We start from the raw sequence: 53,519 nt of genomic DNA, 5'->3' as shown, positions 1-53,519 counted from the left end.
AGCCACCATTTAACTTTCACATAAATAAAAGAATCCAATTTTTTGTTCTTAAAAAATTTTTTTTTGAACTTGAATATTAATTAAATTAATTCATAAAATCACCTTTAAGAGATAGCATTTAATAGATTTATGATTCAAATCCTAATAACTACAAGTTTGAACCTCTTTTTTTATCCCTAAATTTTGACCTGTTTTACATAAAAAATTATTTTTTAAAGAATTTTGATCTCATAAATTTGATTTCACAATTATTACAAAATGTTGATAAAATCATAAAATTTATGCTCAAAATAAATTGATAATTTTGGTATAAACATTTTAATTAAACAAATATAATTTTCTATATTATTAAATTTAATTTCAATTAAAATTCTATAATTATGATTAAATTACGTCAAAATTTGTAAATACTTATCAGGAAATCAAATCCTTGTACCATAACTTATTTTTTAAGATATGGTGAGAGAAAACAAAGGGATGGTAGCCCACTTTACTTATCTTTAATCTCCCTACAAAGTAATGAACGTTAGCTCCCTCAGTCAGTTGAGTTTTCCATAAATCTAGACACTTTAAAACTCATTTTGTCCAATGCAAGAATTAAATGGCAGTGGAATCCCCTGCACTTTCACCTCAATACATTAAGCCCCAGATCAAGGAAAAAAGGCTTCCACTAAAAGCAAACCACTGATCCTCACTTGTTTTTATGCAGTTCATAAAACTCTCTCCATTTCTCCACCTATTTCTAGTTGTAGTTTTTGGAAGTTGCAGAGGAAAGAAGTCTAACTAGGGAAGATGGAAAACCTCACCACAGCTAAGTGCTGCAACAATCAAGCCTGGTTTGTTTTACTTGTCTTTTTGGTTTTTTGTTTTGGGTTGCTTAGCTTTGATTACTCAACTATAGCTCGTGGAAACACTAGGGTCACTGTTTTGGATAATAATCATGCAAATGCAATTAGCACCAAAAATTCTCTTTCCCATGATTTCACTGAAATTTCTAATAATGCCATTTCTCCATTGCCTAATAGCCCACCTGTCAATGTAATGGTGAACAAACTGATAAAGCCAACAAAAAGCTAACAGACAAAAAGAATTGAAAGTGGAAATTGAGGTGGATTCCTCTTTGGGAATATATATATTCGTTCATGATCTTCCTAGTAGATTTAATAAGGATTTGGTCAAGAATTGTTAGTTGCTTACTAGGGAAACTGATAAAAACATGTGTCCGTACTTAGAGAACTTGGGTTTTGGTCCTCAAATTGAAAACCCTGAAAATGTTTTGCTGAATAGTAGCTGGTTTTTAACAAATCAATTCTTGTTAGAAGCCATCTTCCACAACAAGATGAAAAACTATGAATGTTTAACCAATGATTCATCGATAGCATCTGTAGTTTTTGGTACCGTTTTATGCTGGTCTGGATACGAGCATGTATATTTGGGGTTTCAACATTTCAGTGAGAGACTGTGCTTCCCTTAGTCTTATTAAATGGCTAGCAGAAAAGCCTAAATGAAAAAGAATACGGGGTAGAGATCATTAGCTAGTTGCTGAAAGGATTGCTTAGGATTTCAGAAGACAAACAGATAGTCAATTCGATTGGAATAAAGTCAATGTCGTCAATAGAATCAAGTTCCTAGAATAATGATTATGCAATTCTCTACCCAACATGCTCCATCCTTCAAAGGACAGTGAGGTTTTTCAGTGCCAGGACAAAATAAGAAGGCGCGAAAGCTGTGTTATCTCTTGTCCTTTGCAAGTGCACCTAGGCCTAAATACCAGAATTCTATCCGGTGCAAGATTATAGACCAATGCTTAGCTTCAAAGAATCAGTGAAAGTTGCTGGATTGTAATTATGGTGCAACAAATTATGATAATCCAATTAATGAAATGAGTTTTTTTTTTTTTTTTTTCAAAACTCAATCTTTTGCTTGCGGCCCCCAAGGGATTCATACACAAGGAGATCAATTTTTGACTCGGTTTTGGCAGGGTGCATTCCAGTATTTTTCCATCTAGGTATTGTATATGCCCAATATACATGGCATTGACCGAAAATTATATTAAATACTCAGTGTATATACGAGTAAAGGATTTAGGCAATTGGAAAATCAACCTCAATTTGCTCGGAATATCAAAAGATAGAATATTGGCCTTGAGAAAGGACGTTATAAGTCTAATTCCAAGAGTTGTTTTGTAAATCTGAGATCTAGATTAGAGACTCTCGACGATGCATTTGATTTAGCAGTTAAGGGAATTCTTGAGATTCATAATACATTAGACGTGAATAACATATTGTCTTTGTTGAAATTAAAAATTTTAAAAAATAATTTTTTTCATATTTACAACAAAAATAATTTTACAATCTTAATTACTATTTTAATATTAATTGTTTTTACGTAGAAAAAATATCCAAATTGACCTTCATGATAAAATCGACATAGAGTTGGAAAGGGATGGTAAATCTCCCTCTTGGGATCCCAAAACAAATTTTATATATAATAATATTAACTAAATATATTTTAAATTTTATATGTAAAATATTAAGTAAAAATATTTTCAACATCCATTACATTTTTTATCTTAAATAAATAATTTTTGTTAAATTTTCAAAATTTTTAAAATTTAGTTTCAATATTTACTATATTTTTATCTTAAAAGTGCGACCTTATTAAAATTTTAGAATTTTGGAAATGTAATAACAATATTCACTATGTTTTTATTTTAAAAATGCAATACTCATTTTTGTTTTATTTTAAAATCACATTTATTTTGTAAATTTAGAAAATTAAAAAAGATAATATAGTCTTGAAAATGTAGTTGATGACAAATGGAGCAAATTTTGTACTTTTCCTCCAGGTCTAAAATCCTCAAGGAATAAGAGTTTTTTATTCTTCTTTTTTTCTCATTTTTTATATTGTTGGGAATATTAAAAAATTTTCAAAAATCATATTTCATGAACTAAATTAAAAAATTAAATTATAAAAAATAAAATTTCAAAAAAAAATCTTACTTTCCCTCAAACTAAATATCCATAAAAATATTTATAAAAGTATCTATGAACAAAGGATGGTTTTTGCCTTGAGAATGTAGCTCTAAAGTAATTATGTTTGTCAAGTGCTCCAATTTTGCACCATATGTCGTGCAATAATTAGTTCATCAATTTTTTTAATTTTTAAAATAAGTTTCTCTAAATTATTTTTAATATACACAGATTGTTTTGGCCAAAAAATAAAAAGATTTCAATTTTCAACAAATATTTAACTAATATAAAAAATAATAATTAATAACCACGCCGCTTCCTCGTGTTCCTGGTGAAGCTACTATAGCTAGACGACATGAAAATATTAGATATTTTACTACCACTTTCTCTTTTTTTCCTCTTTTGACAAGTACCTGTTCACCAAACAAGATTGCTTACTTCCATCATCTTCAAATTTGTTTAAGGGTTTCACTTGATCAGATGGAAGATGAGGTTTATATTTGAATTTTAAGAGTAATTAGATATGATCTAAGATTCACAGTTCAAAACCAAAGAATGGAAAAGCTCAAACATATTTAATATTTCTCGACGAATGATTGTTCTATTTGATATTCGGCAATCCATATTACATATAGAAAATTAAAAAAAGATTAGTGATTAAAAAGAAAGAGAGAGCTATCCAGATAAAACAAAAAAACCCACCATCATTTTTTTTGTGACATTTTATGTGGTCAGCCCACTTTGATTTTTAGTAGAACCCACTTTCATTTTTTTTCCAAATTTCAAATTTTTTATTTTTTCCATAGGTTTTCCTTTTTAAATTTTTTTTGTTTTTATTAGTGAGACCCACAGTTTTTCTTTTATTTTTAATTTATTTTCATAATTTTTTTAATTTACATGTTGTAGGACTAACTTTTTAGAGGAATACATTTTTTATATTAATTTTTTAATAAAACTTAGTTTTTCTTTTTTTTTCTTAATTTTTTTTCTTTTATTGCTTGAGTCTCATGTGTATTTTTTAATTTTTTAAATATTTAATAATCATTTTTAATTTTTTGTCGCACCCAATTGATACCAATTTTTTATAAAAAAACTTAATAAATATTTTTTGTATTTTCTTTTGAATTTGACCTACTTGATACCAATTATATAACACATATTCTTGTCAGTTTTTTACTTTTACTCTTTTTATTTTTCATATATTTAATTAATAATTTTTTAATTTTATTTTTTAAGGGACTCACTTAATATGAATAATATATTACGCATTAACCCATTTGATATTTTTTCTCTTTTTTTATGATTTTTTTCTATTCACATTTTTTCCATTTTTATTTGTAAAAAATTTAAAATTTTATTTACGTTAGGCCCATTTAATATTATTATTAAAAATCTATATTTTTTCATTATTTTTTAATTTGATAATTTTTTTTTGAGAAATGGATACTAACGAATGTATAGATGTCACATCTGGATTTATTTTTTATTTTTTATTTTTCTTTTTTTAGTTTTTTTTAAAAAATTCATTATATAATTTTTTTAAACTTTTCATTATTGATATCGCTTGCCAACACAACTTTATTTTTTTGGCTTTTAGCCTTTTATTATTTTATTTTATTTTATTTGTTTTTTCTTTTTAAATATTTAATAAATATTTGAATATTTTTTTTTATGTTTATGACAAATTTTACGTTATTGATTAAAATTTATTTCTTTTGTTTTTATTGTATTTTTCGTGTGATTAGATAATTTTTAAAAAATATTAACAGACGTTTCAATATGGCAATTTGATTTGATTTTTGTCTCTTTTCTTTCAAGCCTTTCTTTTTTCTTTTTTAGTTTTAGCGCATAAGAAAATAATATTAGACAAAGATATTTTTAATCAATGGTATCAAATTGACCCTACATAAAAAACAAAAGGGGTATCTCAAAAAATTATTAATATAAAAAAGATAAAAGATAAAAAAAAAAAGTAAATTAAAAGTAAAAACAAAAGATATAAATTTTTGTAATAAAAACTTATCATCATTAATGTCGCATGCCAACCTGACTTTTTTCTTTTCTTTTTTTTTATGCCTTTTCGTCCTTTCTTCTATTTTTTTCTTCTTTCTATTTTTTTTTTTACAATTAGATAATTTAAAAAAGAAAACAAATGAATATGCAAAGTAGTACTTTATTTCATTTTTTTTGTCTTTTTGATTTATTTTAATAAGATAATTTAAAACAAAATAAATCGATAAATAATTTTATTAAATGAATATAAATTAAGGTATGTGTAATAAAACAATCAATATTCAAGAGTTTCAATGCATCTAGATCCAATATATAAATTTTTATTAGGGATCGAATCATTGCTTTGTCTCCAAAATTAAAGTTAAGTCAGAAGCGAATTTATGATATTTTATTTTGACTCACTATATATTAAATTGCACTTTATATTATTTTATTTAATTTTATATTTATACATGTATTATATTAATAAAGTTATTATTTAATATTTCAAGTTAAAAAATACTATATTTATACATAATTAAAAAGTAAACCGTCCATCCATTCATAAAAAAAAAAAAACATATTTATACATTTTTTATTTTATTTTTTTATTTTTTTTCAAAACTTTCATTTTATCTTTTCATATTTTTCAATCTTTTGGTTTTTAAAATTTTATTTTAATTAGATAAATTTTATGAGTAAAGAGAGTCAATTAATGTATTCATGTGTTATTCCCATTTATTTTTTTAAATTTCTTTTTTATTAAATAAATTTTTCAAAAAAATATAATAAATACAGATGACAAAACCAAAAAAAAAAAATTTGACTCGAGGTAATGCATGACTATAGTTTTAGTATATAGAAAGCAATTTCCAAATTAATGTTTGTCAAGTTCTCCAATTTTGCACCACGTGTTGTGTAATAATTAACTAATTGATTTTTTTTATTACTTTTAATATATATGAATTGTTTTGGCCTAAAAAATTTTTATTTGGGTTGTTAGAGAAGATAATGATTATAATCTTCCAAAAAATTTTAGCAAATAGAGAAAATAATATATAATAATTAAAAATATATAACTAATAATTAATAAAATAAATGAAAAAATATAAATCAACAAAAGAAAATAAAAAATTACAAAAAATTATCTAAAAAGAAAAATTATCAAATACACTTTCGACAGATTTTTTAAAGTTAACAAAATAACATATATCCCTTAACACATATTTAAAAAATAAAAAAATTAATTACAAATGGGACATGTATCACACCATTAACTTTATTTATGAAATTAAAAAAACTCCATTGACAATATATCAAAGAATTTCTCATCTAAAAAAAACAAAAATAAATTTCATGGAAAGAATCATCACCAAGATGTAGAATATGAACGCAATAAAGAAAATCCATTCCAAATAACCAAAATCATCAACAAATTCCACACCATAAAAAATAAAAAATTAAGAACAAAGTAAAATAATTCATTTATGAGTTAGTTTTTATTCTAGAAAACATTCAACAGAAGAAATTGATCCGGATTTTTAAAAAAAATATTAAAAAGGTTTAGATCTAATTTTTCTAAAATCTATTTTTTTTTTAAAAAAAAAAAGGTTCCCATCAACAAATCCAAACTTATTTTTTAAAATTTCAAAAAACTTAGCAAAAAGAGGAGAAAAACACAAAAAGAAATCAACAATCAAGAGACTAAAAGCATAAACAAAAATCTCAAATTACAAAATATCTAAAAAAAAAAAGGAAAACAATATAATAGTCGAAAGGGGCATTTGGGACAAGAGAAAGTTAGATTATTGGTCGAAATCTTACTTTTCGTAATTTGATTTTTTAGTTTACCTCACAAAATCTAATTCCTAATTTTTTTTTTAAATTACCAACAATATCAAAAAAATAAAGTGATAATTTTGAATCAAAAACTCACATTTTCTTAAGGTTTTTTAAGATTTCTAATGGAATGTAAAATTTGTCCCACTTTCTACCTCAATAATAATTTTTTATAGTCTATTTTACCCTTAAAAATCAGCATAATTGCATAATAAATCAAGACTCATTCCAACATGTAAAGCTCATTCCTAGTCATACAATTAGATAAAATTGCATTCCTAATCATTCAATTGGATAGAATTGCATTCTTAATCACACAATTAAACACCTAACAATAATAATGTGTATTTAAATTTTTATAAATTTAAATATTTGTTTTCAATTAAAAAAGTTTCAAAAAGATAATGTTTTTAAATTATAAATGTAATTGATCTTATATAAAATAAAATCTTAATAAATAAAAAATTTAATTTTCACAACATTATTATATTGGAAACGTAGTCATATGTTATAATATGTTATTAAAAAATTAATTATAATAAAAACATTGTTTTTAAAAGAAAATGACAATAAATTGTTTCAAAATTAGAATCTTAAATTATTTTAGTTTCAAAAGCATTGCAATTTTAACATATAAAATGTAATTGATCATAAAAATAATAATAATATAATTTTTATATTTTCAATATCAATAAAGTTTTTTAGTATTGAAACGTAGTAATTAATAAAACATAATATTTTTAAATAAAAATGTAGTTATTATTAGTAGAGTCAGTATAAATCAAAACATTTATTTTAATTTTAACTACGTTTTATATAAAAAAGATAATAATTAATAAAACTAAATTTTAGTTTATATTTTAAACAAAGATACACTACTATTAAAATACCTAAGAGAGATCACGTTTCTAAAATAAAAACATTATCTTTTTACTATTGACTACATTTTTAACATCAAAAAGTGATTTTTGTCGAGAATATATTATAAAAAAATTTTAGATTAGAAAATATTTTTGCTTCTAACAAATAAAAAATAAATTTTTAAAAAAGGCAAAGTTTTATTGAAAAAAGTCATTTTTTTAATATTAACTATGTTTATTAATAATAAAACATCATCTATATCTCACATGTGATAAAAGCCAAAGTCAATTAAAAATGATAAAGACTACGTTTAATCAATGTAAACGGAGTCTATTACTCCTATGTTTAATAGTAGTCTTTTAAGGAAGTTTTCGGTACTTAGTTGTGTACCATTCACTGTCCCTCCCGATACCATCATTGCAAAAGGCTTTTGAACTTGCTCTTTCTACGATACAAGGGATTCTAAATCAAATGCAAATCATTTAAATAAGCGTAGTCGATTGCAGTAATAGTGATTTCTTATGTAAATGTAATCTGTCATAATAATCGATTACGTTTACGTAAAAGAAACATGGTTCATTTAACATTTTTGTTTAATAATTTAATATATAAATTATTTATTTATTTAATATATTAAATAAATAAGTAATTTAAATATAATTGTTTATTATATATTATTAAAGATGATATAGTAAAAAATTTTATTAGATAATTTTATATTCTCGTGAACCAAATAATAAAATTTTACATTCTCTAAGTTAATAAAACTCAATATCACACATTTTTCTTAAATATCATATTCTCCCTTAAATCATTTTACTTCTTAAAATCTAAAAATTTACGAACAAAATGTTCTCTCAAATAATTACAAAAAACACAAAGATATAGTTGGCCAATTTTTTTCAGGAATTAAGCTATTAAAAAACAAAAAAAAAAAAAGAAACCAAAATCAATTAAAAATTTAAAATTACAAAAATAATAAAAAAGTAAAATATGAATAATATGAAAAGAATCCACGGATAAAGTAACAAAAAGATGAATAAAAAAATAAAAAAATTCAGAAGGATTGTTTTAAGGAAATTCTAGTTAAATGTCCGTGCATTGTTGCGAGACAGTAAAGATATTCCATGCTTTTGATTTCAAAAAACTATATTAATAAATATATAAGCAATATACAAATAAAATATAAATGAGAAAAAATATAAATATAGAAATAACAAAATATTAGATAAGTGTCCACATTTTGCTACAGGAGCATAATTAAGATGTAATATATGTGTGTGATTGCTTTGAATTTAGAGTTTAAACTGAAAAAAAAAAAAAAAAGAAGAGAAATAAAATATTAATTTACATTATTCTTTTTGTTTTTGGTCCACGAGTACATTTGGGGGAGGGAAGAGAGCTTGGTTCGAACGCAAGCCACTTATGTTCTCATCAAACACCTTTTAACTATTAGGCTATTCAAAGCATTTGAATATTTACACAGAATAAATTATTTATCAAACTATCGTAGTATAAAAGAAGACAAAATAACCATTAAGACTTCAATAGCAACCTTGGTATGTCTATATCATATCAAAGATATTTTATTAAAGGAATACTGCTTATATAAATTTATAGACATCTTTTCCACCTTTAAAGGTAAATTTTTATCTTTACTTTTTACATTGTCAGGTACACCAAAATCATAACAACGCTCAAAGCAGCACGAATGCTATTTCAAAAAAGCATGCGTTTAATATCTTCTACAAATATGCTCGAGTAGATCAATAAAAGTTCTAGCTATGTTATGGATCTATGTCAAGGACTAAGACTTAAGCTCCGAGCTCATAACATCTACGCGTTTAAATGGCTAACTAAAAAAACTATTATCATAAATTCTTTGTCATAATCAAATTAGACATATCTCTTACCTCCCAAGTTTTCAGGATCCAACCTCAATGCTTCTAGACCACACTTCTAACACAACTACTCTACCATGTCAATGCACCTAAATATAGAAACAGAATAATCCAAATACAATGAAGTAGAAGGCCTTACAAAGCAAATTTAAATTCATACAGTCAAGGTTTTAACATTACTAGCAATGTTTTAATAAGTTATGCTTTCAATCAAGGAATTCAAAAGGCTCAACTATCTTTATGTTACCCCAAAAAAGAATTGTAGTTTAAACCATATAATGCACTCATGATTCCCTTGCAGCAACCCATAACATAAGTCATAATCAAGATATAGGGAAATTGGAAAATGAACTCCCAAAACTTGGCTTCTAGTTCATTTGCATCCACCAAAGATAATTAATTGCATCAATTAAGAGGAAAAAGAAAGAGATAATTAATCTTTTTTGGTTCACACCATCAAATCCAGTACTACAAACTATTGATGCTTGTTACAAATAAAGATAAAGGCCTGGCAAGTTATATCAATGTAAGAAACTTATTAGAATTATCCATTTGGGGGAGCAATCGAAGCAAAGATACAAAAACAAATTCAACATCCAAGAAACATAAACTCAAAATTTTTTACTCCAGTAAATTTCATCAGTTTCAAAGCAACCAAGCTAAAAGGTTCTTGGCAACCAAAATTACCGAGAAAGATCTTTGTACTTAATATTCAATAAGCAGTAAAATAAATTTATTCTAGAAACATATAGAATTTAACATGAAAAAAAATGATTTGATACTCATTAAACAAAATAGTGTTTTGAAGTTATTTGATCCTTAATTATGCAACTTCAATAAAGAGAATACATTATTTCAAACAAACAAAAATTTATATTGCCATAAGATGCTAGACTTCCAGGATAAACTCTTTGTGCTTTTACAATATTAACGCTTCTATGATCTTAAGAAAGGTTATTTTTATTTATAATGAGAAAAAAAAAAGAAGAAATCCACAATGATATAAATGGTTATCTTAGTAACATCATCTGCAGGATATGATATTTGTTCCTCGGAGAAATATAGTAGACTATATTCATTTTTCATCTAGCTTGGCTCTTGCTTATTGAAGAATCAAAGCTATCTACTTATGATATGAAATAGAAACAAAAGAACAGATATGAGACGCCAATAATTGAAGATGCCTAAAAAAAGGTTGTTGAAGGATTATCTAAGGTAAAACTAAAATGTTAAAAAACTTTTCATAATTTTTCATGAAATGTTGGCTAAAAAAGGCTAGAATGAGGTTCACTTTCTAATATTATCTAGAAAAATAGGTTTTCAGGTATTGATTCTCACCATTTTAGATTGAATTCTGCTGATCCAAACATTGTAGTGATCTATTGCCAAAACTAATAAAATATTTTAAGCAATTAATATTCTATTAAGTTGAATTAACTGGTACAGATGATGAAGAGAATGTTCCTTACAAACCTCACCAACAAAGGCTTTATCAGCAACCACGCCAAGTGCAGTATTTCACGTGGCTTAAGTATGCAAGTAGGCTTAAAAAGGTTGCAGATTTCAGCATATCTACCCTGATGGCCTTCTGAGAATGATGCCAAACTTATAAGAGTTCTCCGTCAACCAAAATAGATACATTACATTAAGGCTTTTTGAATTGTGTCAGCCCAAATGATCATCTGGATACAAATAATAGCTTGCTAATGACTTTAGGAAAGTTCAAAGCTGGACAAATTCATCAAATTGAAATGAGTTGGAAATTAAATGTTTAAATTCCTGAGTCCAGAATAGTAGTAATAGTTAGTTTTTTAAATGGTTTCTCACCTGAGAATGACCAATGTAATGAATCCTTTGCCCTGTCTGGCTAAACACAAAGTCAAAAACAACTAATAGATCATAACTCACCAGTTCATCCCATGATAAAAAAGGACAACTTTTTTAGTTTCTGGCAAGCAATCAAGCATTAAGATTCAAGAACTTCAGTATGGATCTAGTACCAAGAAGCGTACGTAATAGGTCATAGCAATCAACTCCTGGATAATTGCAATATTATGAAGGAACCTATTAAAATTTTCATGAAAATTTACTTAAAAATAAAAACCTAACCATCAGATAGTTGGCGTCGGAGTGTCGAGATCGCTGACCTGATTAGTGGATGAACAAAGAGAAAGAAACATGCATGCAAGCGAAAAAAAAAATAGAAATTAAAAACATTATTAAGAGCAACAGAGAAATTAAAACATACAATAAAAGAGAGAAAAAAATAGAGAAAATCATAGAAAACTACCACTCCGATGGCAGATATTGTCCTTTGTCCTCTCTCTTCCCTTTCCACCTTCTTATTTGATTTTTTCTCTTTTTCTCTCCATTAATCATTCTGTGACACAATCGTCCTCTTCCCTTGTCTCATTTCCCTTTCTTTTTTCCCCATCCTAATTCCTCTTTGCTCCCGACTCTTTCTCTTTCTTTCTCTCTTTTCACCTATTTCCGAAAGAAAGAAGAAATATTTAAAAAGGATACCAATCCAAAAAAAAAAAAAAAAACGAGTTGGCAGGTTTATGAAACAAACCTATATGTAAATTTCAATTTGAGCGATTTTGGATTTGGGTCATTGCATTTTTTGTGGAAATTTTGGTTTTTGGGGTTTTGGAGGATGAAAGAAAGTTGAGAGCTTTGTTTATTTGCTTGAGCAGTTGTGGCTTTTGCCTTATGGTATGAATTTTTTGGTCAAACTGAGAAAGCTTGGCAGGTGAAAGATTGAAAGAAGAAGACGGGGATGGATGCATAGATATTATCATTTCTTCTCAAGTTATCCCTCTAATTATTTTTATAACAGTAATGACATGACCATCTAGGGGACTACTTTTGATATTTGTATAGGTCTTTCGATCTCAAACATTTTTCTTAAATTTTTTTTTAGATCTCCTCAAATTAAAATATTTGAGAAGACGTAAAGAGTTTTTCAGTCGAAGAAAAAGATTTGAAAAAAAAAAAAGAAAAGAAAAGGAAGACAATATGTAAAAATGTGTCAAATTTGCTATGCTTACAATTACCGTGAGGTATTTTACTATTTTCTAGCTATACATAAAAATAATGTACAAAAAATTTCCTTAATTGACACGTGATGAGGATTTAATAATCCAATAGTATTTGCAAATTTATGTAAATTACATTTGCAAAATGTATTTATATTATGCAATTTATAAATAATTAATTTATATATTTTTTATTTTAACAATTAACAAATAATAATTATTTTAATATAAATAATAAAAATTAAAACATACAAAAATAAAATTTTTTAAGTAAATTATTAAAATATTATTTTAATTAATTTAAAAATCCCCGGAAAAACCGGATCATTCATTATAGTTTCAATAAAAATAGGTTTGGTTGGAAATCTAAAATCATCATCAAAAGTATTTAATTTTATCGTCACCGTGATTTTTTTTTATTATTGTAAAAATTAATTTCACCATCCATTTAAATATACTCTAAATTAGATTAAAATAAAACAAAAAACAACATTAGAGAAATCAAATAAAATCCATCAAATTTTATACAACAAAAGTGAAAATAAAATAAAAAAATCCAAGCAATTTTAAATCTTAATAAAATAAACAAAATTTAATTTTCTAATAGCAGCCACACTTCACTCTCCTTCAATCGAATCAGTCCAAATAACCTGCGGTGAAGCATTGTTGTTAAGTTAGTGAAAAATGACAAGCTCAATTTGAAAGAAAATGCTCAGTCTTACATGTACCACCATCATTACAAAGTTTAACTATTAAAGAGTTTTCTCTCAAATTGTTGAAACAATTTTTTTGTTAAATATAAAAAACGCTCTACTCAATTGATTAGTGCTTGTACCGAATATATTAATCCCACCCTATTTTTTCTTCACGCGTTGCCTTCTTGGAATAGACGAACCTATAAACCTGTATATAATTAAATAAATTCAACGTAATGTTAGATCAAAACCCACAAATGATAAAACGTGAAAGTGAAACTTCAAAATATTTTTGGAACAGTGCTGTGGCAATCAACTTTATATTAATCCGGTTATACCTCTACCTCATTCATGACGAATATTTGGTAAATGGACACCACATTGCTTGACGAGAATCCCACAATGCGCCTCAACTAAAACTTCAACTTCATCTCCTTCATCCCATTTTAGGCTCACAAAGCCACGGGCTGTTATATAACATAACCAGGTATGGTCTTGACCTATCTTACTATCACAAATATCATCGAAAGACCCATCGAAAGTCTCATAGACCTTGGTTTTATTTTTAAAATGTATGGTAAGATATTCATCAATACTTCCATTATGCTCATCTTTGATCGAATAAACAACGCACACAATCATAGCTCGCATTTCACCAGTTGAGAGTGTAGGAACACGAAACAATACTGAAGATCCCATTTCTTTATAGTTGAACCAACCTGGCACTTCTCTAGCCGGGATGCAAGCTTCTAAATGCTTAGGCTTGGGCATAAAACCCCCCTGTTTCAATGAAATCCCTGTTATGAATATTAACAATTTAACAAGAGAGAGAGAGAGAGAGAGAGAGAGAGAGAGAGAGAGAGAGAGAGAGAGAGGACCTTTTGCGAACGTGACCATCTCAAGAGGGTCGTTGAGTGTGCGAGATGACGAAGATCCCACGTGTCCACCGTTTCAAGGCAATTCGTTATTGCGAGATGCACAATCTTCGCACCTATGTTGAATAGGTTTGGGTATCTAGAGATTGATGTGCACCGTTTTGCTAGGAAGACTTGTAAATTTGGAGGAAGCTCCGGAATTGATTGAAGGTTCGTGCAATCATTTAAACCTAGTTCCAATAACCTAGAAAGACTGCTAATTCCAACTGGCGGCCTACAAAACTTGTTTCCGTCTAAACCCAATGATTTAAGAAATTGGAAACACCCAAAATCAACAATATATCAAAGAATTTATCATCTAAAAAAAGCAAAAATAAATTTTATGGAAAGAATCATCACCAAGATGTAGAATATGAACGCAATAAAGAAAATCCATTCCAAATAACCAAAATCATCAACAAATTCCACACCATAAAAAATAAAAAATTAAGAACAAAGTAAAATAATTCATTTATGAGTTAGTTTTTAATCTAGAAAACATTCAACAAAAGAAATTGATCAGGATTTTTTAAAAAATATTAAAAAGGTTTAGATCTAATTTTTCTAAAATCTTTTTTTTAAAAAAAAAAGGTTCCCATCAACAAATCCAAACTTATTTTTTAAAATTTCCAAAAACTTAGCAAAAAGAGGAGAAAAACACAAAAAGAAATCAACAATCAAGAGACTAAAAACATAAACAAAAATCTCAAATTACAAAATATCTAAAAGAAAAGGAAAACATTATAATAGTCGAAAGGGGCATTTGGTACAGGAGAAAGTTAGATTATTGGTCGAAATCTTACTTTTCGTAATTTGATTTTTTAGTTTACCTCACAAAATCTAATTCCTAATTTTTTTTTTAAATTACCAACAATATCAAAAAAATAAAGTGATAATTTTGAATCAAAAACTCACATTTTCTTAAGGTTTTTTAAGATTTCTAATGGAATGTAAAATTTGTCCCACTTTCTACCTCAATAATAATTTTTTATAGTCTATTTTACCCTTAAAAATCAGCATAATTGCATAATAAATCAAGACTCATTCCAACATGTAAAGCTCATTCCTAGTCATACAATTAGATAAAATTGCATTCCTAATCATTCAATTGGATAGAATTGCATTCTTAATCACACAATTAAACACCTAACAATAATAATGTGTATTTAAATTTTTATAAATTTAAATATTTGTTTTCAATTAAAAAAGTTTCAAAAAGATAATGTTTTTAAATTATAAATGTAATTGATCTTATATAAAATAAAATCTTAATAAATAAAAAATTTAATTTTCACAACATTATTATATTGGAAACGTAGTCATATGTTATAATATGTTATGAAAAAAATTAATTATAATAAAAACACTGTTTTTAAAAGAAAATGACAATAAATTGTTTCAAAATTAGAATCTTAAATTATTTTAGTTTCAAAAGCATTGCAATTTTAACATATAAAATGTAATTGATCATAAAAATAATAATAATATAATTTTTATATTTTCAATATCAATAAAGTTTTTTAGTATTGAAACGTAGTAATTAATAAAACATAACATTTTAAAATAAAAATGTAGTTATTATTAGTAGAGTCAGTATAAATCAAAAAATTTATTTTAATTTTAACTACGTTTTATATAAAAAAAGATAATAATTAATAAAACTAAATTTTAGTTTATATTTTAAACAAAGATACACTACTATTAAAATACCTAAGAGAGATCACGTTTCTAAAATAAAAACATTATCTTTTTACTATTGACTACATTTTTAACATCAAGAAGTGATTTTTGTCGAGAATATATTATAAAAAAAATTTAGATTAGAAAATATTTTTGCTTCTAACAAATAAAAAATAAAGTTTTAAAAAAGGCAAAGTTTTATTGAAAAAAGTCATTTTTTTAATATTAACTACGTTTATTAATAATAAAACATCATCTATATCTCACATGTGATAAAAGCCAAAGTCAATTAAAAATGATAAAGACTACGTTTAATCAATGTAAACGGAGTCTATTACTCCTATGTTTAATAGTAGTCTTTTAAGGAAGTTTTCGGTACTTAGTTGTGTACCATTCACTGTCCCTCCCGATACCATCATTGCAAAAGGCTTTTGAACTTGCTCTTTCTACGATACAAGGGATTCTAAATCAAATGCAAATCATTTAAATAAGCGTAGTCTATTGCAGTAATAGATTATGATTTCTTATGTAAATGTAATCCGTCATAGCAATGGATTACGTTTACGTAAAAGAAACATGGTTCATTTAACATTTTTGTTTAATAATTTAATATATAAATTATTTATTTATTTAATATATTAAATAAATAAGTAATTTAAATATAATTGTTTATTATATATTATCAAAGATGATATAGTAAAAAATTTTATTAGATAATTTTATATTCTCGTAAACCAAATAATAAAATTTTATATTATTTAAGTTAATAAAACTCAAAGTCACACATTTTTCTTAAATATCATATTCTCCCTTAAATCATTTTACTTCTCAAAATCTAAAAATTTACGAACCAAATGTTCTCTCAAATAATAACAAAAAACACAAAGATATAGTTGGCCAATTTTTTTTCAGGAATTACGCTATTAAAAAACAACAACAAAAAAAAAGAAACCAAAATCAATTAAAAATTTAAAATTACAAAAATAATAAAAAAGTAAAATATGAATAATATGAAAAGAATCCACGGATAAAGTAACAAAAAGATGAATAAAAAAATAAAAAAATTCAGAAGGATTGTTTTAAGGAAATACTAGTTAAATGTCCGTGCATTGTTGCGAGACAGTAAAGATATTCCATGCTTTTGATTTCAAAAAACTATATTAATAAATATATAAGCAATATACAAATAAAATATAAATGAGAAAAAAATATAAATATAGAAATAACAAAATATTAGATAAGTGTCCACATTTTGCTACAGGAGCATAATTAAGCTGTAATATATGTGTGTGATTGCTTTGAATTTAGAGTTTAAACTGGAAAAAAGAAAAGAAAAGAAAAAAAAATAAAATATTAATTTACATTATTCTTTTTGTTTTTGGTCCACGAGTACATTTGGGGGAGGGGAGAGAAATTGGTTCGAACGCAAGCCCCTTATGTTCTCATCAAACACCTTTTAACTATTAGGCTATTCAAAGCATTTGAATATTTACACAGAATAAATTATTTATCAAACTATCGTATTATAAAAGAAGACAAAATAACCATTAAGACTTCAATAGCAACCTTGGTATGTCTATATCATATCAAAGATATTTTATTAAAGGAATACTGCTCATATAAATTTATAGACATCTTTTCCACCTTTAAAGGTAAATTTTTATCTTTACTTTTTACATTGTCAGGTACACTAAAATCATAACAACGCTCAAAGCAGCACAAATGCTATTTCAAAAAAGCATGCCTTTAATAATTTTTCATGAAATGTTGGCTAAAAAAAGCTAGAATGAGGTTCACTCTCTAATATTATCTAGAAAAATGGGTTTTCAGGTATTGATTCTCACCCTTTTAGATTGAATTCTGCTGATCCAAACATTGTAGTGATCTATTGCCAAAACTAATAAAATATTTTAAGCAATTAATATTCTATTAAGTTGAATTAACTGGTGCAGATGATGAAGAGAATGTTCCTTACAAACCTCACCAACAAAGGCTTTATCAGCAACCACGCCAAGTGCAGTATTCACGTGGCTTAAGTATGCAAGTGGGCTTAAAAAGGTTGCAGATTTCAGCATATCTACCCTGATGGCCTTCTGAGAATGATGCCAAACTTATAAGAGTTCTCCGTCAACCAAAATAGATACATTACATTAAGGCTTTTTGCATTGTGTCAGCCCAAATGATCATCTGGATACAAATAATAGCTTGCTAATGACTTTAGGAAAGTTCAAAGCTGGACAAATTCATCAAATTGAAATGAGTTGGAAATTAAATGTTTAAATTCCTGAGTCCAGAATAGTAGTAATAGTTAGTTTTTTAAATGGTTTCTCACCTGAGAATGACCAATGTAATGAATCCTTTGCCCTGTCTGGCTAAACACAAAGTCAAAAACAACTAATAGATCATAACTCACCAGTTCATCCCATGATAAAAAAGGACAACTTTTTTAGTTTCTGGCAAGCAATCAAGCATTAAGATTCAAGAACTTCAGTATGGATCTAGTACCAAGAAGCGTACGTAATAGGTCATAGCAATCAACTCCTGGATAATTGCAATATTATGAAGGAACCTATTAAAATTTTCATGAAAATTTACTTAAAAATAAAAACCTAACCATCAGATAGTTGGCGTCGGAGTGTCGAGATCGCTGACCTGATTAGTGGATGAACAAAGAGAAAGAAACATGCATGCAAGCGAAAAAAAAATAGAAATTAAAAACATTATTAAGAGCAACAGAGAAATTAAAACATACAATAAAAGAGAGAAAAAAATAGAGAAAATCATAGAAAACTACCACTCCAATGGCAGATATTGTCCTTTGTCCTCTCTCTTCCCTTTCCACCTTCTTATTTGATTTTTTCTCTTTTTCTCTCCATTAATCATTCTGTGACACAATCGTCCTCTTCCCTTGTCTCATTTCCCTTTCTTTTTTCCCCATCCTCATTCCTCTTTGCTCCCGACTCTTTCTCTTTCTTTCTCTCTTTTCACCTATTTCCTAAAGAAAGAAGAAATATTTAAAAAGGATACCAATCCAAAAAAAAAAAAAAAAACGAGTTGGCAGGTTTATGAAACAAACCTATATGTAAATTTCAATTTGAGCGATTTTGGAGGATGAAAGAAAGTTGAGAGCTTTGTTTATTTGCTTGAGCAGTTATGGCTTTTGCCTTATGGTATGAATTTTTTGGTCAAACTGAGAAAGCTTGGCAATGGTATGAATTTTTTGGTCAAACTGAGAAAGCTTGGCAGGTGAAAGATTCAAAGAGGAAGACGGGGATGGATGCATAGATATTATCATTTCTTCTTAAGTTATCCCTCTAATTATTTTTATAACATTAATAACATGACCATCAAGGGGACAACTTTTGTTATTTGTATAGGTCTTTTGATCTCAAACATTTTTCTTAAATTTTTTTTTAGATCTCCTCAAAGAAAAATACTTGAGAATACGTAAAGAGTTTTTCGGTCGAAGAAAAGGATTTGAAAAAAAAAGAAGGAAGACAATATGTAAAAATGTGTCAAATTTGCTATGCTTACAATTGCCGTGAGGTATTTTACTATTTTCTAGCTATACATAAAAATAATGTACAAAAAATTTCCTTAATTGACACGTGATGAGGATTTAATAATCCAATAATATTTGCAAATTTATGTAAATTACATTTGCAAAATGTATTTATATTATGCAATTTATAAATAATTAATTTATATATTTTTTATTTTAACAATTAACAAATAATAATTATTTTAATATAAATAATAAAAATTAAAACATACAAAAATAAAAATTTTTAAGTAAATTATTAAAATATTATTTTAATTAATTTAAAAATCCCCGAAAAAACCGGATCATTCATTATAGTTTCAATAAAAATAGGTTTGGTTGGAAATCTAAAATCATCATCAAAAGTATTTAATTTTATCGTCACCGTGATTTTTTTTTATTATTGTAAAAATTAATTTCACCATCCATTTAAATATACTCTAAATTAGATTAAAATAAAACAAAAAACAACATTAGAGAAATCAAATAAAATCCATCAAATTTTATACAACAAAAGTGAAAATAAAATAAAAAAATCCAAGCAATTTTAAATCTTAATAAAATAAACAAAATTTAATTTTCTAATAGCAGCCACACTTCACTCTCCTTCAATCGAATCAGTCCAAATAACCTGCGGTGAAGCATTGTTGTTAAGTTAGTGAAAAATGACAAGCTCAATTTGAAAGAAAATGCTCAATCTTACATGTACCACCATCATTACAAAGTTTAACTATTAAAGAGTTTTCTCTCAAATGTTGAAACATTTTTTTTGTTAAATATAAAAAACGCTCTACTCAATTGATTAGTGCTTGTACCGAATATATTAATCCCACCCTATTTTTTCTTCACGCGTTGCCTTCTTGGAATAGACGAACCTATAAACCTGTATATAATTAAATAAATTCAACGTAATGTTAGATCAAAACCCACAAATGATAAAACGTGAAAGTGAAACTTCAAAATATTTTTTGAACAGTGCTGTGGCAATCAACTTTATATTAATCCGGTTATACCTCTACCTCATTCATGACGAATATTTGGTAAATGGACACCACATTGCTTGACGAGAATCCCACAATGCGCCTCAACTAAAACTTCAACTTCATCTCCTTCATCCCATTTTAGGCTCACAAAGCCACGGGCTGTTATATAACATAACCAGGTATGGTCTTGACCTATCTTACTATCACAAATATCATCGAAAGACCCATCGAAAGTCTCATAGACCTTGGTTTTATTTTTAAAATGTATGGTAAGATATTCATCAATACTTCCATTATGCTCATCTTTGATCGAATAAACAACGCACACAATCATAGCTCGCGTTTCACCAGTTGAGAGTGTAGGAACACGAAACAATACTGAAGATCCCATTTCTTTATAGTTGAACCAACCTGGCACTTCTCTAGCCGGGATGCAAGCTTCTAAATGCTTAGGCTTGGGCATAAAACCCCCCTGTTTCAATGAAATCCCTGTTATGAATATTAACAATTTAACAAAGAGAGAGAGAGAGAGAGAGGACCTTTTGCGAACGTGACCATCTCAAGAGGGTCGTTGAGTGTGCGAGATGACGAAGATCCCACGTGTCCACCGTTTCAAGGCAATTCGTTATTGCGAGATGCACAATCTTCGCACCTATGTTGAATAGGTTTGGGTATCTAGAGATTGATGTGCACCGTTTTGCTAGGAAGACTTGTAAATTTGGAGGAAGCTCCGGAATTGATTGAAGGTTCGTGCAATCATTTAAACCTAGTTCCAATAACCTAGAAAGACTGCTAATTCCAACTGGCGGCCTACAAAACTTGTTTCCGTCTAAACCCAATGATTTAAGAAATTGGAAACACCCAAAATCAATAGAAATGTCATCGTCAGACAAGTTCCGATGACCAAGATTAAGATTTGTTAATGAGCTTAAACGAGAAAACGTAGCAGGTAGTAATGTGGAAAAACCTGCACTTCTTGGTGAAACCCATCTTGAGAAGGATGAGGACAAAGACTTAGTAGTCAACTGTTCTTTACATCCAACTAATAATAGCTCTTCAAGGTTCTTCAAAAGTCCCAAGGAAATAGGCAGTTGCTTAATAGCTGATCCATTAGCAAGAAGCTTTCTCAAACCTTCCAACTTGCCCAAATGCTCTGGTAACCTGTTAAGTTTCGAGCAACCACTAAGATTCAGGGTCTCAAGAGATTTTACGTTGCAAATGCTGTCTGGAAGTTCCCTTAAGTTGTTGCACTCAGCCAAATTCAAGATTACTAGTCTTTCCAGCAGCCCAATGGATTGATGGACCTTAATCAGACTTGTGCAACCTTCAAATTCTAGTCTTTCCAGATTTGAGAGTCCAGCAAGGTTTGGTGTCTTCACAAGGTATATTGAATAGCTGAGATCTAGTATTTTCAGCTTGTGGAGAAACTGTTACAACAAGAAAAAGAGAATAAGAACAAGTTAGTATGCAATAAGATTACAAGAGAACATGAAATTATTATTGATATTGAAAAGAAAATGAGTGTCATTGGTGCTGGAAAGTGATTTTACTTACTTTTGTCTCCTTCCAAACTTTTTTTATATTACTAAACCGCATGTCAAGAACAGCCAGATTGTCCAAATCGAGGTTGAGTGGTAAAACTTTTAAAGGACATCTATGCCAACAAAGCCATCTTAATTCTTTTGAAAACTTTTCATAGCTCATATTAGTGAAACGTACGAAATTGATTTTCAGCAATCTTAAATTGATCATCTTTGCCAATGCTTCAGTACTGCTCACAATGACATCTTCTCTGCAGGCTGATGCATCTAGGCTAAGACCTTCCACAGCTTCAGTTCCCTTAAAAATAAAAGAATATCATGGCTTTGATCAATCACAATACTTACGTACTTATGCGTATGAAATGTTTTTAGTAAACTTTTACCTTGTGTGTTTTTAGTACGTTCACTACGTCCTCATGAAACCATAGCCTGCTGCGTTTTCCAATATGATTTGGTGATTCTTCACGAACAATCTCTCTTCCCATGTCTCGAAGTAGGTCATGCATTTTCAGCGTTTGATCACTTTGGTAAATTGTTATGAGAGACCTCTCCAAGAGAACACTAACACCGATTACTGGAAAGAAACCACAGCCATCTAGTATTTTCATGACATATTCTTTATCCATTCCGATAAAGAAACATGCAATATCAAGGAATATGGCTTTCACTTGATCATCTAGTGTATCAAAACTTATCCTAAGCTTCTTCTGAATTTCATTATGGGGAATGTGTCGCAATTTTTCCACCACACTTTCCCATTCATGCTGGCTTCTTTTAAATAAATGAGAACCAAGAACTTCAAGAGCTAGGGGAAGTCCTTGAACATGATCCACCACACTCTTGGAAAGTTGGAGGTAACCATCTTTCGGATTAGGCCTCCTAAACGCATGCCAACTGAAAAGCTGCAGAGACTCCTCATAATGCAATTCTTTGACTTTATGTCTTCTATCCACCTCTAATTCAGTCAGTAAACGTTCATCTCTTGTTGTAACAATAATCCTACTTCCTACACCGAACCAATTTCGATCCCCAACCAATGAGTTCAGTTGTGTTGAATCATCCACATCATCAACAACAATTAAAACTCTCCGATGACAAAGCCTTTCCCGGATGAAATTGATTCCTCTGTCAACATTATGAATCCTAATACTTTTCAAATTCAGGATATCAGAAAGAAGTTGTTGTTGTATGCTTGCAAGACCATTGGTTTTCTTAGAGATATCTTTAACATCCGAAAGGAAACTGCTTCCATCAAACCCATCACAGATAGAGTTGTAGACAGCTTTTGCTATGGTGGTCTTTCCTATACCACCCATTCCATAGATGCCCACTATGTGAACATGATCAGACCCCATACTTAATAACTCCATTACCTTTTCAACGCGGAATTCCAAAGCGACTGGGTGAGTGGCAACATGCAAGTAAACGCGGTTTATTTTTCTGAGGACATCTTCCACGATCTTTTGGATAAACTTTGATTCATGCCTGCAAATTTAGATAGTAGATAGTAAAGACAATGTATCCAGGTTGCAATGGGTAAGATTTGCCCGAATCAATGAGTACAGACTCAAATTATGAAATCAAAACAATTCAAAATTGCAATCGAGGATTATGCTTTACTTTCACATCACCAGGACAATTTTATTAGAAGAATATTCAAATGTGAATGCAATTCATATAACAAAAAACAAATATAGATTTTTCTTCTTGAATTACAAATTATCAACTTTCATCAAACATAACCTTGTGCACAATTAAGAATAATGTTTTAATTTGGTTATCCAAAATTGGTTCTGTTTAATTTACTTTTTTGTTATGTATAGATCAGCCATCCATGTGTTAAACATATTTTTGGGATAGTTTATCCTAATTAGAAAGAATTAATACCCGTTTGCAACATTTTGTAGATCCCAACCAGATAAATCCGCAGCATCTGAAAGAGCTGTCCTCCACCTTTTGATCATCTGCGTATCTGCTTCAAAACGTTCTTCGTGTTTAGCAAAAGCTTTTGCATAACTTCCAGTCTGTTTCCGAACATCAGATGGTTCAACATCATAGAAGATTGGAATAACAATCTGCCCTATTGCGTTTCTGCACTCAATAATCTTCACAAGCTCATTAAGGCACCACCTGGAATAAGCATAGCCTTTTGAAAAGACCACAATAGAAATTTTTGATTCTTGGATGGCCTTCAGCAGTTCTGAGGAAATGTCTTTTCCTCTTGAAAGTTCATTATCATCTCTGAAGGTGTTCACTCCAGCTCTTATCAAGGCTGCGTAGAGATGATCGGTGAAGTTCTTGCGAGTGTCTTCACCTCTGAAACTTAGGAACACTTCATATTTAGATTTGGGGGTAGAAGAAGATGCTTCAGATAAGTGTGTGGGAGCCATGGAAGTTAACCCAAAAAATAAAAGGAAAAATGGTTTATGCAATCTTTGGACATCAAGTGCAAATTTATGGTCTACGGTTGCTACGCCCATTGTGAAAAAATTAATATATTAGATTTATTTTTGGGATTGTTGCACTTTCTCCGAAGCTCCCATAGAAAATGTTGTTTCAATTCATCACCAAACGTTCTGGTCAAAGAAATTAATTGGGGGCCAGGTCAAATTGGAAAAATCTTTAGCTGATCCAATTTCCAGATCGTTACTCAATTTTCGTAGATCTTGCTCCCTGGAGAAACTTCTCCAAGTTCTTCAGGAAAAACTCCTAGAAAGACCTTAGATGAAGATTTTTATGTAAAATTTATAAAAATTTTTATTAAAAATAATTTAATAAAAATTTAAATAAATTAACAGAATTCAATAAAAAATTATTAAAAATATAATTTATAATTAAAATTTAATAAATTTTTTTCAACGATAAAAATTTCATCAAAATTTTTTATTAATCTATAAAAAAAAAATCTAATTTTATCTTTTTTTAAAAAAAAATTTACACACCAAATTCATGTAATAATATCTTTTAATCTATTACTTTTAATTTAATTAATTTTAATAAAAAATTTTATAAATTTTACTTAAAATTTTTATTCTTTTCATGTCATGATCCTTTCATTTATTGGGTATTGGAAAAAAAAAAAAAAAACCTGATCTAATGGGTGATGTTGATATATAGTTATCTAGTTCCTGATCATTGTTAAAAAAAAAAAAAAAGGAAGGGAGATACAAGGGATGGTGAGGGAAAGGAAAGGGAAAAGAAACTTAATGAGAAAATCATAATTCGATTGTAAGTTTCGTAGTAATTTCGTCTAGTAAATTTTATTTTACCTTTGGCTTACATGGACTTCAGACTGAAAGACTCAAAATATTGAAGAATTTAGAAAACACGATAATTGAAATTTAACAACCTCAGGAAACATTGACGTTTGGTAGCAAGGAAAAGATTGTGTTACTACGTTTCTACCAACCCCGCAGAAAATTTTGCCGCAAACTATTAAATGATTTTGACAGACCAAAGAAATTCAACAGGAGAATAGAAATTCACAGGAAAATGCCTAGATTATTTCATAAAAGACGTCAATAAATAGAGTAATGAGATAAATAAAATATTTTTTATTTTCATCTTTTATATTTTATATTGTATCAATCTCAGTACCATACTTAACAAGTATCTTAAATTTATCACAAATAGATAATTTTTGCACTCATAGTTTTTTAAAAAATAAAATAAAATTTATTTTTTTAGTTTTTTTTATTTTTAGTTTACACATTTATGTAATTTTTTTATAAATATATTTTTTAAATACAAATATATTAATTTTAATTAATTTAAAATAAAATTTATATTATTAAATAAAAATTAATTTATTAAATATATTTATATATATACGATATGAGTATAAAATGAATACTATATCATTGTCCAAATTAAAATAAAAAATTAAACATCAAAGAGAGACAGAAGTTAGTGATTAGTGGAAGTGTAGGGAAGAGAAACTTCACGAGAAAATCATAATTCAATTGTAAGTTTCGTTTGATATATATCAAGTCAAATTTGTTTTTATGTTTATCTTTGATATAGAATTTATAATGAAAGACCAAAAACTCGTAAAAACACTGTAATTGAAATTGGATAAATTTTAGAAACATTAAGGCAATTGGTAAAGAAGAAATATTGTGTATATATAATTCTACCAACCCCCCTAGAAAATGACATATTAAAGCAACACAACCGGTGCTATGAAGGAAGGTTTATGGAGACAAATTCTGAAGGCAAAAGAAGTGAAGATGAAGGATAAATAACAAACAATGAAGGTACAGGTAAAATTTAATTGTTTCAAACTTTTAAATGAATCTCAGCTTGTTGATGTTTTAGAGGTCACAGGAGGTGGTTGTGAATGCAAGCCAGACATGGTAGTAATGGCTTTCTTATCATGTAGATATCCAGGTAAAGGGCAGGGCCAGTGGATGCTTGAGCCCTCACTGATTATGAAATTGTTCACTCTCCTCCATTTATTACGAAGTAATAAGTGAGATTTCTTATTTACTTGCTTGGTGCGGCAGTAGTAATTTTAAGGTTGTGCGGCAGTGGATAAACACACCAAATAATCTCTTCCTCTTATTTTTCCTTGTTTATTATTGCCAAAACACAACCTTATGAAATTCTTTTTTTTTTTTTAAACAGTTATAGTATGGGATAAAAAGATATTATTGAGATTTGAATTTTAAATTTATTAAAAATATTTTTTTTACAAATAATTATATGAACTAATTGAATTAAATTTTAAATTTAAATTTTATTCGATTTTTATTCTTCTCTATTCTCTAAAATCTAAGAAAAAGAATATATTAATTGCAAACTTATTTTAATATTTAAATTTTAACTTAATTTCATTTTTAATCTTTAAATTTTAAGAGAATTTTATCCTATTCTATCATATGAGATGTCAACTAACTTTAGACAATTGAAAATCTAAATAAAATTTTTTAAAAATTAGATAACAACATAAAATTTAGATCAAAGTTTAGTGATTATAGATATTATTAACCCAATAATAAAAAAAGATTTGTAAATATTAAAATTTAAATTTCAAAATTTACTAAATATAATGTTTTATAAATGATTACATGAATCAATATATAAATAAACATCTTTCACATTTCACTTTTCACTTTTAAAATAAGATTAACACTCTCGAATCTTTACCTTTCATTGTCCTAGACTTACCTTACATTACAAACATAAAAAAAGTTTTAGATCATGCATTTGCATCTTTTATTAGTGGAGGATTTAGAAACTTTTTAATTCTTTTTTAAGATTAAAATAAAAGAAGTCACCAAGTTTAGAGTTATTGATTTGGTGTTGGAAAATAAATTAATTTTATTTTCTTAACTTAAAAATTATTATCCACATAGAAAACTTGAAAAAGAAAAACATAAGAAATTATTTATCTGATTATCTAAATTTGGTTCCTTTATCCAAATTTTTCATTATACTTTCAAAGAAAGCTTACCATAAATAATTGCATTTTTTTTGCACTTCCACTATTTTTTTCTCCACTTTAGAGGACTATAACCACTATATAAAATTTCACATAAATAGAAGAAAAACCTAAATTTGTTCCTAAAATTTTTTATTTTTAAATGAATTTTGATTTTTTAGATAAATCTTATGTAATATTATTGTAGACACTAAATTTGTTTGGATTTTAATTAAGTCTTGATTATCAAATTTTAATTCTCGAGCCATCGGGTCAAAACTTGATTTTAATTCAATTAGGCTTCAGGTCCGATTTCAATTCAACTAGGCTTAAAGTTTGATTTTGATTAGGCCCGAAGCCCATTTTATTTTTTTTAAGCCCAGCCTACCTTTTATTTTTGTTATTAAATTAAACAAAAAATTCAAAATACAAAAAAAAAAGAATAGAAAAAACAAAAAAAAAAGGGATGTCAGTGGTGCCTTCCCTGGCACCACTGCCACCATACCCTACCCACCATACCATATCCCTCTCCCATGCCCTACAAATTTTATCCTAGGCTTTTAGCCCTACCATTGCTGGATATGACAAAAAAAAAAAAAAAGACATGGGGCTCGTGCTTGCACCCCATATCGAGCCCTGTGCCACTCCTTCTGTCGAATCTCTATAAATAAAGCTTCTGGTTAAATCCAAAAGAAGGACGAAAAAAAAAGGGGGGACGTTGCAAAAAAAAAAAAAAACACACATTGCCAAAAAAATAAACACAGTCCTCCCCATAGGGAAGAACCAGCACCAAGCAAGACCTGAAGAAACAAAAAATAGTTAGTTTTTTATTTGAAAAAAAAAAGGCAAACCAAAACTTTAAATCTCGATCTACGTCGATTGGGGCTGTTTTTGGTGAAAAGAAGTTCAGATCTGGCAAGAGGGGGTTGAGGAGAATATTTTAGTGTTTTTGGACATTTTTCGACAATCGACCGACGACCACTTATGGTGGTCGGAGCGACTGTGATGGCAGCCAAACCAACTGGGCTGATCGTCTAGAGAGAGACGATCTGAGAGTGTAGAGAGAGAGAGGGGGAAGAGAAAATGAGAAAATTTTTTTTTTTACTTTTATAGAAACTACTAAAGCCAAAATGACGTCGTTTCAATAAAACCTCAAAATAACGTCGTTTTGAGCTTTGAAGATCCGTGCGTCAACCCGCGACCTGCTTATCCATCGATCTCTGATCAGTCTGACTGAACTAAAATTAAACCGCTAAATGCGACCGAATTGCCGGACTGAACCACACGCTGACCAGACTGTTGACCGGTCCGGTTTAGGTAAAAATAATTTTTTTTAATTTTTTTAATTTTTTAAAATATTATTTTTTTATTTTAAAATTTGTTATTAATATTTATGCATGTCAAAATGATTAAATTTACCAGAATAAAAAATATTTTTATTTTAATAATTAATAAAAGTAAAAATTTATGATAATTTTATTTTTTTAAAATAAATCTTATAAAATAATAAAAATAAAAAATGAAAAAAAATTGATATTTTGAACATTTAAAAATATATATAGAAAATTGAAAGAGTTCAATTTTTTTAATACAAGCAAAATATAAATATTTAGATTTATCCGGTGAGTCGGGATAATCTAATTTTTTTAATAAAAATAATTAATAAATAATAAAAAGTTTTTTTAAAAAATCATAATAAAAAAATAAATTCCTTTAATTATAAAAAAAATGATTGTATTTAGAATCTTGTCAAAAAGTTGAGATGATTCTAAAACTTAAAAATTTTTAGGATTTCACCGAAGAATCAGGATAATCGTACTTATCCATCGATCTCTGATCAGTCTGACTGAACTAAAATTAAACCGCTAAATGCGACCGAATTGCCGGACTGAACCACACGCTGACCAGACTGTTGACCGGTCCGGTTTAGGTAAAAATAATTTTTTTTAATTTTTTTAATTTTTTAAAATATTATTTTTTTATTTTAAAATTTGTTATTAATATTTATGCATGTCAAAATGATTAAATTTACCAGAATAAAAAATATTTTTATTTTAATAATTAATAAAAGTAAAAATTTATGATAATTTTATTTTTTTAAAATAAATCTTATAAAATAATAAAAATAAAAAATGAAAAAAAATTGATATTTTGAACATTTTAAAAATATATATAGAAAATTGAAAGAGTTCAATTTTTTTAATACAAGCAAAATATAAATATTTAGATTTATCCGGTGAGTCGAGATAATCTAATTTTTTTAATAAAAATAATTAATAAATAATAAAAAAAAATTTTAAAAAATCATAATAAAAAAATAAATTCCTTTAATTATAAAAAAAATGATTGTATTTAGAATCTTGTCAAAAAGTTGAGATGATTCTAAAACTTACTTAAAAATTTTTAGGATTTCACCGAAGAATCGGGATAATCGTAAAATTTATTTAATAAATTTTGAAAATTCACCAAAGAGTCGAGATGTTTCTAATTTTTTTAATAAATAAATAAATAAAATATCTTATGATGAGATTTTGAGAATTTTGTGAATGGTCAATTTTTTCGAAATATTTTCTTTATAAATTCAGCTAAAGTGTCGGAGAATTTATAGAATAATAATAATAATACTAATTTTACAAAAGAAAATATATTTTTAAATAAATTTTAAGAAATTAAATTAACAAAAAAAGATCGAATTATCAAAATTAAAGGATTACAAATGTTTAATTGATATCATTCTTCAAACGAGCGACGTGAGGGTGTTAATAACTTACTCACTCGTAATTGTACTCTCAAATCTAATCTTGATTCCGCAGACCTAAATAAAGTTAGTATGCAATAAAATTAAAAGAGAACATGAAATTGTTTATACTGAAAAGAAAATGAGCGTCATTGAGCTGCAAAGTGATTTTAATTACTTTTGTCTCCTTCCAAACTTTTCTGACATTACTAAATCGCATGTCAAGAACAGCCATGTTGTCTAAATCGAGGTTGGGGGGTAAAACTTTTAGAGGACACCTATGCCAACAAAGCCATCTTAATTCTTTGGAAAACTTTTCATAGCCCCCACTTGTGAAACGTACGGAATTGATTTTCAGCAATCTTAAATTGATCATCTTTGCCAATGCTTCGGTACTGCTCACAATGACACCTTCCCTGCTGGCTGATTCATCTAGGCTAAGACATTCCACTGCTTCAGTTCCCTAAAAAAAAAACACACAGAATGTCATCCCTTTGATCAATCACAATACTTATGTACTTATATGTATGAAATGTTTTTAGTAAACTTTTACTTTGCGCGTTTTTAGTAGGCTGACTACTTCCTCATGAAACCATAGCCTGCTGTGTTTTCCAATATGATTTGGTGATTCTTCACGAACAATCTCTCTTCCCATGTCTCGAAGCAGGTCATGCATTTTTATAAGCGTATGACCATCTTGGTGATCAATTGTTATAAGAGACCTCTCCAAGAGAACACTAAAACCGATTACTGGAAAGAAACCACAACCATCTAGTATTTTTATGACATACTCTTTATCCAGTCCGATAAAGAAACATGCAATATCAAGGAATATGGCTTTCACTTGGTCATCTAGTGTATCAAAACTTATCCTAAGCTTCTTATGAATTTGGTCATGAGGTATGTGTCGCAATTTTTCCACCACACTTTCCCATTCAAGCTGGCTTCTTTTAAACAAATGAGAACCAAGAAGTTCAAGAGCTAGGGGAAGTCCTTGAACATGATCCACCACACTCTTGGAAAGTTGGAAGTAACCATCTTTGGGATTAGAACTCCTAAATGCATGCCAACTGAAAAGCTGGAGAGACTCCTCAGGATTCAATTCTTCAACATTATATCTTTTGTCAACTTCTAATTCAGTCAGCAAACGTGCATCCCTTGTTGTAACAATAATCCTACTTCCTATACCGAGCCACTTTAGATCCCCAACCAATGAATTCACTTGTGTTGAATCATCCACATCATCAAGAACAATTAAAACTCTCTGGTGACAAAGCCTTTCCTGGATCAAATTGATTCCTCTGTCAACATTATGAATCCTAATACTTTTCAAATTCAGGATATCAGAAAGGAGTTGCTGTTGTATGCTTGCAAGACCATTAGTTTTCTTAGAGATATCTTTAACATCTGAAAGGAAACTGCTTCCATCAAACCCATCACAGATAGAGTTGTAGATAGCTTTTGCTATGGTGGTCTTTCTTATACCACCCATTCCATAGATGCCCACTATGGGAACATGATTAGACCCCATGCTTAATAACTCCATTACCTTTTCAACGCGGGATTCTAAAGCAACTGGGTGAGTGGCAACATGCAAGTAAACGCGGTTTATTTTTCTGAGGACATCTTCCACAATCTTTTGGATAAACTTTGATTCATGCCTGCAAATTTAGATAGTAGATGGTAAAGACAATGTATCCAGGTTGCGATGGGTAAGATTTGCCCCAACCAATGAGTACAGATCAAATTATGAAATCAAAACAATCCAAGATTGCAATCGAGGATTATGCTTTACTTAATTATATCAGAAGAATATTCAAATGTGAAAGCAATTCATATAACAAAAAACAAATATAGATTTTTCTTCTTGAATTACAAATTATCAACTTTCATCAAATATAACCTTGTGCACAATTAAGAATAATGTTTGAATTTGGTTATCCGAAATTGGTTCTGTTCAATTTACTTTTTTGTTATGTATAAATCAGCCATGCATGTCTTAAACATATTTTTGGGATAGTTTATCTTAATTAGAAAGAATTAATACCCGCTTGCAACGTTTTGTAGATCCCAACCAGATAAATCTGCTGCATCTGAAAGAGCTATCCTCCACCTTTTGATCATCTCCATATCTGCTTCAAAACGTTCTTCGTGTTTAGCAAAAGCTTTTGCATAACTTCCAGTCTGTTTCCGAACATCAGATGGTTCGACATCATAGAAGATTGGAATAACAATCTGCCCTATTTTGTTTTTGCACTCAATAATCTTCACAAGCTCATTAAGGCACCACCTGGAATAAGCATAGCCTTTTGAAAAGACCAAAACAGAAATTTTTGATTCTTGGATCGCCTTGAGCAGCTCTGAGGAGATGTCTTTTCCTGTTGAAAGTTCATTATCATCTCTGAACGTGTTCACCCCAGCTCTTATCAAAGCTGCGTAGAGATGATCGGTGAAGTTCTTGCGTATCTTCACCTCTGAAACTTAGGAACACTTCATATTTAGATTTTGGGGTAGAAGAAGATGCTTCAGATAAGTGTGCGGAAGCCATGGAAGTTAACCCGAAAAATAAAAGGGAAAAAGGTTTATACAAACTTTGGACATCAAGTGCAAATTTATGGTCTATGGTGGCTAGTGCCATTGTTAAAAAATTAATATATGAGATTTATTTTTGGGATTGTTGCATGTTCTCCGAAACTCCCATAGAAAATGTTGTTTCAAATCATCACCAAACGATCTGGTCAAAGAAATTAATTGGGGCTCCGGTCAAACTGGAAATATCTTTAGCTGATCTAATTTCCAGATCGTTGCTCAATTTTCGTAGGGTTTGCTCCTTATAGAAACTTCGCTACGTCCTTCAGGAAAAACTCCTAGAAAGATCTTGGATGAAAATTTTTATGTACAATTTATAATTTTTTTAAAAAATAATTAAATAAAAGTTTTAATAAAAATTTATATCAATAAATTAACAGAGTTTAATAAAAAATTATTAAAAATTTAATTTATAATTAAAATTTAATAATTTTTTATTAAACAATAAAAATTTTATCAAATTTTTAATAAAAATACCTAAAAATATATATCAAAATTTATCAAAATTTTTTTAAAGTTACATACCAAGTTTATGTAATAATATTTTTTAATCATTTCTAAATTTTTAATCTAGTAGTTAAAGACGTTTTAGGGAACATTAAGAGTTTAGTTTCGAATTAAAGTTTCTTCCTTTTTCTTACTTATACTAAGATTTTATGCTTTTGATGTAACAAAAAATACTTTTAATCTATTAATTTTAATAAAAAATTTCAAACATTTTACGTAAACTTTTTTTTTTTCATGTCATGATCCTTTCATTTATTGGGTATTGGCAAAAAAAAAAAAAAAAAAAAACCCTGATCTAATGGGTGATGTTGATGCATATTTGTCTAGTTCCTGGTCATTGTCAAAAAAAAAAAAAAGGGGGGGGGGGGGGCGGGGGAAGGGAGACACGAAGGACGGTGAGGGAAAGAAAAGAGAAGAGAAACTTAATGAAAAAATTATAATTCGATTGTAAGTTTCGTAGTAATTTCATCAAGTCAATTTTATTTTACCTTTGTCTTACATGGACTTTTAGACTGAAAGATTCAAAATTGAAGAATTTACACGGTAATTGAAATTTAACAAGCTCAAGAAACATGCACGTTTGGTAAACAAGGAAAAGATTGTGTTCCTACATTTCTACCAACTCCATAGAAAATTTTTCCCCAAACTATTAAATGATTTTGACAGATCAAAGAAATTCAGTAGGTGAATAGACATGGAAAGAAAAATGACAAGATTCTTTTTTTTTGTAAAAAAAAATTGAGATAGATAGACTGTTCAATCTTTCAAGTCAGGATAAGATATGTCATATCTGATAATTAAAATAAGCGATTACAGATCGTATATTTGAGATAATCACAATAAGTGACCATCGACAAAACTCAAATCTAAGACCTATTCATCGAAAAGGTTTAGCTTTAATCGATTGAATCAATCACTTGTTAATCAAGATTATTTCATAAATGAAGTAAGGATGTTAATAGAGAGAGTATAAAGTAAATTGAACATTTTTATTTTTATTTTTTATATTTTGTATTGTATCTATCTCAGTATCATACTTAACTAGTATTTTAAATTTATTCCAATAATAATGGATAATTTTTGCAATAGTAGTTTTTTAAAAAAATAAAAATAAAAATTATTTTTTTAGTTTTTTATTTTTAGTTTACACATTTATGTAATTTTTTTTATAAATATGTATTTTTTAAATATAAATATATTAGTTTTAATTAATTTAAAATAAAATTTATATTATTAAATAAAATTAATTTATTAAATATATTTATATGTATATATCCGATATGAGTATAAGATAGATGTTACATTACTCATCCCGTACCTTGATAAAACATTTAAAATAATACCTATCTCATTTTTATCCTAAAATTTAATATTCATCCCCATTTTCATTAAAATAAAAAATTAAATTCTTCATCTGCTTTCACTAAAATTAACATTCCTAAAATAAATGATGAATAAATGTCAAAATTAAGTTTCAATTATGTGATGTTGGATACAAATATCTTTGGTTCTTAAAAGGTGTTTGTGGTTTGGACCAAACTAGGCCACGCTTAGTTTATATCTTTAAAATTTAGGCTCAAGATCAAGCACAGTCAAGCTCTCCCATTAAAAATTTATTTAATATTAAAATATTTTATTTTATATTTTAATATTTTTAAAAATATTTTATAAGTAAAATTAAAAAAAAAACTAATTACTTATGGAGACAAATTCTTAAGGCAAAAGAAGTGAAGATGAAGGATAAGTAACAAACGATCAAGGGAAAGATAATTATAATTCACTTGTTTCAAACTTTTAAATGAATATCAACTTGTTGACTTTCAAATCTCCTGTCAAAGTTGATGTTTTAGAGGTCACCGGAGGTGGTTCTGAATGCAATTCAGACATGGTAATAATGGCTTTCTTATCATGTAGATATCCAGGCAAAGGGTAGGGCCAGTGGATGCTTGAGCCCTCACTGATTATGTAATTGTTAGTTTATACAATTATTCATAAAAAATATTTTTTAATAAATTTAAAATTCAAATCTCAATAATACTTTTCTTTATCCATTCTATAACTGTTTTATAAAAAAAAAAAAAAAAAATTCCCTAAGGTTGTTTGTTGGCAGTAATAAACAAGGAATGGAGGAAACTTTAAATTTAAATTTTATTGATTTTTATCCTTCTCTATTCTCATAAAATCTAAGAAAGAGAATATATTAATTGCAAACTTATTTTTATATATAAAATTTTGAGTTAATTTCATCTTTAATTCTTAAACTTTGAGAGAATCTTATTTTTGTTCCTCTTCTATCACATGAGATGCCAACTAAGTTGTCATATAGTGTTAATTGATATTTATCGTCAATTTAAATAGTTTCATAAGTGAAAATATCAAAATAAAACAGTTTTAAACAATGAGGAATCTAATTAAAATTTTTTAAAAATTAGACACAAAAACAAAATTTGGATCAAAGTTTAGCGATTATAGATATTATTAACCCAATAATAAATGAAAATTTGTAAATATTAAAATTTAAAGATAAAAATTTACTTATTATGACTTAATGAATCAATAAATAAACATCTTTCACATTTCACTTTTAAAATAATATTAACACTCTCAAATCTTTACCTTTCATTATCCTCAACTTACTGAACATTTCAAACATAAAAATGGTTTTAGATCATGCATTTGCATCTTATATTATTGGAGGATTTAGAAACTTTTTAATTCTTTTTTAAGTTTAAAATAAAAGAAGTCACCAAGTTTAGAGTTACTGATTTGGTATTGGAAAATAAATTAATTTTATTTTCTCGACTTAAAATTATTATCCACATTAAAAAAAAACACAATAAATGATTTATCTAATTATCTAAATTTGGTTCTTTTATCCAAAATTTTCATTAGACTTTAAAAGAAAACTTATTATAAATAATTGCATTTTTTTGTGCACTTTCACTATTTTTTCTCGACTTTAGGGGACTATAACCACTATATAAAATTTCACATAAATAAAAGAAAAAAACTAAATTTATTCTTAAATTTTTTTTAAATGAACTTTGATTTTTTAGATAAATCATTTATAATATTATATTACAACATACATAGAAACTTAATAATAATTATTTATGTAAACGTTTAGATTGACAATCTATATTATTAATATATAATATAGTTCTAAATAACTTTATTTAATTAAGTATTCAATTTTTAAAAATTTTAAAGTTTAAAAATGTACATTTATCCAAATCATTTAAAATATATAAGTTTTATCTTAATTAAATCCAAAAAAACATATCTAATAACTCACTTTTACCCATATAAATGAAATACAAAATTCAAATAATTTTTAAAGATTAAATCCCTAAATCTTAGAAACCTTAAAAAATCATATACCATCTAAATCAATATTCACATAAATATTATATTATAACATGCATAAAAACTTGATAAGATTTGTTTACATAGACACTTAGGTGGACAACCTATATTATTAACACGTAGGATAGTTCTAAATAACTTTATTTAATAATTATTCAATTTTTAAAAAATTTTAAATTTTTAAATTTACATTTATCAAAATCTTTTAAAATATATAAATTTTATCCTAATTTAAAATTAAAAAAAAAAACACATTTCATATCTCACTCTTATCCATATATATGAAATATATAATTCAAATAATTTTTACAAATTAAATCCCTAAATTTTAGAAACCATAAAAAATCATATAGTGTCTAAATCAATATTCACATAAATTTAAATAAATAAAAGGTATTGTTGGATCACTATTGTTTACCAATTTTTTTAGCTTTATTTTCCTATGATTTAAAAGGAAAAAAGAAAAATATTTTATCTCAATTTAAAATTATATACATATCTAAATTTAAATTTATTCTAACCTCTTTTATCTTAATTTAAAATTTAACTTAGATAAAAATTTAATTCAATTAATCTAATTAAACTAAATTGATAAAAATATATGTTTTTTAAAATTCATATTGCATGTTCGATTATTTTTAATTTGCTACTATATTTTGACCAAATTATTCACAATTTTATCTAATAGTTAAAATCATAAATCTTGATTTAAGCCTAAAATCATATTATGTACATTTTTTCTTAAAAATATAGAAGATAGATATTTATCATATAATAATTTAATTAAATAAGCATGTAATTACAATTCATACGTCACTTTTCCTTTGGCAATTTTGGATTTTGAATAGTATTTATGTTGGCCTTGAAATGCTAAACATAATTATGAATATTGTGAATTTATTTTATTTTTATCAAAAATTTTGAATTCAAAATCATATAAATAATAATCTTTAATTCTATTAATTGGATGGTAAATCCTAATTATTAGGCTAAATTTATTTTTATTTTCATTGAAATTTCAAATTAAAATTTATAATTTTACTACCCAAAAATTTTTAAAGAAAAACAAAATTAAGGTTTTCAACCTATAAATAACATGTCACGTATAAATTTTAGTTTTCACACTAAAATAATATGTACTTTTAAGAGTGTATGTAATTGTGAATAAGAAATTGATTTTTTCATTGAGTTTTGTATGTAATTTTATTTTCATAATACAAAGAAATTTTATTAAAATTAATTTTTTTCCAAACTTGCAAAATACTTATTTGGATTCTTTCATAATAATTTTTATATAGATGATTTTTAAAATTTTTGAATATAAATTATAGATGATTATGAACATTTTTATTTATCTATATAATATAAAAATTTCTATAAATTTAAATTTTAAATTATAAAAATACAATAAAAATTTATGTGCATGGCACAGGTAAAAAAAAAAAAAAACTAGTGATGATATATTTTTATTTATCCAAGAAACATATAAAGATAGAATCTTGCTACAAAAAATACCGTGTTGTATTAACAAAAACTATACAAAGAGAAGTATATACAATGTAAACTAAAATTTACAAAATAAGAAGTCTTTAGCTCCAACAAAGAAAAACGTATTTATCCTTTGTTGCTTGCCAAAAGTCCTGTAATTTAAATCTTATAAAATCAATTATAAAATTAAAATTTTTCTCTACTTCATGAGCCTTCTTTCCAATTTTCTTTTTCTTTTTTTCATGCAAATGAAATAGACATTTGCGTTCCAAAATAGTTTTAAAATTATTGCTAGTAAAGATATTCCCTCCAACGAATGAATTTTAATCTAAATAGTAAAGTTACTATAAAATTTTGATATAATCATAAAATTTGCACTTATAACAAATCGATAATTTTATTTTAATTATTTTAGTTAAATAAATATAAATTTTATTAATAAATTTAATTTCAATTAAATTTTTATAATTATGATTAAATTACATCCAAATTTGTATATAATTTTTAGTGTATCAAAACCTTGTATCGTAACTCATTTTTAGATACGGTGAGAGAAAACAAAATGGTGGTGACCCACTTGTATTTAATCTCTTAACAAGGTAAAGATGTTTGCTCCTTCAGTCAATTGAGTTTTGCACAAATCTAGACATTTGCACAACTCCCTTTATTTAATGTAAGAATTAAATGGCAATGTAATCCCTTACATTTTCACCTTGAATTAAGGTTCTCTTCAATACATTAAGCCTCAGATCAAGGAAATAAGGCTTCCACTAAAGGCAAACAAACCATTGTTTCTCACTTGTTTTTATGCAGTTCTCAAAACTCTCTCCATTTCTCCCTCTGTTTCTTGCAATTGTTTGTGGAAGTAGCAGAGGAAAAAAGTCTAACTAGAGAATATGGAAAACCCCATCACTCTAAAGTGCTGCAACAATCAATCCTGGTTTGTGTTACTTGTCTCTTTTGTTTTTTGTCTTGGGTTGCTTTGCTTTGATTACCTAGCTATAATTGGTGGAAAAATTGGGGTCACTGTTTTGGATAACAATCATGCAAATGCAATCAGTACCCAAAATTCTCTTTCCCATGACTTCATTGAAATTTCTAATGATACCATTTCTCCATTGCTCAATAGCCTACCTGTCAATGTAATGGTGAATAAAACTGGTGAAGCCAACAAAAAGGCTGACAGACCAGAAGAATTGAAAGTGGAAACTAAGGTGGACTTTTGTTTGGGAAGATATATATTTGTTCATAATCTTCCTAGTAGATTTAATAAGGATTTGGTCAAACATTGTCGATTGCTTACTAAGGGAATTGATAAAAACATGTGTCCATACTTAGAGAACTTGGATTTTGGTCTTCAAATTGAAAACCCTAAAAACGTTTTGCTAAACAGTAGCTGGTTTCTAATAAATCAATTCTTGTTAAAAGTCATCTTCCACAATAAGATGAAAATGTATGAATGTTTAACCAATGATTCATCGATAGCATTTGCAGTTTTTGTACAAGGAGATCAATTTTTGACTCAGTTTTGGCAGGGTGCATTCTAGTTTTTTTCCATCCAGGTACTGCATATGCCCAATACACATGGCATTATCGAAGAATTATACTAAATACTAGGTGTATATACCAGTAAAGGATTTAAGCGAATGGAAAATTAAGCTCAATGAAATACTGCTTAGAATTTTAGAAGATAGAATATTGGCCTTGAGAACGGAGGTTAAAAGTATAATTCCAAGAGTAGTTTATGCAAATCCAAGATCTAGATTTGAGACTCTTGAGGATGCATTTGATTTTGCAATTAAGGGAATCTTTTAGATCCATAATACATTGGACAATGTGTTGTTGTAACGAAATTAAAAAATTTTTAAAATTATTTTTTTTCATGTTTGCAACAAAAATAATTTTACAATCTTAATTACTACCTTAACATTGATTATCCCTACACAAAGAAAATATGTGGATCGACTTTTGTGGTAAAATTGACGTGGCATTGGAAAATGGTGGTAAACATCCCACTTGGGACTTCCAGAACAAATTTTATATGCAATAATATTAAGTAAATAGATTTTAGATTTTATATAATAATATTAAATAAAAATATTTTCAACATCCATTGCATTTTTAATCTTAAAAACGTAATTTTTGTTAAAATTACCAAATTTTGAGAATATGATTTTAACATCTATTGTGTTTTTTTTTTATTTTAAAAATACGATCTTTATTAAAATTTTAAAATTTTGAAAATATAAATTCAATATCCACTAATTTTTTATCTTAAAAGCATGGTTTTTGTTAAAATTATAGAATTTTGAAAATATAATTTTAACTATCACTATAATTTTTTGTTTTAAAAATACTGTCTTTGTTAAAATTTCAAAATTTTGAAAAAATATCTTTAATATTTACTATGTTTTTATTTTAAAAATGTGACCTTAGTTAAAATTTTAAAAATTTGAAAATATAATATCAATATCCACTACATTTTTATTTTAAAACCACAATACTTATTGATACCATAAATAAAAAAATCACATTTATTTTGTAAATTTAGGAAACTAAAAAGGATAATATACTCTCAAATGTAATTAAATGAGGACTAATTGGACAAATTTTTACTTTTACTTCAAAGTCTAAAAAACTAAAGGAATAAGAATCTTTTACTATCCCTACTTTTTATTTTTTATACTGTTTAAAATATTAAAAATTTTCAAAAGTCATATTTCATGAATTAAACTAACGAATTAAATTATAAAAAAATAAAATTTCAGAAGGAAATCCTACTTTTCCTTGCACTAAAAGCCCATAAAAGTATTTATCAACAATGGATGTTTTTTGCCTTGAGGATATGTCTCCAAATTAATTTTGTTTATCAAATGCTCAAATTTTGCACCATGTGTCGTGTAATAATTGGTTCATGAATTTTTTTTTAATTTTTAAAATGAATTTTTCCAAATTATTTTTAATTATATAGATTGTTTTGGCCAAAAAAAATAGTGATTTTCAACTTCCAAAGAAAATAGTGATTTTCAACTTCCAAAAAATATTTAATAAATATAAAAATTAAAAATTAAAAATTAATAAAATAAATCTATACAATATATAATATTAATGTTGTGGCTTGCACTATGCGCCATATGTCGATTTCTATTTTTTTTCGCTTTTTGAATTCTTTTATATTAACTAACATCGTTTTTTTTTTTTTCAAATTTTTTATTTTAGCTCAACCACCTTACCCCCTTCCTCGTATCCTTGGTGAAGCCTTTAGAGCTAGACAACATTAAAATATTAGATATTTTACTAACACATTCTCTTTTTTTTCTTTTGATAGGTACTTGTTCTCCATACAAGATTGCTTACTTCCATCATCTTCATATTCATTTAAAGGTTTCACTTGATCAGCCAGAAAAGGAGGTTAATATCTGCATTTTAAGAGCAATTAGATATGACCTAAACATCACAGTTCAAAACCAAGGAATGGAAAAGCTCAAACATATTCAATATTTCTCAATGAAGGATTGGACATTTGATATTTGGCAATCCATATTACATATAGAAAATTAAAAAAGAAAAAAGATTAACAGCTAAACAGTGACAAAAAAGAAAGGGTGAGTTCTTCAGATAAAACAAAACGACGGCACAAGAGGTCACCAAAGTTTATCATAGAATGTCTAAATCCGAAGAAGGGAATTTGAATACCACATTCTAAACAATTAAAAATAAGTGGGAGTAGACACTAATTCTCTCAAATATAAACAAAACTTAGTTCTTAATCATTTATCCAATGAAGGATGTATTCAGCTCATTCTTTGATAATGTAACAATGATCATTTATAAATTATAGTTGGTCACCAGACTGTAATAAGACAGAAAATCAATCATCCTGATTTATATGCTCTAAGAATTAATAATTGCAAGAACCCACCATCAGGTTTTTTATTTTTTATATATTTTTGTAGCATTTTTAATTATTTTTTATGTTCTGGGCTCACTTTGATTTTTAGTGGAACCCATTTTCATTTTTTTTTTCAAATTTCAAAATTTTTTATTTTTTTCATGGGTTTTCCTTTTTTTTTTTTTTGTTTTTATTTGTGAGACCCACAGTTTTTTTCTTTTACTTTTATGTATTTTCATAATATTTTTTAATTTTAATGTTGTAGGACTCACTTTTTTATTGGAATACATTTTTTTTGTTTTTTATATTATTTTTTATAAAACTCAGTTTTTCCTTTTATTTTGTTTTTATTGCTTGAGTCTCATGTGTATTTTTTTTAAAAAATTTTCTGTTTTTCAAATTTAATAATCATTTTTAATTTTTTTATCTTACCCAATTGATACCAAAATTTTTTTCTTTTTAAAAAACTTAACAAATATCTTTTAGGATTTGTTTTGAATTTAACCTACTTGATACCAATGTTATGTCATGTATTCTTTTAAGTTTTTAAGTTTTTTTCTTATATATTTAATTAATAACTTTTTAATTTTATTTTTTAAAAGACTCACTTTTGCATGATTGATATGTAACATGTTAATTCATTTGATTCTTTTGTCTCTTTTGTTTTTAATCTTTTTTCCATTTTTATTTGATAAAACATTAAAATTTTTTTGACATTAACCATTTTAATTATATTATTAAAAATCTATTTTTTTATTTGATAATTTTTTGAGAAATAAATACTAATAAATGTATAGATGTCATATCTAGATTTGACTTTTTTATCTTTTCATTTTTTAGTTTTTTTTTTTAAATATTATATAATTTTTTAACTTTTTATTATTGATGTTGCGTGTCAACACGACTTTTTTTGTTTTTGTGTTTAGCCTTTTCTTTTCTTTTCTTTTTTTTTACATATTTAATGTATATTTGAAATAAATATTTTTTATGTTTGTGGCTAATTTTATGTTATTGATTAAAAATATCATTCCCCTTTTTGTTGTATTTTTTATGTGATTAGATGGTTTTGAAAAAATATATATTAACAGCGGTTTCAATATGGCAATTGGATTTGATTTTTTTTCTCTTTTCTTTCAAACCTTTCTTTTTTTAGTTTTAGCGTATAAGATAATAACATTAGAAAAGATATTTTTAATCGATAATATTAAATTGGCCCTATATAAAAAGTATCTAAAAAATATTAATATAAAAAAATAAATTAAAATAAAATAAAAACAAAAGGGATAATTATATGACATAAATTTTTGCATCATTGTTAATGTCACTTGACAACCTAAATTTCTTCCTTTTTTTTGTCTTTTCTTTTTACATTTCTAATTTTTTTTCTTTTATATATTTTTTTAATTAGATAATTTTTTGGAAAAAAAAAAAAACAACAAATATGTAGAAGTAACACTCTATTTTATTTTTTATCTTTTTAGTTTATTTTAATAAGATAATTTACAATACAAAAATCGATAAATAATTTTTTTAAAGAAATGTAAATTAAGGTACTCTAAAAAAAACAATCCATATCTAATAGGTTTCAAATCATTTAGATCCGGTAGGTGCATTTTATTTAAGATCGAATCAATGCATTTTTTCGAAATCAAGATTTTGTAAGAGGCGGTTTATGATATTCTATCTTGTCTTAACTACATTATTATATTATATTATATTTATATGTATGTATTATATTAATAAAATTATTATTTTATACTTTAATTTAAGAAAATATATGCCATATTTATATATAATTAAGATGTAAACCATCCATCTATTCACTATATAAAATTTACTCATTTTTACCTTTGTTTGACCTTTATTTAAAGTTTTAATGTGCCACTTTAGTTTTTTGGCTTTTTATTTTTTAACTTTTTTATTTTTAATTTAGATAAATTTTTGTGAAAAAACAATGTATGTGCCATGTGGCACCTTAATTTTTTTTCCTTTCTATTTTTTTATTTTCTAATTAAATAAATTTCATAATAAAAAATTAATGGATAAGAATATCAAAACTGTAGACACATAATTTTATCTGAAATAATTTAACACTATTAATTCAAACTCCTTTTTATGCAATGGTCTAAGGTATTTGTTTTTCGAGCTTACTACATGATTTATTTTAGGAAGCTCTGAAACAGAAACCAAAATTGGTAATTTCAAGTAGCCTATTTTCTAACCCAATTAAAAGCTCAAAACAATCATTAAATGAGGCTTAGAATTGATAAAAAAAAATCGATTGAGGGTCCATTTGCAACTCAAAAAAAAGAACAATTATAAGGTGGCCCATTTTAAAAACCTATTTTAAAATCCAAAGTGTGGTCTGTAATGTGACCCTTTTAGAAGTCTTTTACAAAGTTCAAAATGAAGCCTAAATTGATCCAAAACAAAGCCCAAATAGAGTTCATAGTGTGGCCTATTATTCGGCCTAATAAAAAATGATAAAATCCCGAATGAAAATTCAAAACCCATGTGAAAAAGTTCTTGAAAATATAGGATGGTTGGGCATTAGGGATGAAACTATCTTCATTCACATGAGGCTTGAAACTTGCATGGATTGAGAGACAATCAGCTAAAAATAAGCCAATTTATCCTTAAAGAGAAGGAAAGACAATACCTTTATTAACATAAAAAAAAAAAAAGACAATGTTAGTGGCTGACCAAGTCAGTGGCAAAGTAGTGGAAAATAGAAGAAAATGACAAATAAGCAAGGCTTGGTGAAGGGTTGGTGAAAAGGAGAAAATGAAAAAGCCATAAAGAAGGAGAAGAAAAGAGTTTTTTTGAAAAAAAAAAAGATAAGAAAAGGAAAACAAAAAAAAGTAATAAATAAACAAAAGGAGGAAAAAGAGGTAGAAAATTGAGAGTTTTCTTTAGTAGAGAAGTACGCAAAAACTCTACAAAGGTTTGAAGAAAGTTTATTTTTGGCAAACCTATGGTTTTATTTTTCTTATGTTTATGTTCGCATGAGTTCTTTCTTTTTTCGACTGTAACAGTGGTGTTTGCTTGCTTGGACATTAAAAGATACTTTTTAAAATAGTAAAAATCATTTATAAACTAGTGAAGGAAAGGCTTTAGGTTTTACTTCTATGCAAAATAAGATAAACAAAAAGAAGAAGAAAATAGAAGCAACCTGTTAACAAAAAAATTTAAAAATAGCAAGACATAGAAGAAAGGAAGGATTAAGGTCTTACCATTTTAGTTCTTTGCGTAATCAACAACTTATAGCTTTAGCTTATTCATTGATTTTAGTTTGCTTTTTTTTTCCTATATATTATTTTCTTGTGGAAAATCTAGATCATTCTACCTTAGGTTCAGCTATTGGTTTTTAGTTTCATGTCTTTTTTTTTTTGTGGGCTATCCGTGCACCTTGAAACTCCATAATGGTGAAAGGATGATTTTCTTCCTTTTTGGAATCCAAAAGCTTTTCAAAATAAGAAACAAGAGATGATTTTAGAAGTTTTAAGTTCAAAATGAAAAGAACAAAAAAAAAATAGTTTTTCATAGAGGTTTGTCTATGTTGACGTTTTTTAAGGATTTCATTTGAAACTTCCTAGATGTAATTCATGTTTTTCAGTTTCTATTCCTTTCTTTAATAAATGAAAGCTTAATGAAAGCATGAAAAATTCAAGATACGACAAAAACAAAAACAAAAAAAGGTTTCCAAACCCAGCTTTCATAACCCAACTTTCATTCCTTTTATTGCCTTAGAACCTCACCTTTTAAGTTTACTTTATTCTAGGTTTAAGGTTGAAGAGAGAGGTCTTTTTAAACAAACCATGAATCCAAAGGCTTTGAGATTTTAGAAATCCTTCAAAGCAACAATGAGGTCTAGAAAGTTTTTTAGGATATTTTCTTGTCTTTTTTATTTTTGCTACATCATGAGCATGAAACTCCATTGTTTGCGTGAATGTCTGTGGATGTTTTACTTGGTAATAAGCTTGTTGTTCAATTTTTTAAGGAGGCTTAAGGTTTTCATGCTTATTTGTTCTACTGCATGGTGGTTGTTTGTAAAAGATAGAAAGTTTAAAGTTCAGCTAAGGTCCCATCGTGAATAAATGAAAGCTTCCATGCCTATTTCATGGCTTTTTTTTTGTCATTCAATGAGGGCAAAACCTTATATTAAAGAGGAAGTGTCTAGTTGCTTGTTTATTGAACAAAGTTGGGGTTATTTGTCAAATATCAAGCTAGGTTACTATTATTGTAAAGCCTTCATCGTGAATCCGCTGAAAATGTTTAAAGCTTCCATATCTTTTTCTTGTCCTACCTCCCATATGCTTACTTCATGCCTATTATTATTACAAGTTCCTAGGTGATCATTTATGGGGGGAAGAAAGTCTAAAGGCTAATCCTTTATCCTAAGGCCCCATCATACATTTGTTTTTGACATTAAGTTTAATAATGGTTATAAGCTTGATATAGGTTATTATACTAGTCTTTCATTTCATGCATATTTGTTTCATGTTATTTAAGATTGAACAAGGTTTAAATCTTATGCATTATAATCTTTTTTATGTTTAAATTTTTATGCTTAATTTAATTTCATGCAATTTGATCTTTCATGCCATAAATTATTATTATTATTATTATTATTATTATTATTATTGAGGTAATTTATTTTATTTGCACTCTAATTTCATGTCAAAATGATGATAATAATAATAATAATAATAATTTTCAATGATGAGATTTCGAACTTAACTATTTTCGTAAACCCAAAAAATTACCTTTTTGATAAAGTTGTAATTAATTTTATAATTTTTATTAAAAATATAAATTTTAATAGATGGTCAGTCACACCTAATTAAAAAATATTGGTAACGACTCTTTTTTATTTTTAAATTTGTCTAACGATCTCCACAATCATTACAATAAAAATAATTCATATTTGGTAGGTTCCTACTTAATTGAGATGTTCATATAGTACCCAATGAACTTTCTTTTCCTTTTTTTTTTTTTTATGTTTTTTTTTAGTTTTTTTTATTTTTATCTTTTGTTTTTCTTCCTTTTTTGATTTTGACCTATCTTGGTATCAAAGATATCACCAAAAGACTTGTTGAAAGTCTCATAGCCATTGGTTTTATTTTTAAAATGTAAGGTGAGAGATTCATCAATACTTTCATTATGCTCATCTTTGATCAAATAGACAATGCACATAATCATAGCTCGAGTTTCACCAGTTGAGAATGTAGGAACACGAAACAATATCGAAGATCCTATTTCTTTATAGTCAAACCAATCTAGGACTTTTCTACTAGGGATGCAAGCTTGGACCAAAAACTTCCCTGTTTTAATGAAATCCCGTTATGAACATTAACAATTTAACAGAAAGAGAGAGAGAAAGAGAAAGAGTCTAAAGAAGTAAGGTGAGTTTAGATGAGGAAGATCCCACATGTCCACTATTTCAAGGTAATTTGTTATTGTGAATAACGGTATAACGGCCAATAACGATCGTAACGAGACATGAAAATCATTTTTTATATTTTTCAAATTAAGTCACACGATAAACAAAATTAAACTAGAGAAGAAGACCCACCCTACTAATCAAAATCCAATAAATTTAAGCATCAATCAAATTAAAAAAATGAAATTAATTCATGGTAAAAAAAAATTTGGTTTGCAGATGATTAGAAGAAAGAGCTTTCATATAGCCTCAATTCTCATGGCTTTAGTTTGTGTTCTGTGTTGTTTTCTCCAATTTTGACTTTTAAGGGGATAGATAAATGAGACATGACAGATTAAAATCTCTCTAAGGAGAGGCAGTGAGGATTTGAGCAAGAAATAAAGGTGGTTGGTTGTGTTTGGTGACTCTATTGCAAGATGAGAAAGGAAAATAAAGATAGAGAAAAATGGGATGGGGATTTGGAAGGTCGAAGACCATGCTTTACTAGTAGTGAGAAGAGAAGAAAATGGGTTTGCAATTTACTAAGAATTTGGTTTACAAAGTGAGGCTGATACTGATGTCACGTGTTTTAAAGATGAAAATTGATTTTTGGGGTTTAGGTGAAATGATAGGAGGGAAAAATAAATATGGATGAGAATTGGATATTTGAGAATTTTTTAATGATTTAAATGAAATTTTAAAAGGGATGTTAGTTTTTAATTAGTTAATTTAATTTTTTTATAACTTAATACATGTATAATCATTTTGTTTAAAAGAATAAATTTTATTATATAACTTTGATATTATTAACGTTATTATTAATTGAATTTTTTTGTAAGTTTGATTATAGTTATGTTGCTAACTATCATATAATTTTTGTTAATTAATTATTTAAAATGTTGCTGTTGTGTTTTTGATTTAATGGTAAAATGCAAGTACATTTGTTTAAGGAATTATATTTTAATCCCTTAACCTAATAATTATTTTTTATAAAAAAAAATTTAATGTTCATCATTATTCTTTCTAATAAGATTAAATATGTATTTATAATATTTATATCCATAAAATTCATGAATATATTAACGAATTTAGATATACATATTAATTTATGAGTTGTAACTAAAAAGGTTATTTTAACATATAAATGAAAGAATTAAAATATTATAAATAATTGCTATTATGATTATAATAATTATTTAGTTCATTTTATGATAAGTTACCTAAAACTAAAAAAAAAAAAAATCATGATTGCAATAAGCGTAATTACTATTATTTTATCCGTTACGTTTATAATCGCAATAAATGCAATGCAACCAAAAATATGGTTAGGACCATAATTTAAATCTAAAGAAGGTTTGTTTGTGTTGAGCTCCAACTTAAAAGTATTCTTGAAAGGGAAAAAGAATGAAAAGAGTGATTAGATGCAAAAGTAAAAAGTATTCCTTATATTTGCATTTCGATGCACAAATCAAAAATTGAAATAAAAGAGATCGAAAGAAGAGAAAAATAAGAAATTGGAACAAGATGAAACCTGAAATGATAATAACCGGATGTCTATATTTATATGTGAGACACAAGGAACCAATAAGAGACAACAGTGACGTAGTAGAGTTAATGTGGCATTAAATATATTAGGTCGACCTAACATATCAGGTTAACTATAATGTCTGAAATGCCCCAAGTGGTCTGTTAATAGCTTCTAATAGGGGAAATAGATCACAATGCCCTTTTTATCACTAAATGTCCTCAATATTATGTCTTCTCACTAAATAGTTTGAGTATCAAATTGTTGGATGTAAGGTTAATTTATTTTGCATATGTTGGTCAGCTTAAAAGAGATTATTGCCAAAGATCCTATCTCCTTTAGGTTAAGGTTATGAATTCGTGAGATCGATGTGAAGGCAAACATCAAAGGGTGATATTTGTTATTCGCTTCCATCCTGGTTGTCTTAATGTGTGTTAACCTAATATAAGTCTAGTTTGGCGCGTGTACTTTAGGTTAAGTATATGGCTCATTTAGATATTACTGAAGCGTCTTTTATCTGGAATGGTCTGAAGTAAAGATGAAAGGTTTAGGATGGCTAGAGAGTTTGTATGGTTAATATAAGACTTAAACGTTTTTAGGAACTTGAATTCTTGTTTATGCTCTAGTGGTGACTCAGCTGCTAGTTCACCAAATCGATTCGTCTTGTAGGCCTATCCGATCTAGCTGGTTTAATCAGTTTAGGTGGTTGAGGTTGCATTAAATAAAGAGAGAGATTGTTTGGGCGATAAAATTTAGAGTGAGAAATATGAAAATATGCTCTCCAATGACATCTTGACATATGGTGCAATCTGAACTATTCATCTGATTTGGGGCATCGTTATATAAATGGTTGTTAGGACCTTCATTTTTCACATTTACGCTTTCTTACTCTCAATCTGACCTAAGCTTTCCAACCTCAAAAGCTTTCTAGCTTCTCTTGACTTTATAATTTTTTTTCTTTCAGTTGTTCTTTCCATTTACCTTGATACATATTCTCTTCATCATGTCTTCTAGTGTTAGTTCTAGGGATGCAAAAAGCTTCAAGGTAAGACCAAAGGGACGTCAGCTTGGGTAAGATAATGATGATCTAATCCCACTAGTTATCAGAAGTCGAGACTACATGAAGATAGCCTATTGGCTCAACCTGATATCTAAAGAAGGTAGCAATAAGTTGATAAGAATGCTTGGGTAAAAGAAGTAAGGGTCTTGGACATAAACCAGCTGTGCACTTAAAAAGATTTTGACTTGGAAAATTTCTCTCATTTTTTCAGCTCTCATGTCAGTCTACCTTTTACGACTGACCTACTTTCCTCTTCAGTTGTTCCCCCTTTTTGGGATTCAATCTCATTAACCTTCTTTCTCCTTTACTTCTCGTTTTATAAATAATCAATTCATTTTTTTTCTTCTTCCTTGGCCAACTCTTGTTTACATCATTTTTTCTTTCAAGGAGACTTTTTATCTATTCTTTTCCCCTAAGGTTGTGGTGTTCTCCAGCATTGCTCCAGCTTAGAATCCTACTTCTACTCAGGAGTCTAAGTATTCCGACGGTGAAGGCTCTGATAATAAGGGGGTTTCAAAGAGGAACAAGTGAAGAAGAATACCTCTGCTGGGAAATATGATGGTGAGGAGGGGACTGTCTTAGAACTAGATAAGATTGTCGAGGTTCCTGTATATACCCTCTGCTTTTTAGGTATGGTCTTTTAAAAAATGATAAAAAACTTAAAGAGCAAGGCCAATTTCAAGGATTGCCCAAATATATGTTTAGCTCATTACATCCGTTTTTTGAAAATAAACTTTTACTTTTCAAAAGGAGGATATAGTATATTAATATTGAACTCCTTAGATCAGGTCACCAAAAAAATAGAGCCCCATTGGCTCTAGGTGTATTGGGATTCTTTAGTGGTTGGTCTAAGGTTCCCCTTTCATTCTTTATTTGTTTCAATTTTTAATTCTTTTAATTTGATAATCACCTAGTTCACCCCTAAATCAATATAATATATAGTAAGATTTATAATTTTTTATCAACACTTAACTATTCTTCTTGATCTCCCTCTATTTAAGAAATTTTTTTTTAAAAAAAGCACTTTAGTAATAAGAGGTGATTTTATGTAACATTTTGACCTAATAAAAAATTGTTTATAAACTGCTCAAGCTCAATAAAAAACTAGAAGCTACTCCTTCTCTACCTCTAAAAGAAAAAGAAAAAAGACAATATGTCTGAAGTAAAGGTCTGGAAAATAATAAATGAGCCTAGCAATTTTATTGATGTACCTGTTACTCTTTTTATCTTAGAATTCACAAATCGGGACAAGATAATAGAATACACTATAAGGGGAGAATTCGTCATAGATGCCTACAAGTTGACCTCCCTTAAAATTATAAACATATTGAAGTACTGAGGTAGATGTAAGGTAAGCTCAGAGGGTTTTTAATTTATTTGATATTTTTATCTCTTAGTTTGATTTATGTCTTCCAATTCGTTGAAAGATTTCAACATTTCCCTCTATTACCATGAGCTAAGGCCCAAGAAGGGCCAAAATAAAAAAAAAAAAATAAAGCATGGTACCCCCTTTCAAGGGGGAAATAAAATCTCAAATCCAACAATGAATAAGCAACCAAGCTTTTAAGCTTAGCCCTCTATTGCCACCAAAAAGCATAAGACAATGGCACATTGAGGGCTCTCCATATCAGCTTTTTCTTTTGTAAAAAAATTAAGGACCAATGTCTTCTTTTCTACCCTGGAGAATCTTATATCCAAGGTTCTAAGGCCCAACTAAAAAAAGGTCTGCACCAATTTGGAGTATACTTCTAGTAAGAACTCACTAGAGAGTTCCAACATGGCAAAAAGGTTTTGCAAAGTTATAGTCCTTTTCAACAGTAAGTGTTACTTTACTTCACATTACTTCAATTATTTCATTATTGTTTACTTTGATATTTTTCTAAATCTGAGTTCATCTTTTATGATTTACTAAAATGTCTTACCTCAGCCTGCTGACAATAGCTTTGCACCATGCCTACCTAGCTATAGCCCAAATACTCAAAGCTGAAAATAACATGATTACCTGAGGCAAGAAACATCGAAAAAGCACAAAAGCCCTAACAGTCTGAGTTCTAACCTCAGTATATCTCACAAAAAAAAAGTTGAGTAAAGAAAAAAATAAACGAGCCAATAGCCAAGTTGAAAAGTATGCATACGAAGAAAGCCTTAGTAAAGTCTATGAAGGAGTAAGCCAAGTTGAAGCTTAGCAAAGCTTAGGTTGAAATTATGAAGTTAAGGTCCCAGCTAATGATTGACATGAAAGAGACAAAATCAAGTAGAAGGCCAATAAGGTTTACAAATATAAGGTCATCTAAGAGTTCAAAGCCTCTAAAGAATTCACTCAGCTTCAGGTGAAGTTTTCAAGAAAAAAAATGTCCTAAATGCCGTTGAACTTATGAAAGAATAAATGTTGTTCAAGTATGCTGATCTCAACCTCAACCTTTTTTATAGTAGCCTAAACAACATCAAGTTGAGGTCTTTTTTGCACCACTCCGATGAGGAAGAGAAAAAGGATAAGGATGTAACAATGGACGCCAAGCTCAAAACTACCCTCACCTTCGAGGTTGAGAAGAGGCCTGCTACTATTGTTGTTGATGTTGCCTATGGTGCTGCTACTGATGCTTAAAAGGCTTTCTTTTTTCATTTTGTTTATTTTTTGTAAATTTTTGTTTAAAGCTAAAGTCAGATTTTTTGTTGTGACCTCGAATCAAATTACTGTACAAAACTTCTATTAACTAATGATTTATTATACTTACCTGCTAACCATTAATGAAAGATAGAGCTTTTGTTTCGAGTTTTGGTTCGATTTTATTTCCTTTTTACTTATTTAATATTTAAGTGAAAGAAAGGAATAGAAGTTTATGCTTGGAAAATAATTCATTGAATGATCTTGTAGCTTAAGTTCTGTGAATTTAGCTCGAGTAACTCGAAACGACTTAACTAAATGTTAACTTAATTAAAAAAAATTCAAAGTCTTAACTCAGTTCAAGTGAGCTTAAAGTTCAACTAAATAATGAAGAATATTTTAAATTAATTTGAGAATATATTTTGATGCAAGTATCAAGTTAGATAACATTAGGCTGAGCTCAAGAGCCAAAATAAAGGTGATCATTTTTGGTTTAAGTGTTAGGTTATACATTGTTAAGGTTGTATTAGGTTGAACAAAACCTAGTTTTAAGATTCATAGTGAACATGATAATTCTAATTTTATTCCATGATTTTTAGGTTATAAGTGTAAGCTCAGCTAGGTCTAAGCTATTCATAGTACATTTTTAAATTGTCTGCGTTCTACATCCTCAAAACCAGACTACCATTCATATCTTATAATCTATAAGTTACGCCATAGATGAACTCTTTAATCACATATGAGCCCTTTTTAGGTTGAAATAAGTGCCACCTCAACCATCATCTTTTGAGGTTTCAATCTTTTTAAATACCAAGTTACCTTTCTTAATGATCTTACATTGGACTTTCTTGTTGTAATAGTTAGATGCCCTCTGCTAGTAAGATGCTATTCGAATTAGAGCCATGTCTCTTTGTTTTTCAACTAAATTTAGGTCAGCCTTTAAGGCCTC

General features: G+C 27.5%; 2 protein-coding genes and 2 pseudogenes across 5 annotated transcripts; 2 read left to right on the top strand and 2 right to left on the bottom strand.

The window, feature by feature from the left end:
• Positions 1-681: 681 nt before the first annotated feature.
• LOC111287772 (putative xyloglucan galactosyltransferase GT14) lies at positions 682-11,157 on the top strand (annotated as a pseudogene).
• Positions 11,158-19,878: 8,721 nt separating this feature from the next.
• On the bottom strand, positions 19,879-24,349 carry LOC111287769 (disease resistance protein RPV1-like). 3 transcript variants are annotated; one of them, XM_022878446.2, is made up of 5 exons: positions 23,845-24,349; positions 22,341-23,442; positions 21,971-22,255; positions 20,956-21,843; positions 19,879-20,888 (listed from the first exon to the last, which is right to left on the bottom strand). In XM_022878446.2, exons 1-5 carry the CDS (start codon positions 24,345-24,347, stop codon positions 20,454-20,456), a joined length of 3,213 nt encoding a protein of 1,070 aa, XP_022734181.1. In that variant the 5' UTR covers positions 24,348-24,349; the 3' UTR covers positions 19,879-20,453. The 3 variants fall into 3 exon arrangements, with proteins under 3 accessions (XP_022734181.1, XP_089615148.1, XP_089615149.1); XM_089759022.1 differs by lacking the exon at positions 23,845-24,349 and having other exon boundaries at positions 19,879-20,316; positions 20,447-20,888; positions 22,341-23,508; XM_089759023.1 differs by lacking the exon at positions 23,845-24,349 and having other exon boundaries at positions 19,879-20,316; positions 20,453-20,888; positions 22,341-23,508.
• Positions 24,350-30,509: 6,160 nt separating this feature from the next.
• LOC111287768 (disease resistance protein RPV1-like) lies at positions 30,510-32,664 on the bottom strand (annotated as a pseudogene). The gene is made up of 2 exons (XR_016341353.1): positions 32,164-32,664; positions 30,510-31,777 (listed from the first exon to the last, which is right to left on the bottom strand). The product of XR_016341353.1 is annotated as a disease resistance protein RPV1-like (transcript).
• A 6,232-nt stretch (positions 32,665-38,896) lies between these two features.
• Positions 38,897-39,613, top strand: LOC111287767 (putative xyloglucan galactosyltransferase GT14). Its single transcript, XM_022878445.2, has one exon. It carries the CDS (start codon positions 38,963-38,965, stop codon positions 39,611-39,613), a length of 651 nt encoding a protein of 216 aa, XP_022734180.1. The 5' UTR covers positions 38,897-38,962.
• Positions 39,614-53,519: the final 13,906 nt, after the last annotated feature.

The sequence above is a fragment of the Durio zibethinus genome, chromosome 4, assembly GCF_047325235.1.
Source record: "Durio zibethinus cultivar Kanyao isolate XHJ-2024 chromosome 4, ASM4732523v1, whole genome shotgun sequence".
NCBI lineage: Eukaryota > Viridiplantae > Streptophyta > Magnoliopsida > Malvales > Malvaceae > Durio > Durio zibethinus.
This window is presented reverse-complemented; position numbering and strand designations above follow the sequence as displayed.

Coding starts and splice junctions, on each gene's coding strand:
- LOC111287767 (XM_022878445.2), top strand. CDS start 38,963: ATGGAAAACCCCATCACTCTAAAGTGCTGCAACAATCAATCCTGGTTT.
- LOC111287769 (XM_022878446.2), bottom strand. CDS start 24,347: ATGGCTCCCACACACTTATCTGAAGCATCTTCTTCTACCCCCAAATCT. Junction 23,443..23,844: donor CTACAAAATGTTGCAAACGG/GTATTAATTCTT, acceptor CTAAATTTGCAG/GCATGAATCAAAGTTTATCC. Junction 20,889..20,955: donor GATGGTCACGTTCGCAAAAG/GTCCTCTCTCTC, acceptor TCATTGAAACAG/GGGGGTTTTATGCCCAAGCC.